We start from the raw sequence: 72089 nt of genomic DNA, 5'->3' as shown, positions 1-72089 counted from the left end.
ACGACTTGGGCCGTCATAATTATTGCTGCCAGCCAACGGGGTCACACATTTGCGCAACAACCTCCTCCTCCAAGCGCTTGCCTCATGTTCTACTTCCCAGAAGCCGGACGAGCATAAAGCCATGCAATCGGATCCTTGCGCTCAAACCCTCAGACCCTCGGAAAGATTTATGGAGATACATATTCGCGACACGTCGACCACGTTCACACTGTGTCTCGCTGTGCCGTCTAACTTCCAACTGTGGTAAACGGGCTTTTGCTAATTGCAATAAACCCCTACCATCCCTCCTCACCATTCACAGCAGGAAGTGATGCGAACACCATGGGTCATACCAACGTGTGGATTTGTATCCTGAAGTTCTAATGTCATCACCCGTTCCCTGGCTGGTGGAAAGCTTCCTGGTGGATATAGCACCTTGAAGCGGCTGTGTGGGATGAGATGATCCGTAGGGCATCCGTAACGGGCAAATCTCGTGGGTGCAGTAGTCAGCAGCCTTCTATCGCAACTCCCTTTCTTTTTACCAACCGCGACTGCAAACGCGACGTCACACCGCCACCACCACCACACTATTGTGCGGCCAAAAGCTAATGAGGGTTAACTAGTCGTTATTCAAACCACCCTTACGGTGGGCGGGGGAGGTTGTGGGTAGAGGTTAAAAATTAACAGCGCACTAAAAGCAAACATACGAGACACGACCGTGAGTAGTAGTAAAATGCTGTAAAATGTAACCGTTTTGTTGTGCGCTCGCGATCGCTCAATAGAACTGCACCGGCCCTTCCTGGCACATCATCATTCATCAGTCGCCCTTTTTTTCGCAGCGGCCCGATGGTGAGTCGGCAGCTGATGTTTTCGCTGTGTGTGTAGGTGGAGCTGAGGTGCCTTTTTTCCTGCGACAGATGAGGATTTGTGACACACTTCGGGGGATTCTTTCATAGAGGGCAAATGTTACGGGGGCAAAAGGGATTCCGTCAAACGTTTACATTTTTTTGTATCTCTCCTTACAACGTCCAAATTTCTTGTAAGTTTATTCCTGTTATTCAACTGTACCCAATTGACATTTTCGAGTTATAAAATCGGGTTTTCGAGCTATTTCCCTTAAACTGGCACCTAAAATTTTCGTCAAACTGAACCAGTTTAAGGGACTTTTAGAACAAGCCCTATAACAAACTTTGGGAAACAACGTTTTCAAGTTTTAATTGTACGATCAAAAAGTAGTCATTTTATTCAAAAAAAATACCAATTTTTCATAAAATAACGCCGCACAAAATGTGCCTTCTTTTTTCGTCAAATATTAAAGCAAATGAATCTAAAACGAATTGAATGTTATCATCATTCGACAGAAGAAGGTCATACAAACGCACACACGAAAATTCGACGCTTTCTACGCAGTTTATCACACCCAAATCCACATTTTTTTGTATTTTGAGAACCATTCGAGCAGATTATGGTTAAAAATTTAGAACAAATGTCACTTGGGTAGTGTTTTAGTTAGTATATCATTTTACTGTAGATGGCGCTTTTCATTGTTGTTGTTTATATTTAAGGAGGTTTTAAACCTCTTATGGTCTTTTTAGGCTCTAAGGGCAATGTTATGTGATGTTATTTCTCGCATAAATAAGTAAGAAAGTGGCGATGGCTTTGAAAAATGTCAAAGGTCAAAGTTTTCAATATTCAAAATCAATGAAGAAAGTACTTATTAAGTATTAAGTACTTTTGAATTAATGCCAACTGAAGTAAAAAATGATCATTTCTAACTAAACCATTTTTATCAATTTCCTCCATAAAATCCATTATCAATTCATCTAATTTTCCATAAAATCCAATCAGCATGCATAGCCATATGTTTTGTATGTTATCATTTTTGAAGAATACAATATGATACTCAAAAATGCTCCTTCGGGCTACTACACATAAACGCCCTCAGTTGTATATTTACTACCTACGCTACACTGTCAGCTCACAACGGCCCATGAGCCCCTTATTAAAAGAATTCACCAGTAATTGGTTTTCTATTTTCACTCACAAACGTTCCAACAGCGTCTACTGCTTTCGAAAGTAAAAGGATGGAACAACAGGAACAGAGCAGCAGCAGCAGCAGCAACAACAATAAGGTCCTAATTATCTCTGGAAGCGAAGCGTTCTTCCGTAAAATTTCATTGCACGACTTTTTTTGTTGTTGCCTTGTTCGTTGCTTCCCGCCATTGTCATCAAATACGGTTCTCGTTAGAAAGAGTGTTCCCGTAAAAGGAGTTGTGCGCGCACACCAAAAACGGATATCATAAACACTACACGACACCCATCCCATCTCATCCACCGAGCAGCTGAGAAAAACTGGGAACCATAAATGTCCACCCCGTGCGCTTGGTTTCGTTGGGGCTTACTTCTCGTTGGATCTTATCTTCAACTGTGTCGCCGCTAGGCGTAATGTCAAACGACAAGAAAAAAATGGAACAACAGAAAGGAATCATATTTTGTTGCTCTGAAAATGGGTTGCCCTGAACACACACACACACACAGCAAAAAGGCTAGCACAAAGTTCAAAGTGCACTCTTAAAAGTGCGCACTGTGAGAGTCTGTTTTGTTGGTAGGCAAAAGTTCTGGGCCCAAAAAAGGGAGAAAGCAATTTGCTTGCCTTGTTGTGCAGCTTGCACATAGGTGCAAGCGGAGGTAAACTTTATGAGTCTGACACAGTTGGATTAATTTTCGCTTTGTCCCAGTTTTGCCCAGGAAAAACACCGTGAATAACAACGAAAGTCTGTGTTTTCTTCTCCCTCCAGCTGTGTGTCACGTTTTCTTTGATAATTTTCCAACGGTTGGACATTTGATTTGTGTCTCTTTGCGTGCACATTTAAGTGGAAAGTAAAGAACGTTGTGAAAGGAATTCATTTTTCATTTAAAAAAAAAACTGCTGATGTTGACTCAGGCGCTGCTTCTATTGAAGCTGAAAATAGAACACAAATCCTATACTGGCATCGTAGAAATAATACAAAGAAACTGCGTGTCCAGCCAATACGATGCTCACCCAGCTTGGTCCGTGATCAGGTACGTGTCAGTCAACATATAATGCTCGTTACCATCATCAATTTTAAATCATTTAAATCCATCATCATCCCGTGAGTTTTACCATATTTATACCCTCCTTCCGCGCCAACCTCAGCAGAGTCCGGTGCTCGCACACGTTCGCCTATTCTGTACATGATGTAAAGCCGTAGAACACAAGAAGGCAAAAAAGAGGCGCACGGGCAACCATCCCAATAGTCATCGTTTTTGATGAGAAACTTATTAAATATTGCCCCGATCGATCCACACCGAAACTGGTCCATGCGCGCGGTGGTGTCCATCAATCCCATAGAGCAGCAGCCGGCCGAGTTGGCGGCAATTCCGGGCTGGATGGACGGCGGTACGGCAAACTAGAACGGTAGGACAGCATCTTTGAACTTCGCGGATCGGAGCGGATGATGAAATATTATGATTAATGATGGATTATTTTCGCGCGCGCTCGCGTACCCTCACATACGCGCGATTTAATATGAAGCGATTTCACCGCAACGAAGGCGACGAGTAGGTGCTTGTTGGTTGGTTTTGCTAGAACTGGGAGGAAAAGTTCCTGCTAGGAGTCTTTGACCAAAACGAGGTGGTTGAACTTTAATAGCTTGTAGAGTTTGGGAGTTGAAATGTACGGTTGTTGTACGGTGAGCAGAAACAGTGCACGAAAACAGATAAGGATTAGCGCACAATGTGTGTTTAGCAGGAAGGAGTGTTAACCTTCTGTTAATAGGTCCTGTCAGGCAAATAATTACATTAATAAGGCTTTTTAGCGTACACATGGCGTATCAGTCATGAGCGTCTATGTGAAAAGAAAAAAAACTTCTTATATGATTTTTTTCGAAATCGCTACCTTTTATGGCATCTTGCTATAAAACTACAATGGATAAATGATCAAGCGATTTACCTAAAGAGTGCTACTTAACGCCTAAAAGTATGCAACATGAAAAACAATTTAGCTTATCAGCATTGATTTGCTTGATTTTTAAATAGAGTTATTTTTCGAGAAATGAAACAAATTTTACAAGATTTTTGCACACTTAAGGAATATATTCTACACTGTCAAACATATTTAGTTAATAAAATTTGACATAAATACGTCTACATCTCTGTTTTAAATTAAACCCAATATTAGAAAATGATCCAATTGGTTTCTCTTTGTATTTGATTGAGATTAAGCTCATAATGATAGATCGGTTGCATAAACACTGGTTGCAGTTAAATACAACATAAACCGTTTCCAATTGAGTAAACAGAATTGTAATTGCATGCTACTGAGAAAAAGGAGCCATTTCAATTCCCCCACGGGCAGTGCTGCTCATTTCTAATCATCATGTACCGAGCGATCATGCATGAGTGGCAAATATCAAATAGCCATTCATCTTAAACCCAATCACTAATGAGCGCGTTTTGTTCGCAATTAAATCACACCATCACCGGCAATCGCATAATGATGGACATTACTCTCAAACCGTCAGCTAAGCCGGAGCAATTTTTGACCCAAAAACCGGCCCCCATCGCTCAAACCACCAGTAAGCCACACTTGGTCGGCTTAATTTATGTTTGTCTGTCTGTCGATGTCTAAGTGTGTGTGTGTGTGTGTTTGTGTCAAGGACGCAATGCATCCATCGATAGCGAAATGAAGCTAATCCATTCTTAGTCTCCTTTTTCATACAAACGAGTGCACGCGTTGAGCGAGCCGTTGTGTTTTCCATCGGGCCGGTTCCCAGCGCCACGACACCCACCCACTCACCCAGCGACGCTCGGAAGATGCATTTCTAATGAACAATTTATTGTTACGACCCGACCCCCAATATTTCACAATTCTCGAGCAGTCCCCCCCGGAGGGCATCCTCATCTCGGGACACTCAGCACGGGGCTTTTTGTGGCTCCTCGCAATCAGTGCTGCGAAATGATGGCGCCTTGTGCTGCCCGCCACGTGCGTCTACCACGCGGGGAGCAAGTTTAGGGCGATTGTGAATAATGGAACGAAGTGAAAAAGTGAATGGTCGCGAGCGCGCGTGCAGCCCTTTGGGATATGATGTCGTTTTGGTGGCTGTTGCTGCTTGCCTGCCTGCCACCTACTAATTTGTTATTGTGAGTGTGAGAGTGTCTGTTTGCTCCTTCGCCAAATGCCTCCACTGGGTAACAATTACGCAGCAGCCCCACAAGATCGCTTCACAATTACCGTTCATCATTGTTTATTTAATATGTTTTTCGTAACAGCCTATTTGTAAGGTAATATTCGTCGCCTGCGACTGATAAAGTGGCGGTTAAGTTTTATTTGGTATAAAATGTGTCATCGTGACCCATATTGGAGTTTTGATTTTTAATGGGACATTGAAACACTTTAAAAGCATGAAACAATATCAAATCAAGAATTTAGTTTCAATTACAAATATTTTAAAGTAAGAAGTAAGATCTAGGAGGCTTTCAATTGAACCTAATTTGTATCTCAATAATGAATTAAAAAACAGTTGAAAAAATATTAATATGCGTGGAATATTTGCAACTCACGTCATTTATTCAATTGATGTTTTAGTTTATTTATTGTTATTTTTTATTATTTTTGTTTGAGTTTCATTCAATTTACGTTTGCTGTTTAATCATACCGTAGCTGTAGCTTTGTCATGTTTTTTATTCAATTAATTCATTTGAGTTGAATTTCGGCAATGGTTTCATAAAGTTCTTTATTTATGACTTTTTTATTTTTTAATCAACTGATTTTCATAATTGATTTTTTAAACGTATAATTTTTACGAATATTTATGACATGTTTAAAACAGATTAGATAATTTTTCATTATTTCTTTACCTTTAACCAATCCATAATTGTTTAATTAGGTCTCATTGCAGTGACTAACAAAATTAATCAAGTTTGATGTTTAGAAGCCATGATACAATATTAAAGGGATCGATGTAAATATTTCCATGAAAAGACAAGCAAGTATAAATCAAAAAACATTAAAATTACAAAGATACTGCTTAACATTCTCATTTAATCCTAGTTAAAAAGTATGCAAGTGTCGTTTCGCTGAAGATTTTACTTCTTTTTAATTAGATTAAACACATTTAAGCTCATTCCACCGGCTTCCAGCTGTCCATACTGCTGAGTGGATTAACTACATTGTAAACTATGTTGCATTCCCCGATTTAATTGATGCACCGGCGACTTTTTTTCCCACACCTAATTTCCTGCTAAGCACTTCTTCTAACTGGATGTAGCAAACCTTCTTTTTCTCTTCTAAGCATTAATCGATTTGACCAAGCCATTCGCCTTCACGGTCACGCGGTTGTCGTCTTTGCGGAACCCACACCGCAACCACAGAACCCGAAAGTGCATCGGGTTAAATCGAGTGGAATAAACGTCAGTCACCGCAATGCAAATCACTCGCATAAAAGCTTTCACTGTAGCCGAGGCGTACACAGCGTATCCTTCACACACAAAATCTTCCGACCCGGTAGAGAACTGACACGGCGGCAGCAGCAGCAATAATTAAGACAGCTTAATTAAAACGGCAAAAATGTCGTTGACAATCATCGCCAATAAAACGGAGGGCGAAATGATGTGAAAAAACATAAGTGCATCGTTATTCCTGTTTCCCAATCGGCCGATCGATAGAAGCCCTACCATTTGCGGAATGTGGTCATCACACACAATGTTGGCCGCGCCGCCGATCGGGATGCGGGAAGGAATCAATTAAGCGCAGAGTGCGCCGTGTATGACGTGCGGTTGTCAAAATTGACCAAAGTCACCAGAGCCGGTGGCGCCCATTAGCTCTCCGGGTCTCGCAGTCAGTGTCAAGGCCTTTTAGCCTGCCTTTTCTGTCTCACGACATCTTGTCATGTGTCGATCGGCTGCTATAAATCATACCCGACCATCCAGGTCATCCACCCCGGCAGGCCACGCATTACTAAGTCGCCGAGTCCCTGTTTTGCGGCGCTCGGTCTAAAGCCTAAAGCCACCACTTTATGCCAAACGAAACCGAGGAATCTCTGTGCGCGCGCGTGCCCTCGTGAAAGGATCGGCCCACTGGAGAGCTCGACGGCTCAGTTTCGGTGCACGCTCCAGCCTTTTTTTTTTGCACGAACGTACGTCAGGGCTAAGTAGAAACTCTTGTTATTCGATATCAACCAGGCGGCTGCGGCTTCTCTCCATCAAGGTACGTTGTTTTTTGCATCGTTTTTGTTTCGGAACAGTTCCGGTTCCAAGGGATCAAACAGGGCGCACACACTAGTCGGCGGCGCACATGGATCAGCTTCTGCGCTGGGAAGCTGCTGTGATGCTTCCTTTGATCAATCCGATATCAGATCGGTGGGTTTAGGTTTCCTGCCCACCCCAAAGGTACAGCAAAGGAAATTTATCATCACTCTTCTGCTCACTGCTTACCACACCAGCCCCTACACCAATTGGAGTGAATCTTTGCACGGTTATCGAACCGGACTATAGGTCGATGTTGTTGCATGATTTAATCAGTAGCAAAAAAACACACGAAAGAAATCCTTTCTCACCGAACCATTCTGGTGAAAGAAGTAAGCCAACGCCAAGAAGCTTCTGGTAAAGAATGTACCACAAAACTGAATCTGCTCCATCACCGCACGCGGACAGATTCATCTCGCACCGAGCGGATGGTTGCGAGAAACGAAGTACACGCGCACGGGCATACCTCTCATGCTTATGTTCGCGTACGCACAATTAACATTTCGCAGCGTGGAACGTTTTTGCGTAATCTGCTACTGGCTGCTTCCCTACGCCTCTGTTACCATCCTGTTCCTCTCTTGGCGGGATCGGTCATTAATCCAAGGTCTTATGAATTCCGTTCCTCGCTTATCGGCCACACCACCGAGCGCACCCGGTAAGCCCGGATCTAAGGGAAGCGATCTTTCTTTATCGCTCATTAACGGGGGCCCCGCTGGAATGCTGATTGGTGTCGTCCGGAGTAACCGGGCAAGGATGAGGAGTTGGAGGGTTCACCACTTAGTGGACATGGTTTTGATTTAAACGCCGAGTAGCAAGGTGTGTTGTAAACAAATTCTTTTTGAGTATTCTTTGAAGTTTAAATCTGATTTTATGATAAGAAGTAAAGCATTACTTTTAACGGCTCACAGATTAGCTTCATACGTAAATCGATAAACTTAACGTTTTCAGATTGGCAAAATGGCATTTTATGAAAATAGTTGGTAATTGGGGCGATTTACGATTCACATCCACATTTTCATGTGAAAATTTAACCTCCAAATTAGTTTCTTTAACCCCAAAATGTTAAAACATGAGAAAATCCGGTTCGAAGGACCAAAAGTGCTTTTAGTCTTAGAGACAAAACTTAGACAACTTACAGATTTTAATTTTACCTTTACGTTTTTAAAATAAGCTTCAATATATAGGTTTTGTGCAGAATATATTCTGAATTTCACCTTTTACCTTACAACCATCCGACTTCCCTGACACGCTCATGACAGTCGTTGAAGGTTTCCCTCTTATTTATTTATGTAATTTACAAGATCTTCCCCCTTCGCAACAGCATTCCATCAATCTCAAAATGGCATATTTTGAAGTACCTGCACTCGTGGCTAGACACACATGAACATCCTCTCATGCCATCATGCCATTGCCATCATTGTCTTCCTTCCAATCCCCGTCCCAAACCAATCGACACACACACTCACCTAGACCGTTAACAAGTTTTCATTTATTGTTCCCGATGCAAATAACTTCACGTCGAATGGTTTGCAAAGAGGACAGACACAGAGCGAGCTATAGCGAGAACATTGGCAAACCCACGCGAAATGCACGCCTTACCACCCTCGGCACAATACCACGGTCAATCGTCGTACTGTCACCGATAGAAATGGGTCATCAATTATGTAAGGACCACGACCACGTCCGTCAGGGACCAGCCTTGCCGTACCTGATTGTTGATGCACGATGGCCTCCTGTGTACTTTCCTACGTACAGTATTCCCCCCTTCCAGCACATGCTTGCCGGAACAAACAGACATCTCGTACGCATTATGACGGGCCCACTAGAAGCCATCGTCTGCCGGACTGCTGCTACCGAACGATCGACACAATCAAAATTGCATTCCCCATTATCTTCGAAGCGATGCTAACGTGCACATCCTCTCCCACACCAACCAGGTGCAACAGTAGCGCAACATGTCGTTGAATTGATGGTCCAAAAAGAGGGGACGAAAGAATCCTCACGTCACGGTCAAGAATATTTCCTGTAAAACCTCCCATTAACTTTTTTCCCCCTTCCGCACGTCGCCTTACAACAACAGATCAGGACGGGGGATGGAATTTGCTTGACCCAGAATCTGGCTGGCGAACACCGCTTGGGATGATCGTTCTCGCTATGGATTGCCTGCCGCTGGAGGACCTACACCGTAGCTACACCCCGTTTATCGTCCATTATTATCGCATCGCGTACAGCCGTACAGTAGAGTGTATCGAATCAAAACACTAGCTGCCACCGGAACCACACAGCCACAAACACAAAACCCAGCAACCAGCGCGCGGAAGTGGCAAGTGAGCAGTGGCAAAAGGTAAACATTTGCGATGCCAACTTGGATGCAGGTATGCATGGGCAGATCGATCTAACTGAAGAGGTCGGCTTACCGTGAGAAGTGAGAACTTCGCTGAGTGGAAAGTACAGTGAGGGCCGTAAAATGATGGTTGATAACGAAATAAAATTATCAACAGTATCATTAAATACTACTAAACTACTGCATTAGCTACTCTAGTTCATAGAGTTCCACTAGAGGGCATTGTTATGTTAAACTTCAAAACATATTTTGCAGGACGATGTCAGAATACAGTGTTTTGTAAGAGTTTTAATAATGTTTAGTATTTTCTGTTTGTTTTTCAAACAAAATCAGGCAGTTCCATGAGTTCATATTGGATCATTAATCTCATGAAAAATATCTGGACAATGTCAATTAACTATGGAACAGATCCAAAAACAAAGGGACAAGTGATGAATTCAATTCTTTTGAGTGAATCAGTAGAAAGGATTAGGACCGTTACAAAAATACTTCTGAAATAGTACACAAATCCTTAGTGAACAAGTGCCTGTTGGAATTTCGCACACAAAGTTCCAACTGCCTGTCATAAACGGGACGTGTAAAACGAGCGTTTTTAATCCGCCTTGGTTTTTAATTAAATTTAATCCGCCTTGGTTTTAGTTCCCAACAGTACCTAGGCCGTGTTTTGGGCCTATGCTCGGGCATATTGTTCATCTTCTTTGCTCATCGACCCCAACTCAACAACCCGCACTGTAAAAGCATCATAGAAAAAGGCAACCCAAAACTGGCAATAGTTAAGAATGACCCGATAGCCAGGATAGAAAGCCATCCTCCCCCTCTCGATGCCTGCCATCAGGGCTAAAGACAAGATTCGTGACGACTCTCGTGAATCGTGAGGTTAATAAGTTACACGCGTAGCATCTCAAACCTCCCTTCCTGCCATTCCGAAGCTCTGCACACCATCTGGCTAGAGTGAACGCGCGCTCGGGCGCGAGATGGAATCATAAACAATGCATATTTTCTGGGAGCAAACTGGGAATAGTAAAACTTAAGAAAAAAGAAACAACCTTTGATCGAGGAGCACTGCCTAACGGGGAAGCGCAGTAGCCCCCGGTAGGAACCCCAACCTAGCCGGCCGCCCGAGAAAGAAGTAGGAGAAAAAAACAAACTAGTAATTCGATGAAGCCCGCGCATCTCGAGGTGAGGTGCGCTCGTGGTGCACGCCTGCACGAGTGTGTGTACATTTATGGTCATTCGAATTTGGCTTTGAATTTTTTCCACCTTAATTTGGCATGAAATTACTTTCCTGCGCTATGATTGTCGGACTCCCGCTTACCCCGACTGACGGCGCTGCAGCAGCTTTCTGCAGCGTTCGACCTTCATCATCCTGGAGATGGCGTGTTGGAGCTGGCTCCACTGGTGGAGTTGGCGTTTGGGTGAAATTGTTTCGACTTTCCACTTGGGATGTGGTCCGGGAAAATCGTCCCGGACCCGGACCGTCCGACTGCAGCTTGGGAAAGTGAAATGCGCACTTTTTGAAGAAGCACCTACTGGGCAATGGTGGGGAAGGACGGTGAGAGGCGATCTCGATCCGCTGTTTGGCACGCAATGCTCTACTCCCGTGACCGCAATGTAGGGATTGAGTTGCGATGCATATCGCCGACCGCACGAATGTGAATGCGGCACAGAATCGTGAGATGCGGTGTGATTGCCGAAGGTACAATTGCGGGCCTACGGACTGTGCGCTTCGCCACAGCGGCGGTCGGTGTATCATCATTAAAAGTTTTGGCTGGAACAAATGTGGACAATTCGGGCGATGGACATCCGGGCGAAAGGTCAAAGTCAGCTCGGTCCGATTTGTTAGTACAAGAAGCGTTCGATTTGCTCTTCACAAATGAAAAATTGTGTGGAATAAGGAATTGGTGATGAGCTCTCAATGTTTTATATGGTATAAGTAATCAGGAATTAGGTCCAAAAACATTTGAACCATTTTAAAATTGAATGTTTTTTACCTATTTAAAATAACAATAAAGAACTTAATAAATGCCTTTTTTAATTTTCAGAGATCTATCATCAACAAGAGCGTACAACATTATTTGAGCCTGTGCAATTGATTACACAAATTATTTTTTGGGAGAAAGGAATATTAGACAGGTTTGTTTCCTATGTGTATTTGCTCAATTGATTATTTACCAGGATGTCCACGACCAAATCTTCGCTGAGAATTCTTAGGGGTTGTCCATTTTTGACGTAACGAATACGTCTTTAAGTCGTTGATTGGTTGGATTACATTGAACAGTAACGATTGACAATGAAAGGTTTCATTCCACAAGAATTTTAATAATTATGCAAGAAGTTCTGCAACATATTCTATGAAGCAGACATTTTCTAATCTAAAGCAGAATTGTCCACAAGGAAATTAGTACTTCTTTCAGCAAACTGACTAGCAACCCCTTTAATTCAATCAATAAAAATCTTGTAGCCCACTAAGGAAGTTATCCGAATTAATCAATCAACCAATCAGTGTCAAGGTTACTAAAATGCTCCAACTGCTTTTCAAATCGTTCCAAAACTGTTACAGTGTAAATAGACTTTGAGGATAACACAATGTGTACAATCATCAAATGTACGAAACATTGGAGAGCGCATCGAGCGCAAAGTAATAAAAGGTTATTATGTTTGTAACTTTGTGCTTGCCGATCATCCAGGTCCTAAACCTTCGTGAACATCGAAGTTAAATGTCTGCATCAATCCTATCTACTACATACTACTCCAATCAAGTAACGTTTTCCGCACAAATTGGCTCACAAATAACATCCCGGAGTAAATGCATTTCCACCCTCCATTTTAATCGATCGTAAACCGATGGACCCAGTTTATGATTAGAATGTTTACCTTTACCGATTCCTCCTTCAGGTTTGGCCATCGAAGTGACAGTAAAATTTATCGATCGTTTTAAACCAACAAACCATTGCGATGACGATCGTACCTTCCCCGCTACGGTCCACGAAACAGGAAGCCTCAATCAGTGGCACTCCTTCTTACCTGCAAATAAATAAATAATCATGATTTGTAATCACATGGAGTAATGCTTGAATAAGCAGTAAATGGGAAAATGCAAAGGTGCAAAGGAAATGCGTCGTGAGACAAACGCAAAACACTTGCGCGGTTCGGAACGAAACCTTGGACGATAACACACAGTGTTTTTGCTGCTGTGAAAGTGAAGTGAAGCTGTTGTAACGCGGTTTTCCCCGCACATTCGACGATTGTTAACCGATTTGCAAACAAAACGCTTGTGCGCCTTGTTAAACCGACTAAATGCTGCCAGGTGCGCGGCCAAATAGAGCGTGGGCTAGCTGGGGGAGAGGAGCAAGGCCCAACACCTCGCGCTGCAATTAGCGATAAATTTATTTGGATTTTCACGCCCATAATTCAAAATTTACGACATAATAACAGTGCTTAAAGGTGGGCGAACACAACAACGACTTGTGTTGTGTTTTGCTGTGTGTGTGTGTGTGTGTTTATGTCTCTTTTTCTCTAATTCAACCCTCGTGCCGGTGGTAAGCAACCCCGTGCCTTGACCTTTCTCCTTCCAGCGCGATTCCGGAGTGTTGGAGCGAGGCTAACATCACCCGCGGACTATCATCCACAGAACTCACTGCTTTTAGGACCACATTGACAATCGCTGGTCCCTTCACCTTCCAGCTTCGTTGGCCACTTTTCCGCAGGCTTTTCCAAGCGCGTAACGTAACGGCGACGCCGGCGCTAAATGGAACGCTCAACCGAAGGGGACATGTGTCTCCCATAAATTGTCCTCCGCAGGGGCACGACCAAGCCACCGCCACAATTTCTCAATTCCCCAATCACTACATAAATCGCGACCTGCCAATTGGACACAGTTTACGAGTTTCGTTAGCGGTTTTTTTTTCTTCTTTATTCTCCTACTCCCTCTACCTTAACCCTCGCGGTCTCTGTCAACCGTGTGCCCTTGTTCTAAACAATTCTATCGCTCTCGATCGTCCTGTGCTACCAACACGATCAAGAGCGCCCACCGGAGCGCAACATTGTCGCATGTCCCGGGAGGATTAATTTTAAACACAAACCAGCCAGAATGTGCAAAAGGTGTGCTGCGTGAAGCTTTCAATGCGAATATAAAACGACTGTCCAGGGACTTTTTTTTTTTGGCGAGCTTCAGCCACGACCGCTGGGTGTTCTATGCCCACCTAGGGGACGTGTGCTCAGCGAACCGGGCCATACGTGCGGCGTTTTGCCCTTTCTAGCCTAGCTTTGGGTTTCTAGCGATGCTCGATGGGGTCAATAGCAAACACGATCCGAGAGCTCACGCAGCGTATGATAAATCCCGCACCGTTTCACTCCCGCCGCGGGAAAGAACAAATAATAGCGGAGAGATGGTTCTGCGAGCGAACGGGTTTCCCGATTCCGAAGCATCAGCAAATCTTTTCCCCTCGGCTTGGCGTGTGGCCAACTGTGTTGGCGCGCGCTTATGGAATTGGTTTCGATTTGATTGCTTGGCTTTTGGGCCGGAGTGTGGAAACCATGGATAGGGGGATAGAGAAAGAGCGCTGCTTTATTCAAACTTTATGGTGAAATAACAGGCACAAACCCTGGGTGCGATGAATTGTGTGCTTTTAATAGAGCTTGCGTAGGGAGGATGGTATACATTTTATGTCTAGGTGATAGTTGACAACGACCGAGCAAATTTGGTTTGTTTGTTTCATGGCTACTTGCTCTTATGCGTATACGACTTCTATCGATTTTATCTTGGAATATCCGACACTATAGGATCTTCTATTGAAAGTAGGTAAAGTTGCAATTTGAACTCTAATAACTTGTTTACTTCAATACTAAGGCCTTTGCGAAGAACTCATTAATACCAGTTTTCATGTTTTTGTTGCATAAAGAGCAAATTTTTAGGGGTTTCATTTCATTTCGAATGCATTTGCAAACAAAAACGAATTCCAAATAACCAGGACTCAATTTTATTACACTTCAAGGGCTAGACAGACCAAGCAATAGCTCTTCTTTGCAATAAATAGAACAACCTCAGCACCTTACTACAAAAAAAAATCGAACCATATCCGATAGAATACAAAAATTATTTGTAGACAACAATGCTCTTTATTTGCCTTAACTTATTGTTTCAAAATTATTGTTATTTACAAAACCAATACGTACGCATAAATATCAAGAAGATTAAAGAAGTAGAAGAAGTTTTTAAAAACAACGCGAAAATTAATTCCATCACGATACCACACGTCGCTATCATCAAACACCAACAATGATAAACATGTTCTATTGAACAATTTCCACCCAGCAAGCTGATCAGCATTCTAAAAATTATCATTGTATTGTGAGTTCCGCGTAAAACCATTGTACGATGTACCTACAATGCTCCCTCAGCATACAAAATAACGAAAAGCTCTGATTAGAATGGATTTTTTGAACATGAACCCCGAACGCACTGGTGCCTCATTGCTATCGCTTCACCGTTCCCATATTATTATCAACATATCGTTGCAACGCACATATCATCACGCGACGACGGCCCCGCTGTCTGCTCTGTTGCTGAAGAGCACACGAGCTAAAATGCTACCTTGACCGCCGGCACTACCCGGCACGCACTGATGACATCATTTAGGCGGCACACATTAGCCTCACCTGACACCCGGGGGCGACTGATAACAGTACGATGATGGATCGAACGCCAGTAGCAATGCACGCATCCGGGAAGGAAAGGGGCTGGTCCGCGCAAAACAACATGCCAATGGGCTGATGCTGCTGATCGGTATGGAGCGGAGGGAAAGGGACTTGCAGGAAATTACAGAAATTGTCTCACTTCCCCTGAGGTGGGACGACACACCGGCACACACACACAGACACGGTGTGTCAATGAGCCAGCGAGGTGCCAAAACTGTCATCATGATCGATTGAAACGATCTATTAGGTGGGGAGAGAGATAGACAGAGAGAAATGGTACCGATGGACCGAGGAGCAAGGATCAAAGGTCTGCGGGTAATTTACGCGGGCTCCAGTTGCGTTTTATGACAGAAATTGGAATGATGAAGGTTAACAAAGAGTATTAGTAATCGAATATGATGTGTGCTGTGGAAGTAGTGGGAAACTGTAACGTTAAAATAACGACAGTCATTAGCCAGCTCAGCGACGTGGCACTGCGCATAAACAATGAAGCCGTTTTAAATTAGCTTCAAACCTGTCGTAAGTGTTGTTTAAATTGAAATTGATAATTCTTTTTACAAAATTTTAAACTTCAAATATAGATGTTTTTAAACACACATGGAAACAATTCAATGACTTACTTATATCGTACTCAAAATAATGGTCAATATTTGCATTTGCAGTTGCTTATAACAGTTGCTAGCTCACAAATTATAACAAACATTACAATCATTGAGTATTGTTAAATTGATACAACAGTAGAGAATTACAGTTTAAAATAATAATAGTAATTCAAGAAGAATTATTTGTGAGCCTGTCGCTGCTTTTTCACATTTAGTGTGCTAATCAATGCAACCGAAACGCTTTAGGGGTAGCTCTTTGAACAAGTTATTATTGCGACATGGCATTATTTTTATTACTGATTAAAATATATCTCTCATAAAGAAATATCCTAGCCGCAAGTATTGTTTTGTGAGTCCTCAAGAGTATCTAATAGCAGTGTTTGTTAAATTGCATTAGGTGTTTTAATAAGTTCGAATGTTTTTGTTTTAAATGAATACGTTAAGTTACGACTTGACTTGCAGATCTCTTGTCATGCATGTGTCACACATTTTATTTAAGGTGTTTAAAAAATATACTGTCAGTTACTATGACAAACTATTGTTTGCATTACGCATAAGAAAAATCAACATTTTTGTGTGGAATCAACAGAGGTCCAATTGTCCCCAAAGCCACAAAATGATATAGTTGATAACGATTATAAAAGAGTATTTCGTCGTTTTGGATGAAAAAACTAGTATTGACAATTGAACTTAGGTGTCATCCATGAATAACGCAACCCCAAAAATGATTATTTTTAATCCCTTCGCACTCTAGAGTATCAAAATGCAAGGCAAGAAGAGGCTATTTTCTGTTATTAATGTTACATCTTGGCATAACACTTCCAGCATAACACATAGAAATCGGAAAAGTTTCAGGTAAATCTGATTCAGATTCTTGAATATGAATAAATCTTTGAAATGATTCAATGAATCTGATTCTCGGTTGGAATATTCATGTATCTCGAAAGATTTATGAATCTGAAAAGATTCACACATTTTGAAACATTCAACCTCCTTGGAGATTCATGAGTCTTTTGAGATTCGATTAATAGCTCATCACTGAAGATTCGTATGAATGAATCTCAACGAAAGATTCATGAATCCCAACTGCTCGGAAAAAAGAAGAAGATAAGTTTGAATTGATTCTTCTCATGAAAAACTATCCTTTTATCGATTGGTTTATTTTTTGCATTTATGCACAAAGTATCTTTCCTCTCTCCTGTAAGCGTTACGCAGTTAATGGATGACCCCTATTGATAAAAACTACGAATAGCGATATCTGAGCGAACTTATTTGTACTCCTAAATATCAAAATCAAAGGCGAGAAACTGGTAAAGAACAAAATATTTTTTTACTTATATGTATCGATATTTTATGCAATAATTTAATTAAAAAAAAAAAAGATTCATGTTTAACTATGTTTCATAGGCCTTTAAACCGCACAGTTACTGTTTACCCGTACAAAACCATAGCTTTAAAGCTTTGTTGGCTTTAATTTCTACCGTGCTTTTTGTCGCTCTCGCCAGTACCGTTGTACCTACCTTCGGGCATCGTTCACCAACTGCCCAGCACTACTATTAATAATTTCAATTAAAAACGGATCTCATATAAATCATTTCTCGCGCTGTCCTGGCCCTGCCTGCCGCGGCGCAAATCTCATAGAAAAACACGCCTGATGAGCTGATGCCGCTTTAAAAGCGGCGCGGAAGACGTAACCGGCATTGGTAGGGACAGGGAATCCGCTGCAACTGTGCATGAGGACAGAGAACCATCTTTCTACGGTAAGAAACGGCCTTCCTTAAATGCGTTCTTGCGTTCACCGTTCTGCTTTGCCATTGCTCGCTCTCTCTCCCACGGGTTCGGGTGCAGCAGTGCGCACTGCACTGCTTCTCATTTTCTCCTTATCTATCTGTCTTTTTGTCTTGAAATTACGTTTCTGCAAATGATGAAGAAGACCCATAGGTAAAGCGACAAACACGACAGGGGAGCAGGAGGAAAGAAATAAAAAAACACTCACTTCGTTAAGCCGATGGAAATGGAAACCCTCGAAGGAATAGGGCAGACGGAAAGGGCTGACGGCGGCCGATGCTGCACACTTTAATGCCCTTAACTGGAAAAGCTAGCAGCTAGTCCAACAAACGGCCGGTGGCTGGTGGGCAGGAAAACCGAAATATTCTCACCAACAGCAAACGGTTGCCCATTAAAATCTGCAACACGCGCTTCCTTTCTAAGAACGAACGTAATCTTGAGTCGATGATTTCTCTCCCGGCGATACCAAACACGGATTCGCTGGCCATGCGCACGGCTGGACATTTCGTGCGATTTGTGTTCGCAAATAAAGCAAAAGCGGCCAAGAACGAAGCGCAATTAAAATGTAATAAAAGTGCATTTTTACACACATTGCCCCTCTGCTTGCTTGCCGTCTCCTCCGTCACACTGATCGCAGAAACGGGTGAAGCGACGGGTGCTCAGCTTCCTGGGAAAACTTGATTATGTGTCGAAATGGTCCTGCGCGCCCTTTAATTTTTATTGCGCTCGATTGCGATCACACACGTTTATCACCATCGCAACCGAACTCCAACCTCCTTCCAGCGGCAGTAAATGCCCGTAAATTGATTCTTAATGCAATAGAGCGGGGCGTGATAAAATGGTTCTACACATTGTTTCGCAGTTCGCGCTTCATCTATCCAGCTTCGTTTGGCTCGGTACGGCTTTTTGCGCTCATTCAATTACTACTATCATGTTTTAGTAAAAACGCACAATTATGCGTCTCTCCTTCGTGCTGTCTCGCTCGCCGAAGCAGCGGGATTACAGCACGGATTTATCAGTTTATGATACTGTCATTCGATTTATTGAATTCTTGTTTAATTAGCGAAATTAAATGGTGCGGCCGCAGCAGGGAGGCAAGAATGTTATATTTACACCCACAATCCTACAAATTAATTGAGGATGTTTATCGACGCATTTCTGACGATTCCCATGAACGATATAAACGATATTTTGTTGTGTAGCATTGATAGGAACAGGATATTTTCCCATAAAATTGATGTGAATCATAAACAGTTCTTAGAGTTTGTTACCAATATGTTCAATATACCTTCCACGTAATAAAATATAGAGGCGATTAATTTCATGTTTTAAACATTTAGTAAGCATCGGGAGAAAGCTTAGGCTTGCATTGTATAACCAAATGTTATAGAGAATATACTAGACTAATCCTTACGAATAACAAGAATACATCTGATATTTGCCAGCATTGGGTATTTTGCCAGTATTGGGTTAAGAAGCAAACAATAATTAGATAATACCATACTTCATCATAATTGTTTGTAATGCTTCGATCACCCTTAAGATACCTTAAAATCTAAAAAATCGTATTTCATCGACATGTTTACAACACAAAAAAAAAAATATGATTTTACAGAGACCTAAAGTCTTTTACTTCATAAGGCTCTTCAAAACCAAACAAAAATTATATTATTGATTGCAAACCAACCTTTACTATTTTTGGAATTGTTCAAAAAATCAATTTAATATTTTCATGATAAAATTGCTCGCATCAATCAGTGATATTAAAAAATTGAGAGAAAATTGGTTTAATATTTTTCTGTAAAAAAACAAGCTATAGTACGAAAAAACAAAAAACCAATATCCGGAAATGGAGACCCTCTAATTTATTTCGCCAATGTGTTCAGCGTTACATAAAACAAAACTCTTTAAATTCCTGCTAAAATAGCAAACGTGTACCGCTTTCCGGCAAATGCAACAAACCGCATAACCTTTTTTCCACCAAGCAGCTCACGAAAAAAGCATTACACTTTCTACACACCCCTCCTCAGAGTTGCTCTCTACACACCAGCCTAACTGGACAACTATCTACCAAATGCTCTAAACGGTCTCGTCTCTATTCCTGTTCCACACGCCCGCGTTAAAAGCTGCAGGGTGACTACGACGACGGCCGTCGACCATCATAGTGTCAAAATCCACAAAAATTCTCATAAATTCCCGCCAACTGCATGGACGTTAAATTTTTGCCAACCCCCAGGTACACCTAGCTGATGCTGGTTTTGACTTCCGCGGAGGAAATCGGGACAACGCAACTACCAAACCGCGTAACCGTCAAACATACCAATGTGTGTTTCCAACCACGCCGACGGTGGCAAGCGAGAGATATAACTTTGGACCCCAGGGAATGGAATTTTTATATCGCTCATTAACCTTAATGAAGAACAAGTATAGCGGGAGCTGTAGGGGCTAGTAGTAGTACGCGCTACGGCATAACAGAACGTTCAGCGCTGGCGCAGATTCATTCAGTTCGGGTTGATTTTTTCCTGCAATTGTGGAGGTGGAGGACAATCGAGCAGGAGGGCGACCATCGTCAAGACTTGCAGGTTGTTGTTTATTGGTGAAAATGTGATGTGAAAAGTGCAACTGTGTCCTCCCGGAAGGTGCACCGACAACAGTGCTGCAGATGGTGTCTTCACTTGTCTGCACGGAACAACCGGAGGACGACGGACGACGGCTTCCTTCCCCGGCAGTGCTACCAAGGCGTAGGGAAGGAAACCAGATGACACGATAGTTACGGAGGTCGTTCCTTCTTAGCCCTTATGCCATTGCAGCCATTGAAGGTGTTGCTGGTTTCAACAAACGTGACGTCTTATGCTCTAGCCAACGTCCAAAGCTCCCGGTGTTGGAACAAAATACAGACGGACGGGAGGAAATAAATGGCCGAAGAAAAATTGGACACTACACAGCATTTCGTTCTGCAGCGCCGCTCTCCCCCGACTAGGCGATGACAGCGTGAAACATTGCCCCAAAGGTGACCAACAACAACCAGTACACACTAACGTGCTCCCGCGTGCCATAGTAGTGTCCACCAGCGTGCGCGCGCGCATATTTATTTCACCTTTAAAACGTTTTACTACTACTCCCACACCAGCAGCAACGAAACGAAAACGTCTAGCAAAGAACATTCGTAATGTGGCACCCCAAAGCTCGAGTCCTTTCCTTCCCTTCGTGCAAACGATGGCTTACTTTTAAAGCGATCGTTTTAACAGGTCTACGGTTATTGTTATTATCTTAACTGTGCTCTTGCGTTCTTGCCACAGAAAACAGAAGAAGAAAAACGGAAACTACACTCCAACGCGTCACAATCCTTAATGGAGTTTCCGAATCGTTCGATACACTTAACACCTCGTTTACAGACCTTGCCGCTTGCTGGAATGGTTTTCGCAGCACAGCAAACGGATGGATCGCTTTTCTCAATCGGCCCCATTCCAGTGGTAGATGGAAGTGAAATAAAAGTGTTTTACTACAATTGATGAAATTAGTATAACTCACTAAAGAGTTCATTTCTTCGAATAAACCCACTTTATGGCAAGTCAATTAACTGCTATAAAAAGTTGCCATAATTTTTGGGGGTTTTTTCTTAAAGAATTTGAAAATTATATAATGGCTCTTGATTATCATATTAGCTTAAAGAGTTTGGCATTGTATGAGCTGACTGAAGTAAAAAAAATTTTACCTAATTTGAATTTTAAACCCACACAGTAACCTATCTTTTCAGGCTCACAGCATCTGATGCTAAAACAGTACTATTTTTTCTCAATAGAGGGTGCTACAGTAGCATCACATTACTAAGCAACGTTCTTAGCACTATAACCACCAGTCGGTTCAAGAATATATTGCTAATATTCGTTGCTTCAATAAAAAAATAATAATGTTTTCCAAGTTTTCGAAGCATATTTCATTATGATTGTGTATAATGCTCTGATATTAATACCATTGACAAATTTTGATATTAAAATTATAAAAAAGACCAATTTAAAACATCTTTGCTAGTGCTAGTTCATTTTTTTTTTTCATTCGGTCATAAAACACTCACAAAAGTCAAGCATGCCACTAGCAACAACACTTGTTTTCAACCAATGCTAACTCACCCGCAAAAATCCTTTTAGTCAAACGATTTGCAAAGAATTGGAATCACCAATTGAAAGCACATTCATTCATTTGTGCCACTGCAAATGAGCTGAACGTTAGCAAAAGAAGTGCATCAGCACCGTGTTTCACATTGCCGCATGACCGCACCCGTAGCCGAGTGCCAGTATGCACCAAACTGCAGCAGCAGCAGAAACAACAGAAGCACCAGCAGTAAACGACAACTAACGACATCTGCTGCTTCGAAATGCAATTGCATCCAATAGACAAGGGGGAAAATAAAAACAATACATTTCCTGCCAATAAAACACTGCCACTGTTCGAATACGTGCGCACAGGCACACACGTGTACACTACCGGAGGATGCACCGACGACGAGCACCCACCGCTTGTACTACGGTGAAACGATGCTCTATACACACCAGAACGATGGTGTTGCATTTTGCCGTGTCATTTACGGTCCACATCCACTCTCTCCAATACAGAAGGCCACCTCCGCCCGCTACATATATGCTCCCTTCGATAGGTCGACGGTGGGAGTTTAACGAAAAAGAATTGAAATTGCTTCCATTCTCGCCAGTATCACTCAAATCAATTTACGGCCAATTTTCCGAAGTGAAACTCTTGCAACGGTGCAACGGCTGCAGTGTGGCAGTAGGACCCCACATCATATGGTAGCGGTTTGAGCAGCTGGAATAAAAGTCCAATGTACTATTCTCCTAAGGCTAAACGAGACAATGCTTATTAAACCGTCCGTTCTAGGGTGACACTTGTCGGAATTAAACGTTCACAAACGATCGCTTCAGAAGTGAAAAGATAGTAGAAAGCAGGTCAATATAGTACAACTTATTCTTCAAATTTATAGAAGCATAAAGAGCTTCACTTGGCATACATTAAATTGAAGACAACCAAACTTCTCTTCATACTCTTCAAAGGAGCTTAGATTGTACAGGACTTGAGTATGATAGTTGCTAGGAAAATCACAGAACTTCCATTCTGTCAAATGTGCAACAGCTGCATTTACCATTACCTTCCTAGCTCCTTCATACTAGCCCACAACTTCTGCTAAACTTCTTCTAAAATCCCGACGAGAATTTGGAATATGCACACACGGTACACTGGCGTAGAAATTTAACGGTTAAGTGTACTTTTGCAAACAGTAAAAGGTGTGAATTTCCTTAAACCATTCCACACCACAGCACCAAAAACACCAAAAACAAAAACATGCTGCCGAGCGAGCATACCAAACTTCGGTGCCGACAAATGCAAAATGCCTTTCTGCACTTCCTGCTAAGCGAAAAACAACGAAAAACAACGAAACACACACACACGAATGGATACATTTCCAAAAGCATCGTTTAAGATGCAATTTGCTTCTGGGAATTGCCAGCCACTCCTCGCTACTCGGCCTTAAAGCGGGAGCACCTTTTGCTTGTGGAAAATACGATTATTAATGGCTGCCGTAGGATGCTGTGTTACCCGTTGCTGTTGGCAGCGATGTCACAAAGCGGTTTTGCTTGTGCTGCACACACGTGTACTGGGTGGATTTTTGGCATCCCCGGAAAGGCTTGAAGCATTTGGTTAAGCATTGCTCCTACACATGTGCAGCTGTACCAGCGGTTGTATGCATTTTTCATGTTAAGTGGGTACCTCCCCCCGGCGGCTCAAGACAAAAGGAGATTTCGAGGGAAATTTCGAGCTGTGCGGCGATGCATTTTCACCGTAGAAATTTTACAAACTAATTTCACGAACAAGCGCGTTTGGGTGTGCTTGTTCTTCTGGAAACAAAGACAAATGAGCGGTGGTTTCGGCAACCGGTGCGCTCTTTGTTCCCTCGTGGCGTGGTATTTGAGGGAGAATTTGTAGAATGATGTGTGCAGCATTGATTTAAAATTAAAGACAGAATATTATTATCTATGCATACCATATTTTCATGCTGAGTACATTAAGGTATTTTAGGCAACGAACTAAACCCTACGCATTAAATGAGGTTATATCAGGCGATACGCGAGTACCTTGACATTCAAAATTAAAATACTAAAACAAGTTCCAATTTTGACGGCGTGATTATTTATCACTAAATATCTGGTTGTGATATACGAATTGCCGAAAACCTAAGAGGTGAATACCTGTTGTATCCTTTGCGCCATTCAATTTGCTACTGGTTATTCAAAAGTCTTGAGTTCATTTAAACCACTTCATTATAGAGTTCATTTTGCTATCCTAATTTATTCCTACGAGTTCATTTCTAGCTAACCTGCATTCATTTATTTTTCCAAACTGACTTTTTCATTTAACTTTGTTTTTAATTTATTAAATTTTCAGCAAAAAATTTTTGTGGAATAATTTTAAAGTTGAGCATAAATAGTCCAAACACTGCCGATCATTTGTTTCAATTGTTTCATAATCACTATTTCTGAGGATGAAACTATTTCGTTATAGAAACATTTAGCTCCAAGCTTATGTTTATTAAAACCCATGGACCTAGACTAGACGTATGGATGATTAGACTTAGCTACATTACGTAAACCTTGTCAACCTTGTCAAGAGACAATTCGAGATGAACCAATGATGAGATGAACCAGAACCAATTGCTATGAAAATATAATATTTTTAGTAGTAAAACCAGATTTCCTTTAAGTATATCTACATCTGATATTAACATGAAAAATATGCAGCAAATATTTTATCATGATCGCATCAGCTCAAGAGAAGGATTAATCAATGATTCCAGAAAAAAATCCAATAATACACAAGTATGACATTTAGTATTTGTCCAAATAAAATCGAGAGACGTTCAGTTAGGAAATGAAATGAACTACTCCAATACAGGGTTTTCCATGTCACTTTCGAATACGCATATAATTATTCACCACATCTAAAATGTTTATCAACTGCTGTCAAATGGAATTTCAGTTTTGAAATTTTGATATGATGATATGATTGATATGAGATGATATGATTTTCAACACATAACAAAGAACTGTCAAACTCAATCCAGCTTGAAATATGTTTAAAATCATGTTGAACAAATTAAAAATGATTATGGAGAAATTAAAATATCAAATTTATGTCGATTAACATGTTGCACGTGATGAATAACAATGGTTACATTCGAAATTAACTTGGAAAACCCTGGAAGTTCAATGTTCCATTTTATTTTTTATTTGTGTATTTTTTTCAATATGATCTTTTAAACCTAATTTTAAAAGGTATGTTAAAAATTATTAAAACTTATTTTCCCAAGTACAGAGGCTATAGCATCAAACAGTTAGTTGATCTATAACAATCAGCGAGATTTGTGGTTTTAGAACAACATACTTCATTAAAATAGCTGATTCGCTTTAACTTACCACAAGACAATCTATTTTAAAGCTTATCAATAAAATGATTCTCAAACTTCATTATGCAGCATCGTACGATAGTACATTTATTAATAAAAATTCATAACCCGATAAGCTTCCTTCCAATTCAAACAAAGATGAACAGCCCCAGGAGCCCTGAAACCGTTTCTCAGCACCAGCGCACAGAACCGCATCAAGTGAACCGAATAAACATACTTGCCACACTTCCACTGCCCTACTGCAAGTAAACCCCATTCAAGATGTTCATCACACAAAAGTACTTTCCATACCGTGCGGTAATCTTTCAAACCAAACTAAACTTACACTACACACATCGATGGCAGGGGGAGCAGCCATCGTGCCCGGCTGAACTTCTTTACCATGTCAACCGCTCGCCGCGCCATCACACACCCCATGCCACACGGAAAAGGAGAAGTTTTGCAAAGTTCCTAACACCAAGTGTGCCTCCGACTGTTATTTTTCGCGAATATAGATCTTCTGCACTCCCGACGTAGAGTCTTCCGCTGTGAAGTGGAAGTGTGATCCGAAGGTACTTTTCGGGCAGCGCAAAAATCCCCCTGGGTTACACGTTCCAGGGCGGTCGCCCTTGGGAACAAAACTTAGCGCCGCTCGACAAGCGGACTCTCTGTCTTTGCATAGGTCCGATACGATCTGGCACCAACTTGCTCCTCTGGCGGCGGACTCACTGTGAGCTGTGCGGTGTGTGGTGGTAGTCTAACACACTTCAAAATTCAATTCCCTCGCCAAGTAACGTTTTGCTGATCGTACGTGACGGACAAGGGTAGGAAACTTTCGGTGCTTTTGCCCATAACTCTTGCCCTCTCCGCACGCAGGCCTCATCCATCACGCAAAAGGGTCGAATATCGCATCCAAAGTGAGAAGACCAAAAAAAAAAAACAATAAAACCCCACAGAGCAGAGCATTTGTTTGAGCGAGTGCAAAACTTTCTGCACGCCATGGCGGGACGCCACCGAAAACGTCATTGTTTACATTTCCATCTTCTTCACAAATCCCGAGACACCACAAATGCTCAATTTTTTTTTTTTTATTCCCGGAAGCATCCCCAAGTCAGATGTTTCGACGAGCTTTTATGGTAACCCTTGTGCCATGTTGCGAATGTTGCGGTTTGTACAAACAGCATCAGCAAAAGAAGAAGAAAAATACTGGAAACAAGACACTTCAACTATTCGCGGGCGTGCGGAAAGAGTAGTTTGAAGTGTTCCCTCAGAAAACTGTACGAAACAATAAAGGATTCTATCCGGCGTCGTATCCGGGCTATGATGGGTACGCTGCGCCCGAGGGATCAGCCCCGAGAAACCGCTTCACTGATCAATTTACTTTCCCGTTAGTAGTAAGTTTTGATTTATCAACTTCCCGAGCGCCACGGAACGTCGTGACCGGGGAACTGATCCGTACCTTCCGTGCTTTACTGAAGGGGTGGTAGAAAAAAGAGCAAACACACAATCCAACCAGCTCGCTTTTTTGTGTATTTTTAGCCCGGGGTATTTGCAACTTTCGTGCTTGCCACCGCATGCAACCCCGAACCGAAGTCAAACAAACACATCTACTTTTTGGTCCTCACTCTCACTCGGTCTTAACCTTGTGCAGCACCCGTTGGGCATGCTGGCAATCTGAGGTCAGCGCTTAATGTCTAGGGAAAGAAAAAAAAAACAACCAAACACAATATACCCCATTTCCAAGGAGGCTTTGGCGTATGTCGTGCACAACCCACAGCACTGGGGTTCAACTTTTCTCACCTTCTCTGCTCGTTTTATTGGACAACAACTGATTTAGTTTGGTTTAGCTAAACCACTGCGTGTGTGTGTGTTTATCCACCGTACCGGTATGTGTACTGGAATTCAATCAAATTCATCACACTGGAGCAAAATTGGTTGGAACAAGGACGCTATTGGAAAAGTCCGAAATTAGGAAAACTTTTAATTGAAAACAGTTTTCCCCGAAGGGTGGCCGGTAAAGTTTGGTAAAACGAAAACTGGAAAAAGATTGCGCTATGCTGCAAGGCACACTAAAAGCACACAACAGTATCAACAGTATCCCTTTTTTCCGATAACTGGTCAGTTACGAGCTTGCTACACATGCTACTCAAGTGGCAATGTCTGGACGGGATTAGGTAATGTTATTATCGGTATGCATCACAGTGCTGCTAAATTGTTTGCATGAATTCCGAAAAATAGAAGGCGAAATATAAGCTTTTTAGAGTTGTTGTTGCAGTCACGGGATCGATACCAGGGGAGGTTTAATTAAGTTGATACTAGGAACGATTGAGCTCAATAGGTTAAGCGATATAGCTATTCAATGTTTAGCTACTCAAGCTACCCAAGGGTGCATCTCTGTAGATATTAGGGATTTACAGCTAGGATGTCTTCAGATATTGAAAAGGGCATGTCTACAGCTATAAGTGCAGTAACTCAATCTGGAGTTATACTTAGATATAGTATCTTACATTCTTTTTTGAAGAGGGCAACAGGAATAGTTTTTACCAACCTTTGTTATATCATATAGATTTTCAGTACATTACTGATGTACTCGCAGATCATGTGAAGAATATTTATAAAATAGCTTCAAAATTCCTAAAATTTGTCCCTGATTTTTCAATACATGAAATTCTAAAACTCAAACCAGCTGGAAATAGAAATGTGAGGTTTTAGATCCCCGGTACCATCCCATACAAATTGCTGTCAAGTTATCGTGCAGGATGAGACATCAGCATTACCTTAGCAATAACTTTTACTTCTCATGTCCAGGACAATGGTGCGGTGCTAGTATACGAATACAAGATGTATGCAATGACCGGTCAATGTAAGCCTTAGAAGGTCTTCTCGGATGTTCAAAAGGCAAATAATGGGATGCCGAACTTGATTGTTACAGTTTGTATGTTCCGAGAACTTAAGATTAGTTTGGCTGCATTTTTGGATAAGAAATAGTGACCAAAATTAAAACAACACATTACAGCTCAAACAATAAACTCATCTGCTAGAACCCTTACAAATTCTTTAAATGTGTGATAACACAGTTGTTTACAAAAATGATGTTTTTCGATCAGTATCCAACATTTTTCGAAAAATTTGTCGAGAGCTTTCAAAGAAAGTATAGTTTGATTTGGAGTTCATTATGAAAAATATGACTCAATTATGCTCAAAACTCACTTTGATACTTTTAACGTTTGCTACTCGAACTGTTGACAAATCCAATAGATGACCGTAATAGCAAAACTCAAAAACTCTATAATTCAAAATACTTTCTACTTCCCCGTGAGTTCCCGTCTATCGATCAAGAAACAGTACTACAACACAACATAAGATTACTTCTTCTACATTCTGGTACACCTGTGATTACTTCGCGAGAAGTATTTTTAACGAGTTTCCTCCTTCCAAAACAGTAAAAACAAAGAATAAACAAAATCCCTCCTATTAATCATTCAACACAAAACTATTACTATTTGTTAAAACAAAACAACAAACTACTTGTCGCCAATTGGTGAGCACAGCTCCGTACATCTTCCACAGAAGATACCCCAAGTTCAAGCCTTTTCTTTTGCAGCTTTTGCACAGCAACTACTACAGAGCATGCAGGGCGCGCGGGCACTGTGCGCGTAAATACGTAAATACGATGTACAGGGAAATTGAAAAATATAAATCTCTTTATGTTTATTTTTCATAACGAGATGCTGATTAAACTAGCAACCGCTGGGACCGGGCCCCGCCACGCGCTAGGAAACAATGAAAGGGATAAAATACGGTATTGGAGTGTGGAAGGAATAAGAAGCAGGAGGACACTATTCGCCTGCGCCAAGACCACCGCAACAACACTGTCGGCAGAAACCGGCCGCACAAAAGGATCGTCTTTAGCGCAAAAGGCAAATCATGCTCCAAAAAGGACGACCGGGGCGGGAAGCTTTTGGAAGGTAAGGGGGCGCGCCATTTGGAAGTACCACAAATGGCACGTTTTGTAGCCGCACAGCGCACCATTGTTGCACCGTGCTTCTGGATGAAAGATTTTATGATTTAATATCTGCCAGAAGGAGAAGCTTCTCCTTTGTCAAGCGTCGGCGTTACTTTTGCTGCAAAGTAGAAATGGCGAGTGAGAGCGCGCGCGCACGGCAGGAAATGAATGAAAATGGCAAAGCATCATTTGATGGTGCTGGAATTCATTCTTTTCCTCGTGTCACGATAAAACGATATCGTTTCGTGTAAGTATACATTCTTTCGTCCGGAGTTGTGAAACGACTTCCTATTTAACTCTTCAATTCCTTCCCTTTCGTGTTGTGATCTTATTCTGCATTCCCATTGAATGGGTTTCAATCTGGCAAAGGTCAACACACACACACAAAAAAGTGCACTACATTCCTGGCATTACCCGGGCGGTGCATGCAGCGTCGTCCGTAGGAATGCGTCAGTGGGGAATATCTGCTCCCCTGAGCGCCTGAGGGAGAAATGTCAATTTCACTTTCATGCCCCGACACTGCCAACTTAAGCGTGGTGTTAGTGATCGTGATTGTTTTTAGTTGTTTTTTGCTCATATCATTATGGCTTTTCTTCACAAGGTACATAACAACCTTAACACGAGGCACCAACCCCCAATGTCGATCAGGACACATCAACGGATTGATTAGTTAATTCAACTCGTCCGTTGCTTTCTCCACGGGCAAGGTGGACCCTGCTAGCTAAACTCAGCTGACACTGAAAATGCCAACCGAACTGGGAAAGCAGAAAAGGGAAACCTATCTTATCCCATGCCTCCCATTTAAGGTTGCTACTAATTTTCGCCACAATCAAACACCAAAACCCCAAGCCCTGCAAGCTCCGCACAGCCGAACAGATAGAACATGAACGCTACTTTTCGAGCGTGTTGTATGCGGTGGAAGGTTCCTACCAATGTTCCTGCCCGGCTGTCCGTCCCTTCCCGTAGAGGCTCTAAATTTGTTCGACGTTATCGACAGCTTGGCGTGGTACGAGATTGACAGGCGACGACACTAACACGAATCGGAGTGCACGAACACAGAGAGAGAGGGTGAGAGGCTGCCCCGCACAAGACCGCACCCAGGCGACAAGACGTCCTAAAACCGAGGCGAGGAATTGCAGTCGAGTTGACAAACAACCGTGCGTCTCCTTGCCGTCTTCCTATCAAACCCCCTCTTTCGTTCAGCGGCAGGCTCCAGTTGGGATGGAAAAATGCTGGAAAACAAATTAAACTACCACCAATCATTTCGTGCCACTCAAGCCCCGGCTGCCATTGACCTTTTTGGTGAAGTTGGAGAAACAAATTTAGCGCGCCGCTCTTTGCTTCACAGGGATGGACATTTTTTGCTGGAACAAGATTGAAAAAAGCACATTGGCAGCACTTTTACGCTGAAATGAAAAATTTCCATTCAAAATAGGTGATAAATTAGGCGGTGAAGTGTGGTATAGTCCGCATCGTAGATTAATTCCAATGCGGAACATTCAAAATATCTATTGCTATTTTAGCGATACCAGTCAAACCAAGCTGAGCTGGAGAGCTTTTTTCAATAATTAGGTCAGATTCGAATACATAAAATTACTCAATGGTTTACATTGTACAAAGAAAACTGAGAAATTTGTTTCATATCCTGGTCACGGCACCGAGGCATAAGATATGTAACGACAAAAATGAGTGAAAATATTGTTTTGCTTGTCTTCAAATCCGAAGAATTAATGAAATCATGACCGTCAGAAATATAATAATGGCAATGAGCGAATATTAAAATAAACTTTGGAACAATAAAAACTATAAACTTGTAGCTTTAATGAGCTCAACATTGCTAAATCCGTTTCATATCCTGGTCAAGGCATCAAATTTGAGATATTCTCTGCAATTCTATATTAAAGTCAAATTGTTTGATTGGCGATTAGAATAATCAGCTATTTCAATATCAAATTAAACTGTCGAACTTTTGAAACTACAAAATACAAATTTGTAGCTTTAATGAGGCCAACATCGGTATATCCGTTCCATATCCTGGTCACGGCACCAATTTTAAGATATTCTCTTCAAATCTATATTACAGTCAAATTATTTGATTTTCGATTAGGATAATGTCGCATTTCAAGGTATTGTAAAAGCATAAAAGAATTTGTGTAAGGTTTTGAACCGTTAACCATTACTGCTATCGAAAGTCCCCAGATCGCTAAAATGATTAAAATAAAACATATAAGGAAAAACAACATAATAATCTCTTTCTATACCGCTTATCTTGGCTATTCTAGCCACACGGCTATTACAGAACATCTCTCCTCATAAATCTAAAATGTTTAGACCTTAAGAAAGATTGCAAAAATGATCATTTAATTAATTAACAACATAAAATAATCCAAAATTAAGAAACACGTCACAAAGCTAAGATCATCACACGTCTTAGAAAAGCTGACATCACCAACGGCTAGCAAAATCTCCTTCACAGAAGCACTGCTTACAATAAGCTAAACTGACGTACGAAATCCGACAACACACGGGGCTTCCTCGGGGCTAAAGCGAACAAAAATCCCATTCCCAACACGACTCGACAACAAGAACGACAGATGTCGACCCTTCCGTTTGGCAAAAGAGAGGTGAAAGAAAGCAGCGTTCCTTTCCTTTTTGCTTTCCACAGATTAATTCCCAATATTTGTACATCACCCAAGACAAATCCGACGGAGCAGCAGTGGCCTCTTCCTGCTTTACGCTTCCAGCTAGTTTTAGTGCCACACAAGAGTGTGCACTAATTGTCCCACATTTGGAAAACAGGAGATACTGACTGAAGGAAGAAGGATTTTCTGTTACAAATCCGACATCATTCAACACCATCCAGTCTGCACCAACCATAAGATGCGCTCTCGAACTGCACAATCACACTGACGTTGACTTAAGTAATGGATGAAGTCAATGCACTGGTGCCTTTCTTGTGCGACACTTTTCAGCCACACCTTCGCAAAGATCTTGCCTTTTTTTCTGCTAGCTCATAAGCTTGCTACGAGGATGTGAGGTATTTCTAGTAAAATGGCAAAAATAAATTTCCCCACCATTTGAAGCTGTACCTACAAGCATCCCCTGTGAACAAAGAAACGATAGACCACCATTTTAAACACCTTCCCGCGTCTAGTGGGTTATTGCACACTTCGCAGCCGTACCACGAGGAAGCACTCCAACCGTGAGCAACCGAAACCGCCACCACACGAAGGCTGCTGTAGCTAGGAGCAAAGGAAAAGCGTCTTTCCATCAGGCGCCTGAACCATTTTTCAAAACCGGGCGCCCGCGCGCGCTCCACAACAGCTCATATTTATCAAATGTCAAAAACTTTAATTGCTCGTTTCTTTCCCGACGCTCGTAGTCTCCGTACGAGCACGGGCGACGAATGTGTGGCACACGATTTGACATTTTGCATCCGAGCGCTCGCCCAGCCCTCGGAGCTGGGCTACAAAACCCGTTCAAAAAAACGACGTCAAACCCTCTTTGCCACATGGAGCAGGAGGCACACGCGCCTGCCACAGATGTAGGACGACATGCTGATTTTGCGTGATCTTGCCCACTAAATCTGGACGACCTTCTCTACCTCTCGGCTCCCTCCGCTGTGTATCGTGTGACATTCCCACCAAAGCCCGCAGAAAGCTTTCGTTGCGGTTGTGTTTTCTCCACCGGAGAAAATATCATTTCCCATTTAAGCCGCCTTCACCCGCACGATGCTGATGGTGTATGGCTGTTTATCAGGCGACTCTATTTCCAAGTCGCTGCCGACGCGATAATGAAGTCATTTGTTTGCGGTGTGCATCTTTGGACCCGCGAGGAGTGCGCTAGAAGCTCCAATATTCCGCGTGTTTGAAGGTATTGAGTTTTGCAACGTTATCACAGCTGCAATCGACCTTCCCGATTTTGTGACCTTGTGAGGACGCCAACCTCACCCATTCTCCTTCCCCTTGTCGAATGCGTCATATGCACTCAATCTAAACAAGCGTTCAGACACGCAAAAGGGGCGGGTGACATTACAGTAACACCTCGTTTAAATTAATTGCCCAAGTGCGAGCGGGGCGCGCGCTCGTAACAACCGCGTTATCTTATCGCAACCCACCGTCAGCAGCGGGGCAGCAGCGCAGTGTAAAGAAAGCTTGCAAACAAATTCACCAACCGGACACAACACAAACTGGAAGGTGGGTGCTACATCATTCGTTTCCTGTAAAGTTCCTCACACCCAAACCCAAAAAATCCCCGTTTTTATATGTTGCAAACTCACTTACCTTGTTCTGTTGGATGTATTTCGGTTCCTGGTTCCTGCTTCGGCTCCTTTTCAACCTCAACCACGACCGCATCACCACGTTGCTCCTCTTCCTCTGCGGCAGGCGCAGCAGGTGCAGCAACACTTTCCACTACGACATCACCGTCCCCATCATCACTGGGTGGGTCCACCATCGTCTTCACTTCAGCACTCACATCACCATTTTCCAACGGGTCCGGCAGCACCTTCACATCACCTTCCTCACCTCCATCTCCTCCTCACTCACAGCGCGCTCAATGCCAACAATGATTCGCTCATGAATCTGTTGTATCTGCTCCGAACTGTCCTCGACGTCGAGCGGTTCGACTTGCGCTTTGACCAGCTCCTCAAAGTCACTCTCAACGGTATCGCCTACGACGATGTCTACGTCACCACAGAACGCGTCAATATTGCTGCTGCTGTTGTCCGCGTCCACTGCCTCCAGCTCCCCGCTGGCGGTCGTTTCGTTTGCGCTCTTCGCTGGCACACTTCCTGCATCACTGCTGGGTTCGTCCACAGTATCCATCTGCATCTGCTCTATCTCACCGGCTGTTCCAGCCGATGGTTGCTGCTCCATCGGTCCGTCGATCGCTTCCGGAACTTGGTGCGATGTCTCTACACCACCGTTAACGTGCGGTGTGACACTACCGTCCACGCAGGTGCTGGTCGGCTCAATCTCGCCCCCACTCACTGGGATCAGCGCGGGATCAGCGGGCACCTTCTTATCAGCGACTGTGTTGTTGTTTACCTTTTCATCCGACTCTGTGCGCTGTTCGCCCTCATCCGGCTGGACCGTTCTGGATTCCACTTGTTGCAGCTTCTTCATGCCGTTGTCCGATCGCCGCTCGATCGTGCCGCTGTCCACCTCGAGCGAATCATCCGAATCGACTGCATCTTGATCCTCTTCCTCCTCTTCTTCTCCTTCATCCATCAGCGATACCTGATCACCGTTCACGGAGTCTTCCGGCTCTCCAGCTGCTGCCATCTGATTCCGGTCGTTGCCGATATTTTCGCCGGCACTCATCATCGCCTCGATACGATGCCCTGTGATGACTATTTTCGTCGACGGTACGCTCGAATGTGGCAGCATCGGCGGCGGCGGTTCGTCATCGATCGGCGGCGGCTTCTTCCTCTCCCGCTGCTGGTTGTTGTTCGTGTCGTTGATAACCGTTTCCTCCGCCGTGTTGATAATAACTATCGGGCTGCAAAACAGGGAAAAACAGAAACGAAAGACCGAAATGTTTATCAGTATCCGATATTTTTGGCGATACAGAACAAACACAAGCTGGCAATGCCAGCAGCATCAGCCAGCTGGGGTTGTTTTTATTGCACGAGCAAAGATAGTGTTGGTACGATAAAACTAATTCCAGGTATTGATCACGATGATGCGCCTGCAGGGTAGGCAATATGTGGTGCACAGCACAAGAGCCGCGCGGATTGCCCTGATGAAACGAAGGTATGCAATCTGTTCTACACCGTAGCTTTTGGACTGTTCGACATAGCACAGAAAAGCTCACGAAAGCTTTCAAAGCGCCACATTTTGTGTGTTGCAAAACTGAGGCCACACTGTGTATTGCGCTATGGACGTATTTACCCGTGCTGGCTAAATCGAACTTGATTTCTTATTTCTTTAATGTTTGCAATCCGATTGACTTGAAAATTGGAATATGTGAAAAAACTACAGTCATCTTCCTATCAAAATTGTCTTTAAAATTTTCAAATTAGATAAAATTGGATTTTAGAATTAACAATTGCGATAGTCCTATTCCAGGCAACCACGCTACCCTGGGTACCCAGCAGCTTTGCAGGCTTAGAACTTTTGAATGCGTTATCAAATTTTGATGCAATATTCTAATAAAAATTAAATCCACTTAGTAGTTCTAATAATTGTGCATAGATTGGTTCAACTCGATTTTTATGTTATAGCTCTTCATATTTGACAGCTTTTTTATTTTTTTTTTTAAATAAATGACAAAACATGAAACCATTTTTTCTTTACTTTACAACATTTTACATCAAACCAGCCCTTATGGAAATAAGAATAAGAATGAGAATTCAGAAACCTATTAGAGTACTAATAGGAACTGTACATTGCAAGTCCATAGTGAAAACTTCAAATTTGTTCTAAAAGTTACTAAAAGAAAAAAGCGACGCTTATGTGAGTCATGGAAAAGTGTCAAATAAACACAAGGCAAACAAATCGAAACTTTAGGAAAAATTGCCAATGCGACTCGAATGTTATAACAAAAAATGTCAAAAATGCTGATTTTATATTATGATCCGAAAAAATAAACAAATCAGGAACAAGATTGTAAAATACCGATTTTGTTTCCGTTAGTGTAGAGTAGTTTTGTTTGACACTTTCCAGTTTGATCCACATAATCACATAATCAGGGACAAATCTAAAGATAGGTTTCATTCGAATAAAATCCGTTACAGCTCACCTAATCCCCAAATGGAAGCTCCTTTATCTTTAAAGCTACCCTTAAAAGACCTGTGAAAATCATTTGGTTAGACTTATATCAGGCAGTTTTAATTACATTAAGGACCATTTTTCTGGGAAAATTTTATAAAGTAATGAAAAAAAGGTTTTTACAGTTTCTAATAAACTTTTTTTTAATTTCTAAAAATATCCATTCAACTTTGCAAAGTGCTATAAAACAAAACCGATGACGAGTTGAACCGATCTATGGACATTTCTAGAAACTAAATTAGTTGAATTACTTTTCACGAGAATATTGCTTCGATTTTGGGTTACGCACACAAAAGTTATAAGCCTCCAATGTCGCTGGTTAGCCCCGGGAAGCCACCCCAGTTGCCTGAACCAAAATATGATCTATTTTCGGTTGCACGTGACGCGACTAAAATAATATTAAATTATTAAAACCTACCCATTGTGCTGATGCTCCAAGGAGGAGAACTCCTCCTCCACCTCGCCAATCGGGGGCAGCAGGTTGGACGTCCACGGGAAGTTAAAGTACGCCTCGGACGGCCCACCGGACACAATCTCCGGCGGACCAAGCTTCTCCCCATCCTCATCACTGTAGCCGTCGCCGCTCAGGAACTGTTCCGGCGTGGTTGCCTCGCGCGACAACGAGCTGCTCGTCCGATCGTCCTCATCCTCCGACCGGCCGTACCGGCGCTCCTCCTCCTCCTCGTCGCTCGAGCTGCTCTCGATGTACGTGTGGTCCTCGCTCGACAAAATCTTGATGCACTTCCGCACGACCGCCTCCGACGGTGGCAGCTCGAACCGACCACCACCACTGCCTCCATTAACCAGCTCATCACCCTCCACCAACGCTTGGGACAGCTGCTCGCCACCGCCGTCGAACCGTACGGGCGATGCTGGCGGCGCTGCAATCGCTTCCATCTCTTCCTCGAGCGCTTTCAGCGGCACCGACACTTTCGGATGGAAATCGATCAACCGCGGCAGATCTGTTGCTGCCGGTGGCTGCTTCGCCACCGCTTCGACCGCTGGCGGCGCTTTCTCCTCGGCTGGCGCTTCCTCACCCCGCTCGGTCAGAGCGCACTCGTGTATCACTTCCGTTGCCTCCTGCAGCCAGCTCTGGACCGTGTTGAACTCGGACCCAAGCGGTGCGTTTACAGCGGGTGAAGGCTCCACCGACGCTTGCTGCTGCTGCTGTGCACCGCCCGAACCATTCTGAGCGGGTTTCGCCGGCTTCAGGCGTGGTGGTGGCACGACGATCGGAATCGGGACAGGTATCGGTGCCCGCTTCTTCGGCTCCACTACCGCACCCTGTCTTGGTAGTGGACGTGGCGGCACTGCTGCAACGGTTTGTGCTTTTAGCTCGAAATTTTCATACACCCCACTGCTCGGCTCGGTCGTTGCTGGTGGGCTAGCCGGTTCACTGCCGCTCTGCTGCCTCGGACGACCTGCCACGGCGCCCCGGTTCAGTACCATATTCTCGTACGGCTGCACCGTCTGTATCGTAACGTTCTCGTACGGCCCGTACGGTACGGTGACGTTCTCGTAGTTGCGATTTTCGTCCACCTTCATGATGGTGACATTTTCGTACTCGCCGCCGGCAGCCGCGGGGACGGCGGGCTTCTCTGCCAGCACTTCCAGCTGGACCACGTTCGAGCCATTCGCTGCCGGCGGTGGCTTGAAGGTAAACAGGTTGGTCGTTTCGAACTTGCTGCTCTCTAGGTTGAACTCTTGCTCGAGCAGCGTGAAAGGCTTGAGCGCTTTGGCCAGCTCCGCACTCTGCCCGATGCCGGCCGGGCCACCGTGCGACGGGATCGTGTAGTCCTCGGACGACAGGCTCGAGCAGATCGAGAACTTGTCCACCACGGTCGAGATGGTGCTGGCCGTATCGTCCGACTCCGAGATGAGGTCGCTGATGTCGTCGGCCGCGAAGAGATTGCTGTAGCTCTCCGCGTCTGGCGGCGCCGGTTCCGACGAGGCTGGGCCACTGTTTGGCTGCATTGTTCCAAAGCCCTGTTTGCTTGGTGGACCTGCCGGTGCGTCAGCCGCACTGGAAGCGTTCTGCTGCTCCACCGTCGCCTGTTTGCGCTTGTTTAGCTTTCGCGGTGGAACCGGTGGCGGAGGCGGTGGGCACCTTTACGCTCTGGAATCTCACCACCACCGCCGCCGGCTCCTCCACCTACACCGCCATTCTCGCTCGAGCTAACACCACCGCCCAACGCTCCCATCGCGTCCCCACCGTAAAAGTTCTGTACCTTGCCCTCGCCGTTCCGCACCAGCAGCTTGATGGCAACGTTGCTGTCCTTCAGACACTTCACACACTCGATGCGCGTCATCCGACAAACGCTAACGCCGTCTATCTCCAGTATCTCGTCGCCCTCGCGCAGATGGCCCCAGCTCGCCTGTACCCGGGACGCGGGACTGTTTTCCGCGCACGACTGTATGAACAGCCGCTGTATCTTCTCGTTGCTCTTGGTGCCGCCCTGAAACTTTAGCCCGAAGCCGAGCCGCTCGCCCGGCAACCGGTACACCAGCACCACTTCCGGTGCGCTCTGCTGCCGGCCATGCTGCCCGTGGTTGATGGACAGCACCGTCACAAACTGTGAATCGTCCAGCGGCTCGTCCTGCTGCTGCTGTGCCATCGGTTGCTGCTCCGTGCAGCCGTTCGCCACCTTCGCCAGTCCGTTCAGGTTGCTCAGCTCGACGGCCCGGTCGGCGCTGGTGCCGCTGCTGGCGACAATCACGACCGGATCGATCGGTGGCGGCACGATCGGCGACAGCAGCTGATCGTCCACCGACACGACGGTTACGTACTTTTCCATCCTTCACTCTCGATTTTACTGCTGCTGGCCCCTCCGTTACGCTTCACCTGCCAGCCGGGGCAATGAAGGCTTTACAAGACCGAATAAATAGCGATTGTGTGATCCTCGGCTACGCACGAACGCGATACACGCGGCACGGGACAGACAGTGGCGCTTCGGAAGTTCAACCCGTTACTCGCAGCAGCAACACTACTCCGGTAGTGCAAAAGAACTGCTGCATTCGTCTGGTAAGCATAATCCGTGGTGGATTGCTAGCTGGCAGCCTTCCAACCGTTCGCTCCAATTCACTGCCGTTGCGTGTTCTTCTGGAGGATGATCTGAGGATTAGAGAAGAGAATTGAAAGGAATTACTTAAAGTGATGATTGACTGGGTTTGGGTTTAATACGGTAGTTGTGCTTCAGTTGTTATTCTTATCCTAGGTAAGCTATTGTAATGAACTTTGAAGAACATCTGTATTTTATTCAGAAATTAACATGCTTAACTTACAAGATCCTAGAGACTAAAGATTACAACTCCCAACATTACTTCAGTGTTTTTCAATTATGAGTATGTTGACCACCAAGTTAAGATGTATTTAATGGATATCGTCTGTTGATAATCATCTTTATTGTAGAATGAATTTCACTCGTTCAGATAGGCCCAATCATATAAGAGAAGATGCATTAGATGTCTACAAACCGAAATCCTTTCTTTATCATAGTTTGCTTGGTTCTCTGGATTTGAAAGATATGATCTATGCATTTAAAAGACTTGTGATAACCTCGTTCAAGATATATACATAAGTTAAATCCAATATATAGTAAGTATGGTTTCTACGTATTCAGGTATATCTCGACCTAAGAGTAAGAATTCAACTTAATTATTTTATCCCAGAAATTCGGGCATCTAACAGAATTCCTTCTAAATCTAAGTTATCTAAATCTAAATCTAAATCTAAGTGTAAAACACATCATAAAATATTCGTTACTGAAGGTTTTGTCAAGGAACTTAACAGGAGTTCAACAGGAACCAATCAAAATTATTGACATTGAAAGTAATTTTGAAGACATTCAGCGGCTCCAGTAACTTTATAACGCCTCAAAAATGACACTGAACATCCCAACCTACAATCGTACTTTGACCTTCACACCGGGCGAAAGTAAACCAAATCAACCCAGTTACACACCGAGGCACACCAACGAAAGTGAAATTTCCCCCAACGAAGATTTCGAACCAAGCTTGCAAATGATCTTCCCCCATATACTCATCACCCGTGTGGGGTAGTGGGTGATTGGGTTTATCATAATTATTGACTTCCATTTTCAACGGCTTCCTTCCACCATGATCGACATATCGATTCTAGCGCAAATAGCCATGGACGATATCTCTCGGTGGAAATGCTGAGAAGGAGAAGAGTATCAGATGTTCCTCTTTCCCATCCTCTTCTGTTGGTCTGCTCCTCCCACCACCCACCATTGCGCGGATCGCAATTTAGCAGCAACTCGCTCGAACAATTCAACCTATTACCACTCATAAAGCCAGCTATCTGAGGCATCTTCCTTGGGACCGCGTGCCCGTCACTCCACTCCTATTGCGGTGGTTTCTTCTCTCTATTGCGCGGCCGTGTGCTGTTGGCGGGGTTGGCTACTAGGTACTAGATAGGCCCCCGCGCAGCTAGCAATTTTGTTCATTTTCTTCAAGCGATACAAATTAGCGGCAGCGCAGAGAGATAGTGCCAATGATGCGCTCACTACAGCCCAGGCCTGCCAAGCGAAAGGAAAGTGGTATGCCGCATGGACGCCTCCCCCCTCCCCTCCAGGCGCGCCGTATTGTTTGTTTGTTGTGTTCGCCGTTCGTTAAAATCGAAATTAAATGAATGGCCCCCGTGCGTTTGTGAGACCGTAGAAGATGGGTAAGGCGGCGAGAGGGCCATCTGCGGTACACACGATAGACGGTGCCAATGAATGTTGATAGTATGGCACGGTGTACTAACATGTGCTTGAGGTAGTACTTCAATGCTAGTGATGTGCTATAAATTGGGGAAAATACTTGGCCGTATCTAGACCTTTCGATATTTCTCCTGTTTTTTTGTAATAATCGAAGAGAAAATGGAAATTCTAAGTTTTTTTTTCACATTTTGCACTTTTAAGCATGACGAATAACCTCAGTTTGTGTTTATCTTCATTTCATTCATATCAAAACAGCTTTTTCACAAGTGGACGAATTCCATCAGAGTCTATTGTTATGGAAAGTTCTGGCTTATGGTTAAAAGACAGGGGTTTCAGGTGTTTTCATAGTCGTGAGAAACTGCCTTAAAAGGGTGCCCTAATATCCTATTCTAATCTTTGTTCACTTGCGGTAAGAAAGAGTCAAGAAAGTGAACCACAACTATGACCACTCTTGCAACATCATCCTGTAATAACTTATAACATCAATTCGCTCTCCGACCACTTATGCTTGTGCTGGTGATGTATTCTTGCTCCAAAATGCTTTCAGAATTGATCAGATACTTACACAAATGCAAATTAATGGATGCGTCTTCTTCGTTCGTTCTAGCTAGCCCCTAGCATATACTAGACCAATGGTGATCTTAATCACTAAAAGCGATGCATCTTTGACTGATCGGTGGTACCAGTTTGTAGAAGTAGGCGACTGCGATTCCTGAATGATATGAACCCATGACGGATATACTGTTAGGTCCTAAGACATCACGAATCCAGGCTGTAAGACCGGTATAATAGCAGACAGTTCAAATGAAAATAAGAATGGAATATATAAGGACAAACGGAATCATTTGAACTTCCTGAAAGCCCAAATTGAAGATGGTTTGCCTTTGAATATGGAAGCCAATGAATGATAACCAATTCCTGATAAATTTCAATTAACAGTCTTTGTCACAATTCAAATGCTAAGTTGAACTCAATGACATCTCGTTATGCCATAAAAATAAAATAATGATATTTGAACGAGATTTAGCCGCTTGAGCTTAGAAAATTAGGAAGCAGATCAAGTTTCAAACTTTCGATTCGAAGCTGTAAAAAATGATATTTGTGATTTCATTTTGTTACTATGAAAAGGTGTTGTTGTGTAAAATATATTGAAATGGTTAGTAAAGTTCTACCACAGCATAAGAATCATAATTCAATGAATTAAACAATTAGATATTGTAATGCTCAATTCTATCCACTAAATAGCTGTATTACAGCAAACCTACACACCTGACAAACGATTCCAAGAGAACCATTGAAGAATCGTTTAGTGCCCATTCAAAATTGTCCTCCCAATTTCCACGTCAAACCATACCACACAGACGCAGCAACCTGATATTGGCCTAACTGATGGCTTATTCAATGTTCCGTTTCATATCACGCCAACATCTCGCGGGCACGTATCTCGATCACGATTACAATCACTCGAATCGTTGCCATTTCGAACGTAAACCGAACGCTTCAAATTACCTTTCTAATGACAACTTTACAGCCCACCGACTGTGCGCGATGATCACCGTTTCTCGGTTTGATCGCGCATCACACACACCCGGGGGTGAATTATTTTCACTTTTACTTCAACATGGTCGCATGGCTGGTGGACTTCTGGCTGGCTGGTGAAGGGTGGTGAAGCAAATCAAGAAGAGGAAAATGGGGGAGGGGTGTTGGAATATGCTTGCCCCACCGATTAGATCATATCCGTTCGGAAAACGCTTCCGAAGCGTCCGCGGAAAGGAGATGTACGTGTGTGCACCGGCGGACGAAACAAAACAAGCATCGCTCATTATCTGTGCTGGCGCATCTATGCACTGCCGACACACACACACACACACACACACACACACACACACACACACACACACACACACACGGTCGTTGGCGTAGATAATTGTTGCAGCATAAATTACACGACATTGAAGAAAGCAAAAAAAAAACAACGCAGAAAAGAACGAAAGAGACAAAAGAGTAATAATGTTAAGCGGGATGTTCCTTTTTTCGGGTGGGATGCCCTCCTACTAATTCTCTCTCGTGCTGCTACGCCTCATGGTGCGAAACAGTTTAATGAAAGGCCGATATTTTGGCCAGGGGAGGGTGGCACAAATTGGGTGGCGGATGCGAAAATTGCACACTTATGAAAAATAAAAGCCAACCCATTCACACAGGTGCTAAAGACATTGTGCATCAAAGCCATTAGAGCGAGAGGAGGCGTCGAAGGTAGTTTGGCCCCTCAAGTCGTTTAGTGCAGATGTGTGAGATAATCTTTACGAAGCGCACTTCCGATTGGAATGGTGTTTCGTTTGCTTTTTTTTTTCACCCGGCTCTAGTACGCAACACAACCGCACTGGTCTAATTCGTCTAAACACGTCTTTAACTAAAGGAAGGCGAACGAAAAGAGAAAAATGGGTACATGTTTTGGAAGCTGTGCTGCACTACTCCTCTTCGCGGTTATGAAATACGCTTTACACCATGCACAGCGCGTGTCTAGCTCAGGTGGACCGTGAAGAGTGGGTTGAGTGTAGTGGCTCGGTTGGTGGCTTCGGTTTCCGCCTTTACGTTTAAACCAAATTTTACCCAAAAGCACTCTCCATTTGAATGGTAAAAGTTACACATTAACTTTCCATGCTGTCCATGCCCTAATGTACTACAGGTCATGTGGGACAGTGAGAAAAGTGAATACACGTGGCCGGGTAATTATGCAAAATGAAGGCGTTATGCATCGGCAGTTTTGTCCACGGAAAAAAATGTGAAACAAAAATAATTAATATTTTATTTAGGCAATAAAATAGGTGAGAAATGTGTTAAATAAACATAAGGAAGGAGATAAGGAAGTGTAATTACAAGAAATTATACATCATCATAGTTTGAATGCGCTCTCAAACGTGCACTTCCAATTGACTCTCAAACTCTCAACTTGAATTAAAAACAAACCACAATAACACAGGTGAAACTAGCCAATAAACATCAAATCCAACCAGTATGTCACCGGGTGGCTCTAGCTCTGGGGCACTATTTTGCATATGTGCATATTTTACCCCAGCTGTCCACACACAAACCAAAACGAAATCATCGAAAATCATCTCTACAATGAAACGGCAAAAACGAAGTAGACAAAAAACATGTTGCCGGTCAACTTGCTGCCCGTTATTTGGTTTTTGACCTCCGAGAGTCTCCGATCTGCTGTATTGCCTGTGTGCGCCTCACACCGGCACTTCATCTTCCCCAATTTTGCTGTTAAATTATGCGGCGGGCTCGAACGCTCGGCGCAAAATATAAACAAATTCACGAGTGGAAAGAGAAAGGATGAGGAATGACTTCTTTTTTTTTTGTGTCCACTATGCCAAAAACTAATCTCAGCCTTCTGCAACCAACGAGGGTTTTTGTTTTGCTTTCCTTGTAAGCGAAAGTTGTTGGGGATATGCATCTATTTTGGTTTCAATTTCTAACCCATGCTTGCACAGGACATCCATTAGCTAGCATTGTCGTGATCATTCCATTAGGAGGAAAAGTGTGATGATGTATTAACCAAGGAGGAAAAAAAAGTTTTTGCTAATGTCTATTAGCTATTCTGGCATTTCGTTTCTCCTATGATGGTCTACTATCCTTACGGATTCAATCATATGAAGAATGCATGGATTAATGATCGTCCAAAATTTTCTGGATTTTTATGCTTTAAATGATTTTGTGAGGCTTTTGCCTATAGTTAGCTCTACCATAGTCATTTTACCCGAAGGAGGATGTTTACATTACTTTCCTAAGGAAACAAAATGAATATGATTTTTATATATCATCGTCAGACATATTGGAGAGATTTTCTTCTTGCAAATCATTGTTTCGCAGTTAAACATATGTTAAATTAATAGTTTCTAAATGTTATGGAAATTTTAAAGTTTACGACACTAAAACATCAGACAATAATCAAAATGTAACTGAAATTTTAATAGTAAGTGCAGCTATTAATAGTAAGTGCTAGCTAACAATAATAATCTTCTTTTCTTCATAAACAAATTGCACAAACATGTTGGAGAAGAGCTAAAAGTCATGGGACTGTAACGTAATTCTGGATTAGCAGTGATTAGTGACTTGATAAGCTAACAAGTTAAGCTTTAGGCCTTAAGCGCCTAGAATGTTCAATCTTTGTGATGCGGTATCATTATGCTATTGTAATTGCAAGAATGTGTAGGAGGTCACATACCAAATAAGAAGAAGAAGAAGAAGAACAAGAAGAAGAACAAGAAGAAGAACAAGAAGAAGAAAAAGAAGAAGAAGAAGAAGAAGAAGAAGAAGAAGAAGAAGAAGAAGAAGAAGAAGAAGCAATTGAATACATCTTTAAAACGAACGCAAATTAAAATGTTAAATTTAAACAGAGCACATATAATTTAATTGGAGTTTAAGTATTAAAGCCACTTAAGTATAAAGACTATACGAAGATAAAAATAAAGGCATAACTGCAATTGGATTCATTGAGCAGATAATCAGCGATATCAGGAGATATTAGAGAAGTTAAGATACTATAATAAAAATATGAACAATTTTTAGACGATAGTATATTCTACTGGAAAATTCCATAATTCCAATCAAGAATTCTCTTAGAAAGAGATCAAAACATTCATAAAAATCTACAAGTGTATATGGCACTTAAACAGTAATATGGCTACTTTTACATCAATAAAAGTAAATACCATTCAGTTGGATAAAACATAACTAGCCCAGCAGTAGTTCGACGATTCGGTTCATCGAATTCAGAGCTTATTTTCAACCAATTACTGACTAAGTAAATTTTTGAATTCCCTTATTGTGACATTACCGTTTGGAAACCAATTTTGTAAGATAACTTGTCTTCCAAAGTCAGCTATCATGATATTTTGAGAGTATCAATACATTGTCATATTATATTACAATCTAAATGTAAAAGTGGTTCTATTTCAGTGACACTTAATCAAATCTTGCATAGGACATTATAGGACTTCTGGGCAACAGCATGCTCCAACGTAACGATTTCTTCAATTTCAAAACCTCTTCCTTTCATTGCGTTATCATAACCGGGTTAATCCATACCATCGCGTTGTACATTTCCTCCGCAAAGCCCATCTTAAACTGTTTGATCTGATCCGCACTCATCAATCCATCATATTTTTTTTCTAGCCATAACAGCCAGCATCAACATTTTGCGAAAGATCCGCCCCCTGGTGTGCAATTTTAATCTTCAAGCGACGGTTTTGCCAAAAGTTCACCGGGTCAATGTTACCAAAGCAAACGGGTAAAAGCAGCCGCACGAACGATGCAACCAAACCGAGCGCCGAGCTGATGCAATCGAGCTAGTCGAAGAGTCGTCAATCCCCCGAAACACCAGACCGATTATCGCCAGCCAGTTGTAGTAGCAGCAGTACGTACACACATCTTCGCGCGCAGCACCGCAAGAGGATGTGTGTTGTACCGCCCAATTGAGGCCGCGATCACGCACCACCACCCCGAGCTGCCCCTCAGCAAAACGAGAGACTAAAACAGACTTTTCATAACAACGACACAAAACCACCTATGGATTAAATCGGCCGCAGAGCGCGCCCCACGGTGCCTAGGCCATTTTCAACGAGAGCAAAACCATGCTGTTGTAATCAGCAGTAGTAGGCCCGCTCAGGTGGCGGTGGCGGGTTTGGTGCCTATCTGGGGTGGCGGTTTTAATTGGGCAGCAGGAGAGTAACAACAGAAAAGCAGATTCAATTCGACAGGGGTGGATTTATACAGGTGGCACCACACACAGCACGATACGGTCCGGTGCATCCTGCAATGGAAAGTGCGAAGCGAAGCTTGGGCTTTTTTGGGGCCACACAAACAAAATGGAAAACCAAAAAAAAAACATCGATGTGTGTTATGCAATACGCAGAGAGAGAGAGGGAGGAAATTGCGTGGGAAAACACAATCAACGTATGAGTGATGTAGTGATGTATGACTTTTTGTTTTTCTTCTCCAAAGCGAAGTTATCAGTTGATAGCGCTCTTGTTAATTAATATCCAAACCCTGTTACACCAACAGGTATTATGGTATCAATTAAGCGGAATGAAAAGTGTAACGAAACATGAGTAAACATAAATAAATTTAAAGCTCGCTCATCATCCTGGACGAGCTGAAAAGCCTCACGTAAAACACCACGAAAGCAACCATTCTTTGCACGATCATCGATCATTCTCGGTCCGTGATCATATTGTTTTGTGTACCGCCAGGGCTTATGTGGTTTGATGCGCTTTGTTGGCTGTTTTTTTTACCGTCCTCTTCTTCTTTAAACACACATATAACAACGCTCAACCCGCGCCTTTTCTTCACGCTCACGATGATGATACAAGGGGCGCATAATGTGCTATATAATTGAAAAACTGTCTAGGCTTTGGTAAATACTAATGCCTTCCTTGCGGCCGCACGCTGACATTGGACGCGCGCAGTTTCTCTTCTCGCCGCAGCGCTTTTAAGCGCAGCGACAGAAAAAAGCATCACCTTTGACGAAGTCGGCGTCGAGAGGATGCAAAATGATCCCTTTTGGCCACCAAAACGGCACTGCAGCGATGGCGGTGGTGGTGGTAAGGCCGTGAAATTTAATCAAATTATTCACTGAAATTAAGCTCTTAATTCAAGGAAACCGGAACACACGCTGAAATGTCTGTGTATTGAGGATTTTCAGTTACACATCGCCACTTCCTTCCTGTAGATGAAACCACAATCCACACCACGGCGGCGGTGGTGTAACCATTGGGAGCAGCTTTTGCTCTCACGATTGATGTCACTTGTTCGTCAAAACGTTTTATCATGTTATTGATCCGAAAGGAAATTGCTTACACGAGAGAGAGAGGAAACCCAAAAGAAAAAGGGCAACATGCAGCCCCCGTGTCACTGACTCGATTCAAACAACGATTTTGACATTTTTGCTGTGGCGTTTTGTTCGCCCTAAAGGTCAATCTCCGGATTTATTGAATACTGCTACGGCGTGTGTGTGTGTATGAGTGATAAATTTTACGATCTTTCGGCAAGCGTGCAAAATTGCTGCAATTCACAGTATACACAGATACATAAACGGGAGATGATTTTGCCATAGGAGAGGGGTTGGATTTTTTATTGGGGACAGGAAAATGGCAGCAAAGAGGTCAAACATCCACTTCCGATCTGATCGGACGGGGTGTTGAATTTTAAAAGGAAAGCTGTAAAAAAAGGAAACAGTCCGAAACAACACTAACAACTACAAGCTACGCAGATGCCACTACATTGAACGCGCTCATAATGAGCTTTAGTTTGATGTGTGTGTCCCTCTCTCCCTTCTCTCACCGTCACAATTCGCAACATTGGATCATATTTTGATGCTAATGTTATTCACGAATGCTGAAAGTGCGCGCTGGTGTAAAAGCGCTTCCTATAACGGTTTTGCATAGAGGAGATCATAAAGCTTGGTATTCATTTGACTTTCTCTGCGTGGACGGGTAGTAAATAAGGTTATGTTTTTTAGTGAAATAAAAACCTTTGATAAACCCACAAAAGAGTGACATCCTATCCATTTTTTCAAATTCAAAGATCTAAGGAACATTAAAAATGACATAGCAGGATTGTTTAGAATTATGGTTTTAGAACAGTTATTGAACTAAATAGTTTTAGCATCTTTTAGATCCTCTTCAACCTACTTGGAAAATCTGGCTGAGTGTCTGTAGTAAAATAATAGTTGACAGTTAGTTACAATGATATTTTTACTGATTAGAGCCTTTTCAATAGGGTCCCGACATTCCGCAAGAGGGAGCTGTTGTCGCAAAATAATGTCTAGTGCACTATTGTTACGAATTTAGTAGATTGTTTATTTTATCGGTAAAGGCACGGTACGTAAACACGACTCAATAAAGTCTCGTTCATGTATTTAATATTTGTCTGAGTAGTTTAAAAATATGTCAAAAATATGTTGTTGTTTTTCCTTCTAACACCTCCATGGATCTCTTATATACTGAACCTACTTCACTGTCAAGTTAAGTGCCCTTGATTTTCTGCCAACAAGGACTTTGACGTTCACACGAACAGACACGAATATGTTTTGATTGACATGAATTAAAATCATTTCACGTATTACGTCATCATGCATCCGGCTCGAAGGACCAAATGTTGAATAGTAAGAAAGAGTATTTATTGTACTTCATAATATGAATATTGATGCTACATTACACTTCATTATTTCATTTTCATTGCGCATTTCAAAGTTGTTCAATTTTAGTAAAACTTTTGTTGACCTTTTTAAAGACAAATCTTATATACATATTGTACATTATAACAGTATAGCATTAAGCGTTCATTATTCCCATCTTCATCTTTGCTTGTTGATTTTTCTCTAGTATTCAACAATGACAGATCAAACAGTCTGTATCTTTCCAGCTCCTGTAATCCCCTTTCTAAGCTTAACACGCTGTGACAATATTGAACCATCTTCAGAACATCGCTCTCCTTCGTCCAACGATTTCGCCCACCCATTAGTAAGACAACATAATCTTCCTAGCTCAACTTAGTTGCACCGCTTCCCCATCACTCCTACCGTACGCCCTACATTCGCTCCTGCACCATCCATCCCGCATCTTACCAGAAGCCCTCGTGTGCAAACACGCATAATTGCATATCGGGAGCGGTAAATATTAATTTACAATGAGCGAATGAGTGTTAATGCAGACATGTAGCACCACCATGCATTTTACGCATCTGTACCTCGACGCCCATTTTTTTTATTTGCTTCGTTCGCTTTCCGCATCGAGAAACAGAAGCCTGATCGGGCACCGTGCACCGTGTGTCTATGTGTCTGGTATACGCGTCGCCAACTATTCGTGTGGCATAATGCGCCTTATTCCGGTGTGAAGATGCTATTTGCGTGCGTGCCGATGCGCCACCATCTTTATAAGCGCTAAGTCATCGTGAAGCCACACACCGACCGGCTATGATGATGATGCCGGGCGCACTGTCAATGGTGATGTGGCCAACCGCACGCCACGAGATGCGAGGAGAAATATGTAAATGGAGAACCGTTTTCGTTTTGTTTCGTTGGGTCCGTGTTTCATGAAGCAGCCCAAAGATGGATGCAGTTCGGCAGCTGGATTGCACTATCGCACACATTGGCGTGTTGGAAATACGAAGCCGTTGGAAGATATTAACCGGATTTGGTTTTAGCTTGAGCTGTGATTTGATCAGAGTTTGTTTCAGCACAAGACATTTCAGATGTTTCGGAGTTGCTTCACAACCTTTAAATTTTAATGAATTTATTCTAATGAACAACTAATTTAGTATCCAATTCTACCATTTTTCCAGATTTCCAAGAAGGTCCTGATATGATATCTACACTTTTCTTCGTCACATAAATGCATGCAAAACTAGCACAGGAGTAACTCAGCAAATAAGTTATCTTCTATTAAAAACAATGTACATGATCTAAAACGTGAGCCCTGTGGAAATTGGACAAGAAATATTGGATGAACTGAACTTAGGAATTGTACTAGGAACCTATTTATACTCCTAATAATATAAATGTTCGAACACATACAGGTTGCAAAGGGGGGTAACAAGGGTTGAGATTATTTGTTGCGAATTCTTGATTTCTAAATTCTTATTTATCACAGTAACATCACCAAGTAACAGGTTATCATATGATTTAAAAAAAAGACAAACATGGTAACACATTTGAAGATTTGAAGGCCCGCACTGTGAGTTATTGGAGCGCAAAATACTTATGATGAACTCACGATCTAAGACATTGGCTGGTAATATTGAATCCGCTCGTAGCGGGAACGTACGGCGCTCACATGAAATTCTAGGGATGGCAACACATTTCTTGAGCCCGGTCCTACAACGCCGCGGTGAATAGCTGTAGCAACCATCTAGTACGTTAGGAAAATGAGTGTCGGGACGTAGCGGAACTTGGGGCAAGTGTGCCACCTTAAGCATTTCAAGTCATAACTCACTAAACGTGTTTTTTCAAAAGCCGATTTAAATCTCATAACCATTTTACATCTATTTCCTCACTTATAAATGAGTTTCGCTTGAAAAAAGTGCAAACAAAACAGTTTTTGAAATGTTTTAAAAAGGGTCCAAAATACGTTGTTTTTGGCTATGGGGCAAGAGTGCCACTCGTATGGGGCAAGACGGCCACCTGGTTAAAATAACCGTATTTCTTAGATAATTGGCAATTATTACGTGTATACCACTAGTGTATGTATTCCTACATGTATTTAGTCACCAATGAACCCTTTTTGACCACCAACTGTACCACAATATGGTTTGTTACTGTTCTGTTTTTCTGGGGTGGAATCCGCTCACAATAGCGCACCATTCCGCAGCACGCTACAACAATGTTTACATTTTTGACAGCTCGTGCCTATGAAAGATAGTGGCACACTTGCCCCAATAGAGATGGTTCTTTTGCCCCAAAAGTTGTAACTTTTTTAAATGGAATTTTTCAGTGAAAAAAGAAAGTTTTTTTCAACTAACCTCACAAAAAATTTCACGTTTTCTTAGCTATACGGTGGTGTAAATATTTTCTCGGTTGATTGTTCGCATGATTTTTGAGAGCTTATTTGGTTGGATTAAAAAATTATAATATTCTGCTCAATTTTGAAACTCAATATAAATCAGTTTAAAACATGGGATATATCGATTGGTCTATATGAAATCAGGCTCAGAATACCTAGTCATTGGAAAGCAACCAACTGTATACACAATTGATCATTAAACTAAAGTTTTTAAGGAAAAATGCTTGGTGGCACTCTTGCCCCGTATGGCACACTTGCCCCAAATTCCGCTACGCCGCCGCTACGAACGGATTCAATAATACCAGCCATTATCAGTAATGGCTGGATTTTTGAGATCAGCACTGAAAGCATCAGAACACTTGAATATATTCCCATTGAACATATGACATTCATACCTGAAATCTGTCAACGTTCTTGTTAATATCTGCTTTCAGGTTCACCGGAATGATTTGAATGTAATTTTTTTTAAATGGTTTGGAATTAAAGTACGCAGTATTTAGCATTCAATGATTGTTACTTAAATAAAGTACAATCAAGGCATGTTTTGTACCAATTTCTAACACAAAAAAGGAAATGCATGATGTCGTTAAAACATGTCTTGTGTTGCTCCCAAAGCCTAGATTGAACCTAATCAAACTATAGTACATCAAACTGCTCACCATCCTTCCAGCAGACATACCAACTTCAGCCGCTTCCATGCGGGCCAACCAGTGATGGACGTGAAAGTTTCGCTTGGAATTTAACATTAGCAAGCAAGAGGCCAAGCAGCAACAACAACAAAGTATAATCGCCTGCCAGCAGTGCTTGGATCACATCCACCACCAGCATCCACAGCATCCGGACGCCACCGGTTCATGCCATCAAACTATTTAAATTATGAAATTAAAATGTAACTCACACTAACCAATTGAGATAACAAAACCGGAGCAATAGGAAGATAGAGAGTGAGATCGGTAAGGCATTTTTTCGCTCCGCTGTTGTAAATATTGCGAATCATAAAAAACAAACCCAGCTCACACTTTACCCGCCGGCCGGACGGAAGGTTAAAAGCTTCGTTTATGTTGCATTTTTTTTTTTCGTTTGCCTGTTCACCTTCACCATCGACAGCCAGACAAACAGACAGAGCGCATTGCTTTCTTCTTATTATCCACCTTCCCACGGGTGCATTGCTTCCCTCGTGCGGCTGCTCGTGGAAGAGAGTGAAAAGAAACTCTATCTAAACTATGGCAGGTATGGTATGGTGGTATTGAGGCATGAAAAACTGAACACACAGGCGAAACTTTGCACTTTTCCACTTTTCAGGTTCAACTCCGGGAGCTTCGGGGCAGGCGCAAAAATCTATAGACGTAAATCCGGCCAGCTCCAAAAGCCCTCAGCCATTAACACAAAATAGGAAGGCATCTCGTGCGCTCTCCCTCCAGAAACGTCGAAACTGAAACTGAATGCACGGGATGAAACTTTCTCAGCACCCATGATCACGACAACGACGGCGAGAGTGACGACGACCACGCAACGGTGGGTCAGGTGGGTGGGTGACGCGGGACCAAAATACATCAAGGAATGTGGAAATCTCGAAAAACGAGGCACAAGATTATCATTTTTTTGGCCAACGCAACACGAAAGACCAATTCAGCCTGTGGTTAGGAAGATATCAACGTACACAACCTTCCCGAGGCGTTTGAAGCCACTCAATAACCGCTCATCTCGATCGTCCAAAAACAATCCCCAATCTTCAGGGGAGCAGAGCAGCGTTGGGAATTTCATAGCCGCAATGGAAAAACAGCACAACAAACACTCCACACCAATACCGTATGCTGTTTCACGGTCGGTCGGGATATTACCTCTTGCCGCTTAGAACACGCGCAAACGTTTGTTCACGTGCAGGCGGCAGTCGCACCGGCACCGGTCTCTTTCGTGAGATAATCGTTGGCTGGATATTAGGGCCCGGTAAACCGTTACCATGTAGCGTGTGATTCGATAAGTTTCCGACGCGGATTTTTGATGGACGACCACCAAACACGCATCATTACGCGGGACCGGATTCTTCGGGCTCCCGTCAAGCTCCGGCCGTTGGGCACCTGTTTAAAGTGGATCTCAAGATCTCCAATAAAATGCCACTTGATGTGAGAGATGATGATATTTATGGTGCCGCCGGTACCGCTCTGTTCGCTTGCGATGCACGATATACCGTTAACAGATGTGCACCGATCGAATCGATACGGAGAATATTCTTTGCGCTTGGAGTGTTGTTGGAAGCGATGATCTCCCGCGCTGAGATATAGTGGCAATGTGGCACGCAAACTGGCGCTGGCTTTTATCTTACGCGAGAAGATCTTGCAAAAATTAATTCGCAATCAAAGCAAAATGGTTCTCATAGCCCAATGGTAGTAGGAAGAGGGAGGTAGATAAATTCCATTGACACACTTTAGATAATGGAATGAATTGAAGATGAGTGAGTTGCTTTCACGTGAGAGATTGATGTGTAGGAAGGTTTGTTGCGGTAAAAACAATCTTATATGGTTGATTCCATTTCAGAATCAGTTGCAGAACTACTAATATCTTTCGTGGAATACTTAGTATCTCAACAAAAACACTAAAAATCTGTTACCAAGATGCCTTTTGTCTCCAAGGTCACTGTTGCATATCAAATCTTCAATGAAAGCTATATGGCGGAATCAACTGTAATCTAGGTATAGAATCTGAGAGCCCAGGAAGCTGGAATCCTTTGCCAAACCGTAAATAACCTCGCAAATAGAAAAAAAATCTTCAACAAAACTTGAGAATATTATGCTTATTTATATTGCTAAAACATGTTGGAAGCTTAAAACATTGGATTGTATTCACAATGATTATATAGAAACATCAACGAGATGATAGGTTCATATCTTTGCTATGTCCAAAGCTTGTGCTGTCAGGTATCGACTGAGTTGCCGAAGTACTTATGAAAACTATACAAGAGTTCAGGAAGTAATGGCCTCCAAGCCCATATTTAACGTATCCCTGCATAGAGATATGAGAGGTGCAGTATTGAGTATACCTCAGACATTCTCAAAACCTCGCCCAAGTCCAAACCAAGTCCTATAACAAGAACGAACTTTCAAACTGAGATGGCCTCATGATATCCTATCCTAATTTTCAGTAATACTTATAAACATCATTCTGTATACATCCTCATCATAATAACCAAAACATTCAGTTTCATTAATAGAGTATACCACCAAGAGCAGAACGTAACACAGAACGCGCCCCCAAAAGCGAACACTCCCACCAAACCACAGAATTTCCTTGACATACAGAGCCCATGTGATTACTGCCCGTACGATCGATTATACACGCGTTTACAGCTAATATTACCCCTAGAATGGAATATGTTTTGTGGCGCCTCGCAGAAAATGGTACCGACCGGGATCGACACTTAGGTCTTACCTTACCCCTTGCCAGAAGATCAGTTTTCTGTCACCTCGTCAAGGTGACTCCGACTAGAGGGAAGCAGAGTTTGGCGTGTGCTCAACGAACCACCCATTAGGCTTGCTGTGGGTTCTGTTTCGAGCCTTACCTTTTGGCTCTGCTCTATTTTGCACATTGGTTGATCGAAGTATGATCCAAAGGAGTCAAGGCTAACCGTTCGTAAGATACTTGGGGAGTAAACAAGAGCGACAATACCGCTAGCAGTATGCTATTTGCAACACTTTTTCAACAACGACCCTACACTATTGTTGGGTCACGGTTCGTGCGGCACCATAAATGGTGTGTGTTTTTTTTGGTTTGGCCAGTAGGCCACGGGTGCTGCGATGACAACCATCTGGCGTTCGGTACAAGCTCACCAAATGGTAAAATGGCAAATGGTAGTGTTACTGAACAAATATATGCTAATACTACCTATCATTAGTGTGTTAGTGAACTGTGTTGAACTCGTTGTTTTTTTTTTTCTTTATTTACTCAATTTATTCAGTAGTATTCATAAAACAAAACAAAAACCTTCTATGAACAAACTATTCAAACAACTAATAAAACCCGTAAAACTTCAATCCAAACCCATCAAATTTTAATTTCTAAAACGCTTTTTAATTCTTAATAATTAAATCTGAACTTGATCAATAAACTCAATCAATGTAGTCCTAATTCTTGTTGAGGAGACTGAAGATTTGGTTTCGCCAATTCTTTGAAAATCAAGTTTCACCAATTCCTTACAACAATTCTTTTTTCGTGGCAAGTTGCAATATCTGGTCTGATCTAAGATATTGATATTTAAAATAATATCTTAGTAAATACTTGAGCATTTAAGATCTCTTCAAATTAAATAAACCTGAGCCAAAATCGACGAAACTAAATCAACCAATTTTAAAGGAACTATTGAACATTCACAAGCATTCCAAACAACCCCACTGAGCAGCATCAATTACAACTTCTCCACTATCGAATCCATTCGATCCCTCGATATACTCGATCACCGCGAGATCTCGTTTGCCATATCACCTCCACTGCACAGTTCAAATCTTCGAATGTGCCCTTCACCTGCCAAAGATCTTCGTAAGCGAGTGGTTGGCAACTTTAGAAGCTGCACCATTCCCTGCAAGCGTGATTGATCGTGCGCTTTGAGCATGATATCTAATTGCCTGATCGCTCCGGCAAAACGACGGATGCACACAAACAGCAGATATATGAAACGCACATCAAAACCCGAGCAAAGCCCCGATAACGCGCCACAGATCGATTGCGTTTTGCGTCGCTAGAGTGTCCGAGCGATAATTATCGCGATCAAAAAGGGGCAACCGATTTCTATTGCCCAACGCCTTCGCCCCTTCATCCGAGGACGTGAGCTACATATGCAACTGGTTGCATTAAATTAGCCATCAACAATGGCATGTATCGTGCCCACAGAATGGAATCGGTGAAAGACATCATCAAACCATACACATGTGCATGCCCCTGCTATACTTTTCACTTTTCCTTTGCCTTTTCCACGCTTCGGGCGCAATGCGGAAAGAAAGCACTAATCAACTGCGAAAGAATGATTGCGCGCCGCTACTCTCCGCGTACAGTCGACTTGTCGCTTGTCGGAATTTGTCGCTGCATTTTGTGGGAGACCCGCGCGTGCGTCCAGAGCGTCCGATATGCATTTCCGGACGGTGTAGTTTGGTGCCCCTTTCATGTGTGTGCTGTGTGCCCTTTTATATTCGTGGCATGAGCCGGGAAACCGGATCTCCCCGTGATGAAAAGTGAACGTCTCGCTTTGAAGCAAAGGGGGATAACAACAAAAATGTATAATATCGCGAAAAAAAATCAAGACACAAGAGCTAAACTAATTTCATTTCTTCTCGCTGGCATCCACAGCGTTCGACGCTAAAGAGTGAAACTAAATTCAAGATCTTGCCTGCTTGCTTGGTTTGGTGTACTACCCGAGCGACCTCCAACAATGCTTCGACGGTGTACATACACATTGGGTGTAATCATGTTTTACAGAGTCTTTGTTTTGTGGTTGTTTGCCTCCCGCATTTCCTCCGGGTGCAAATGTTTAGATGCCTGTTTTGCTTTTTTTGTGTTGGGATTTTTTTTCTCTCCCCAGCCGACTCCTTTCTTTCGTCCGCAAGACGACGAGCCAAACGACAACAAAACACGAACGCAACATAACGCCCTCCCACCGTCCTCATCCATCCAACGAAGAGAAAAGAGACTTTAATTAAAAGCTATGTTTTAATGATTTTATACACCACCACACCGCATCATTAGCCACCACCGCCCCACCACACTACTAACGCTGACCTACGGTGCTGACCTTGATACGCCAGTCCTGCGACAACGCACGCACCCTTCTCTCAACCACCATGTGAATCCACGCTTTCCAGTACAGCCAAATGGTGCAGTCTTCCCCGGCAGGAGAGAAATATGATGCAAACCGTATGCACTTGATCAAGGGATTGGCACCGAACGGGTAGGCCCGATCGGCCACTGATCGATGTTTCCTCCTACCTATCCGCCAATCGGTCGAGGAGCGAAGCGGCACGCACAACACCACACATGCCGGATTAATTGCTCGAGGGGAAATTAAATGAACGCTGTCGTCATAATTCATTTGTGTTGTACGCGAATGTAAAATACCCCCACCGCGGACGCCCACTTTTGCTGTGGCTCTCTGGTGTACGAACCCAAGATGCTGATCGTTGCTGCTGCTGCCCGCGCACAAGAGCACGAAGAAAGTGAAGAAGAAAGTGCAACGTTGTGCAGAGTAAATGGCGATGTGCGCCCGTGAAATTAGCATCATTATTGCATGTATGCGTACTGGGGGAAAACGGGACGGGGAAAGAAGGAAGAGAATTTTATTATGATCGAATATTGATGGGCAGTCGCGGAAGATGGAAATGGTATTTTTGACGGCAAGGAGTATAATGTCTGACATAAGGGAGCATAAAATGGGAAAGGAATGCGTAAATTGCAATGCGAATGGTTAAGAATATGCACAAGAATGTTCAAGCCTGGCCATATTCAACCTCCGTGCTGAGATGCATATTCTGTACTGATCGAGATGTTTCACCGATAGAAATGACAGCTTTGGGTGAATGCTAAAGCTTTTAATACGATTTTAAAGTAACGTTTTTCATGTATCTAAAAGCTAAAACACTTAAAACAAATGAAATACGGCCAGCTGTCTCTTTGTAAGCTTTTCTGAACCTTTTTTATGATTTTTAGCCAGAAAAAGCTTAGCTTGTGTCGGTGAAAACATTCATCAACGGAGCTGTATTTTCCATACTTCCAATAGACTGGTGATAACAATGATTGAAAATTGAAAACTTATGTTTTCAACTATCGTTTTGTGAAATATGCATAAATCGGGTTGAACTGAATCGGGTTACAAAACCCAGTTGACAGTTGGATTTTGGCAATATTGTACCAACCATCATGCTTCTCAATAATATTTTGTTGTATGATTTTCTTGTCGGAAAGCGTTTTAACACTTGTTGACATAAAGATACGATTAAACAGGCTTTCCTCTTTATTTGATACATTTTTTCACAGCTCACGATATCATGCGTCAATAATTTGTTAGTTCTCAGTTTTTTTTTTTATTTCGACTAGAATCAGAATCGATCGTTAATATTTTTCGAACAGTATGGAATCAAAGGTATTTTTAATAAAACAAAGAATATTTTACAGCGGTTTTCCGAGTCAATTTCCATTGTTTACAACATTTTTCATTGATTGCGAGATATTTTTCAATAGCTGTCAAATGTTGTATTTGCATCACAACAATGTTTCAGTTCTTCCGCATAATTTTGAATACGTCTCAAACTCTATTGAAATTGACAGTTATTTGTGGTGTGTTGAAAATCAAGTATAAAAACTGTAATTTTATTGTTATGCTGATACACCATTTGACATCTTTTGAAAAACATCTTGGACTTGGAAAATCCTCTTTTTTTACTTATAACAAGGCTATCTTATATACTAGCTTAGTTTAATTACTACTGCTTGCTTAGTATATGATGTTTTTCTACAGTATTTTACTTATATTATTGCCTGAATCCACAATATAAGTAAATTATATGTGTAATTTACTATCATTGACATAGTTTTCACCATGTTTTTCTTCTTTTTATTTATTTTTATTTTTTGGTTTGATGTGTTCATTACACATTGGGGTCATGTGCAATTTGTCCTTGACTATATGTGTAAATAAGTTCCACATGTTTTTAATCGTGTTACATTAAATTATTAATTTTTTATGCTCAAGACTTTCGATAATTTCACATTATAATTTCAAATTTTAATTTAATTTATTCAGTCACTAATAATCCATTAACCATTAGTTTGTAATAGCTTCGTTGAGATTATCGGTTTAGTAAATATCATTAAGTCTCTTGCATTTATAGTATAGTAAGAAACGACTTTAAAATATAATATTTTTATAAGAGACAAAACAGGCCAGTAAATCAGAAACAGTACTCATTTCACTCACCCAACGTCATTACGTCACAACACAAAAAGGGAAGCACTCGAACCGAATCAACCAACGGATAACCCGATCAGATTAGTAACCGCACAAAGGAATCAATAAACCCTGCCGACGTTGCATCATAACCGTTTTGGCAAACGGCAAGCCACAGCATAGCACATAGCCTCCGTTTTTGGTTCATTCATCATCGGCAGCAAACGCTTAAAAAGATGCTGCTTCTTCCATTCCATCGATCCCAAAGCCCTCCCCATTTTCTTTACAGCACCTCTTCTTCCCAGTCTCACCGATGTGGCAATAATCAATAATAATCAATTTCGTTCGCTGCATTTTCATCCGCTCCCCATCTGCAAACAATTCGTTTCGTGCATGCAAACAATGCAGCACTCCAGTGTAAACACACACACAAGGCACCGTAGGAAGTGGAAGGCGACAACAAAACTTGGTCGGTTGTGACATACGTACGGGCCAAAAATGCACCGTTACCAGCAAAAGCCCCAGCAAAACCACATTTTATGGCCTGCTCCGTCAATCGATTGGCAACTCTGGCACAACAATAAACACAGGCGGTATACATCGATCGGTCTGGGGGTTTTTTGTTTGCCGATCAGCGCCAGAAGCGCGCGACTGATGCTGTGTGAGAGTGTCGATCGACTTTCTCAGGCTTTTTCCCTGCACTTTGTGGTGTTATTTGTTTTCTTTTTCCGCAAACGGTACAGATAAAGCATTTCATTTTGTTACAATTTTAATCATTTTTTAGTTGCTGTAAAATTCAGGGTAAAATTTTACAACATAAACTCTATTTTAATATCTGCGCCATAGACTGTCTACACTAAACTTTGTTTTCTTCACCTAAAGAAAAAAAATCCCCATAGCTTCACCACCATCAGAAAACATCTCATTTAACGTTCGCCTACCCCCTTCGCCGCTTTTACAACGCTGCTTTTGTTTTGAAATAATAAAAAAAATGTTAAGCTACCTTAACGGCCCCCCAAAGAAGAAGAACAACAAGCCCATGCTTCTTCTTAATTTGCGCCCGACACGCAAGTGGAATGCAAAATTCGTTTAATGACAGAACGTTCCTTTCATTTTGGGCTGGGAAAAGAATTGGGCCCCCTGTTTTACCCCCACTTGGCGTTCTCTCTCTCTCTCTCTCTCTCTCTCTCTCTCTCTCTCTCTCTCTCTCTCTCTCGTTTTAGGGTTGTTGGTGGCTTGGTGGCACAGGAAAGAGGCAAATTGCCTCCGGGCGAATGGTAAAGGTAAGCAAAGGTAAAAGGCTGCCACAAACCATCAGGGCCACCGCCATCGCTTGTGAAAATCGTTGATATGCACCGTATTCTCCCTGCGTGTGTGTGTGTGTTCGTGTGCATTTACAAGATGCAGCAACAACAAGAACGGATGAAATTGGGGTTCTCGGGTCTTGGTTGCGTATCACGTGATGATGCTGGCAGGGTTGCAACTACTTGAGCGCGTTGCAAGGTTCTGACCGTGGCTGCAATTTTGACAAACTGTCGCCAGTTAATAAGCAGTTGGCGGACACACACACACACACAAACAGAGACGATACTAAGCTTTATGGCAAAAGCGTTATCATTGGCAAATTGTATGCTTTGTGTGGAGGGATCGTGGTTGCTGTTATCAAGTAGTTCAAGGGGAAAGAGTACCTTTTTTTTAAGAACATTACTTCAGAACGTTAAGTAGAGCTCCCCCGAACAGTCGATAGAGCAATAACAACAAGTAAGCTTCTTTTTTATCGTTAGTTGTAAAATCAACAAAACCAAAACCAAGAAAGCTTGCAGCATACTTCTTGTAAATGTTAATTATTGGAAACGCTGTTGCAGAGCATTTTTCGCTTTTGCATCACAGCTTAGGCCGTAGGATAACTATAGACGTGTAAGTAGTGTGCAAAATTCACACTTTTGTGTGAATCGGTTTGGCAATACTTCATGGATCAAGCAGCAAGCATTACGTAACCAGTTTGCCAATCAGTCGGCACAATACTTTGTCCTAAGAGGTATTAAAATATCTTCCATTATAGCTAGTGACTTTCATAGGAACCTTAAAAATGCCGATAGAAGGCTATTGGGGAAATTCGCGATAAAAGTCTTGATAATTCAGTAACTCAGATTGTTGAATTTCTTTATTTGATTATTTATATTTCTTCTAAATTAGTGGTGAGAGCTCCGAATTGGTACTACGCTCAATCCAAAATTGGAACTATTGCCAATTCAATTTACCAATTCCGATTCTGGAGCTGATTCTGGAACCAATTTCGGAGCCGAATCCGATTCCAGAATAGACTCCGAAGTTAGCATCGGCTCAGGAATTGGAATTGTCCCGAAAATTGCAATCATCTCCGGAATCGGAATCAGAGTTGGCTTCGGAATTAGAATCAGTTCTGTAATTAAAATCACAGGTTTTAGAAACTGAATCAGTCCCCATGAGAACGCATCGTTTACAAGTAATTTTGGGTTCGTGGCGGCTATGGATACAATCATAGCTGCATAGGACCCAAGCGCCTTTTATCATGGAGATACCGAAATCAATCAACAATTGATTCCGAAGCCGATTCTGATTGCGAAACCGACTTCAATTCTGGAGCCGCTTCTAGAGCAGTTCCAATAAACTGATTTCAGACCTTCTATCCAGAATCAATTCCACAAAAAAATTTGAGCTAGTCGGAATCCATTCCGACCAAAACTTCATTTTTCCCATCGCTATTCCAAATAATTATTTTTAAACGTATGGCTAACTTTTCCTGGACTTACTTTTCTCCTCTTAGCAGTTGAGTTCATCATACTCTTTTGTTTACAGAGTAATGATCTGTATCTACAAAAAGAAAACTTTGATGATATAAAAAACCATCATAAAACGAAAACACCTACAAAATCAAAAAATACATCAACAATGATCTTCAATTGCAGCAAAACCTTAAATTCTATTCTTATTCTCCACACATAAAGTATTCCACTTTTTACATCCAATTATTGTAGGATGCTCAAACTCAGTGCGCCAAACCAAAACGGAGCTCAGTACCAATTTACGAAACCCCTAAAAGCCTCCAGAGCTGATTACTCTCTACCCAATCCCTCGGTATAAGAAAACCAGATCAATGAATGAGGGGAGACCACCACCACACGATGTCGTACACTCTACACTGGTAGGTAGAAGTGAAGCCCAACGAATTCCGACCACTTCCCGGGTTGAGGAAGCAAACCAGCAGCACCAGCAACATATATATCGGCCCCACCAGCATATCACGTTCCAGGGGAGGGCAGCATCAACCGACAAAATCATACCTTTGTAACAGTGATCATCGTGTGTGTGTGTCAGGGCGAGAAAGTCCGTGCCGAATATGGACTTGACGCTTATTCCGAGAAACTACGGTGGAATGAGGGAAAGAAGTGTGGCCTACACGGTCTACACACCGGGTGCGCCAAACACCGATCACTCTTGCACTCTGCTCCTCCCCAAACCCATCCATTTTCTTCTCCAACGGGGTCCGCTAGAACAGGTTTTTTCCGTGGGCCCCACCACACGGGACCCACTTCTGGCAGAGCCCGGTCCCAAAGAAGCTCGCATCAGGTGGTGGTGCGTGCGTGTCAGGGTGTCTCTTTTGCCGCATGCTGCCGCTGATACATCTTTCGACGAACCCGACGAAGAACCCGCAGCAAAGGAAAGGAAAATGAGGTCAACAGATACGGCGCTGCCGGTGCTCTGCTTGGGAGGAAGAACTACACTCCAGCTTGCGATCTGTGGAACGTACTGTAAAACACGACAGGACAGTACGACCTCGGACGCACTTAATTTAACGATCACCTGCCGACCAGCGGTCCAGAATTTCTGCAGGAATTGTTCACTTTGTTGGGCAGAGGAGGAAATAGCTCACCGAGATATGTTTCCGCGCTGTGGCATTCCACGTCCGCAAAAACAACGATCGCAATTTGCGGAACGAACCAACGGCCACAGTACGTCATTTGCTGCGAAAAGCTTCATCCCTTCATGCTGCGGCTCCCCTTTGTGTCTTGGGCTTCATTTCACCGCGGTAACATTTTCACCACGACACAACCCCTAGTGTTTCCTCGACGGATACTCCCTCTTTCAAAGCCATTCAACCGGATCGCGTCTACTGGCGGATAATAAACTGGACCCCCGGTTTTTTTTCCTACGCACCTTCTTCCTCAGCATAATCTTTCTCTCTTTGGGCACTGGGCTAGGCAGTTTCTTCTTTTTCTTTCGCCGTCTTTGCCTACAATCACAGGTAACAACCCTCACCACTCCCGATTGGCTTATTTATGGCTCTAAGGTTGCTTTCTCCACCATCTCCAGCTGCAATAGAGCATCATATTTGGCATCATTGTGACTTCCTAGTTCCTGGGCGGTGTGCGTTTCACCTCGTGGCAGCGACGCAGCTCTTCTTGCCAAGGAACTCTGTGGACGACTGTGGCCAGTAACAAGAAGTGCATTATGCAACAACACCTTCGCAGCACACTGCGGCCCGCAAGCTCGGAAGATGAAAAGTGAACCTAGGCACTAGCTGAAATTTAATCTAGCAGAGCTGCACGCTACAGTGCACACGCACACCAACACTTTCAGGCTTTCTGGCGGTCACCTTTCGCCGGATCGATCTCGTGAGCGTTCTTCTTCGATGCTCATCGTAGAGACGGACGAAATGGAGCCATGTTTAGAGGGAATCTTGCTAGCACAGACACAATTACCTAGTTTCGTGTTAGATGTACCCAGGAAGGTTGACTGGAGGTGGTGCACCATTTCGTTCTTTCCAGAGATTAAGCCACACGTTATGAGGTAGAAGCTTCTGAGTCTGAAAACAGCGCGTGAGCAGCTAGCGTCTAGCGCATTTTATTCCACTAATTGGTTAGCACACCGCTCAGCGTGGATGAAACGAGAACGCTCGAAAAGTTATGGTGCTACACGGTTGGGTGGATATGATGAGTTTGTTCATGGAGGCGAAGACTCAAGAGAGATGAGTTAGCAACTAAAAAACACAAGAAAGGGAATTAAATATGTGAGATACAAAATCTGAAGTCTAGCTTGGTTCATTGACATAACTTCAAAGGTACAGCTAAATACTGATTTCGTAGGAAGTGGAATAGTAATAAAAATACAGGTAACACATATCCAGAATGTTTTTCCCAAATAAGACCTACAACAATGCCCTTCACAAGATTGAACCAGTTTTCGATCATTAGTCATTTTGAAAATGGTTGACATTGCTAATGTTCTCACGGCAATTGTCATTCTAAAGCAACAGATACATCTTATTTACTATGTTGAAACATCACAGTCTGTTTAAGTTAACTGCTTAATGATGCCTCATCTGGACCTTCCGGAATTATTTTAATTACAATAAAAACACTAAAAAGAATCGAAAAATTCTTCAATGTCTTCGTTGCTCTTAAGGAACGCTTACTCTATGCGCTATTTCTAAGGACCTACTTCTTGTAGGCCCATCAAATGATGCCTTTTTGAATTTCGTTAATGCCTGGAGACTCTTGTGAAATTCTAATCTGATGATCTGAAATTCTAATCTCTTAAGAGAACCCAACATCTTAAGCCATCGAAACACAACTGATATCAATTCCAAGCTGAAATTTCGACGGATGGAAATATGGAAACATTCCAATTCTTGGAGCGTCGTAAACCGAACTTGAAGTCAAATATCATCGAGTAGCATATTCTCCTAGCAACAGAAATAAGGTCCTCAATTCCTGACAACGCACCAGAACTTAGGCATTTTCAATAAACAGTCCGTATGAGAGGTCGTGGCATCAAGTATTGATCTAAGTTTAGGTTTGAAGGAGCTTTGCCTATCTGCTCATTTGATGAGAATTATGAATTCTCCAATTGCACAATGTCTTATAAGCTCTCAATTCCCACTCGTTTCTCTTAGTGATTACTTACAGCCATACAAACACTATTGGTACAGGAACAGGTTTTCGTGGCTTACGTGCAAAACTAAATAAACAAATCATCTCCCACAAACAAACCACTCAACCAGTGTCACCCTGACCTCGGATGAATCATTCCCAGCCAACCCCGGAACGGGACACGGTTCAATGTAGCTCAACACACATTCAAACAACTCCAACTGTTCCATCGTGAAATGAATATTCAATAACTGCTCGACAATTCCATCCAGAACACAGTCTCAATCGCACCGACTTCTTTCTGTTATGGTGCGCTTAAAGCACCACAATGCATAAATCGAACAGATACCCGCCGGGTCAGATAAACGGCAATCCGATTATCCTAACACGACCGCACAATGACATCACCGTGATGTCCCCAAAAACCAAAGCAAAACGCGAAACACATTTCAACTGTCAATCTGGTGACGGTGGCAACACACAAACACATATTTCGGCAAGATACTGCAACGCTTCACTTGCACGACGACGTGTCGTAATAAGTCGTTGACGTTGACTAACCAAACTCCTCCTCTTCCTCTGACTTCCAACGGCGTTAACAAAATTGCAAAATGTAAATTTTAAACTTTTACCGACACTCTTAAAACACAAACACATCGATCGGGCACGGAGAATGATTGTTCAACGCCAGCGCGCACGATCACGATCGACGATAAACAAATAGTTTGGCTAATCTTTTCACTTCACCCTTCCTGCTTCAATTTTTCGGTTCAGCAGATCGGTTCCTTCATCCAATCCAGAAGGAGGCAAATTTGATTGCACCCGACACACATTGCGGAGCGGAGGTTCGCGCCGAGTGCGATAATCGTGATCCGTGATCCAAAACCGGGCGCGCACACACAATTGAAATTCGATCGGCGTGCAGCAGTACCGTGTGTAGTACACAGAGGACCCAGCTGCACACGGTGAAGGCTGTAATTCTACCCTTCCTGGAGGTTTTTTTGCGAAACTGGAGTCCTTCACCGTCAACTACTGCCCGCGGTGGGGGTGTATCGAATGTCGCTGCAAGCGCCACAAGCACCCCAAGCGTTGCCACTGCGGGTTTGACGTTCACCCAAAGCCCAAGTAGGAGACCCGAAACCCAGAGAAAACAAAAATAAAACCACACCTCAACAAGTATATGCCGGGCGCATATTAACAAGCCAGTGAAGTGGTCGCAGCAGTCTGCCAGTAAAGGGCACACACTAACTAAAACTGCATCGTAACGGAATCAGTTTTAAAACGCGGTGCGGTGCGCGAGTTCTGCGACCGGTCGGTCGGTCAAGAGATGGGAATTAACATTCTTACCTCAACGCTCTAGCGGTGTCTCACATCATCAGCGAGCGAGAGATGAGTCAACGCAGGTGCCCCGTCGAAGCCAGGAATGACGCCAGCAGAAGGCAGAGAGAAAAAAAAGGTTAAGTGCTCGCGGACTGTGGTGTGCTAAATGTCGTTTGGTGTGGAGTGGGGCGAACCGTGATGGTTGTAAAAAGCTGTACCAACTATCGATGTACATGATGGAGACGCTGCCGGTACACTGCACATAAGCCGAGTGAGGGTCAAGAAGTTGAAATTACACTTTCCGGAATGTGCGAATAAAGATAAATGCGCGTGGTGGTTTTTGGTGTGGTTTCATGTTCAGTGACAATGGAAAAGCCAAGGAACCGGGTGGTAGTTTTATGGTTTGTTGGTTACATACTGTGTGACAATATTTTCATTTAGTTGCTGGCTTATTTGCACTAAAAGAGTACTACTTTAACGGATAATGGATCATTTTAAAAAAGGTTTTAGCAACTGGAGCTTTAGAATTAGCAACTGGAGCTTGAAAAATACAGATATCAAAAATGTTTTGAGACCCATTTTTCTGCTAATCGAACCTATGATTTAGTATGTATTGACCCTTTCAAATGGCCCAAATGAACTGGTTTTAAATAGGGTTTAGTTTCTTATCTTATTTGTGGCAAAGAAACCATTGTCGGTACAGGCCTGTCCTAAACCTCTAATGAGCCTGGCAATCTATGACTTGTATAAGAGGACTCAGTCGGGTTTTTCTGCAGATTGTATCAACCTATAGGTTGCTGCTATCCTATCTTATAGCATCTAAAGCTAACTTTTTTTTTCTGGCACAGTGATTGAGCTTGGCTTTCATATTGTTACCATATAGCAGGATAGTCAGTCTACGTATGGGGGCACGGTCTATTCGGGGCTTGAACCCATGACGGGCATGTTGTTAAGTCGTACGAGTTGACGACTGTACCACCAAACCGGCCCAATCTAAAGCTAACATATTCCAATAAAAACATTTTGTCAGCTGTTTGACGGAACCTAATTCATTTGACTCCTTCAAAAATTACAGCTTTTTGAATATAAACTTCTCGCCAACTGGACTAAACGATCGTTTGTAATATGATTGGTTTTGTGCACAAAAAATCATTGAAGTTCATGAAGAATCAATCAATTTCATCCAAATAGAACACTAACTTTATAAACATCCTTATGGCAAGGCAATGACCTACATAGCCATACCCATCTTTTGGAAACCCAAACTATTTGAATAAACAGAAGAATCTTGGCAAGATATTAGACACTTTCCACTTCTAAGTAATTAGCTACGAGTTAAAGTACGGTTCATTCTTAATGCAAACGTTGGGCAGATATCTAACGAAGCTAACCAAAAGACCTTGAAGACCTATCCTCGATCATTGAAGCAGGCTTAAGAATTCATTTAAATTGCATTAAACAGGAATCTCTTTTTCGTGAACATTATCATGCCTAATTAAAATAGAACAAAAACATGGTAAGTTGTTCCAAAACAGCAATTCTTTATAGGTAGCTATTTTACTATCCACTGCTCTAATAATCCAGGCGAGTCCTTTAGAAAATTTTACCTGTTTTTTTCCATTCAAAATGTGTATTTTATCTCAATCTTTCCATCTTTACAAAATGAATTTTTATATCAATCAATCAAAATATCCATCAAGTATGTATCAATGCTACAATGCTATGTAATTCAAACATGTTAGGCTCTAATTCTGATTCTTTTCACAATTTGAACTCTCAAATGCCTAATATTGATACAATTTAAGAATGGCTAATTCTTTGGTGAATAAACACTACCTTTTCTCAGCAGAAGTTTTGTAGATCATCAATCCTAGGAAACGAAGGAATATGTATTACACGACACCATTTCTTCCACCAAAACTGTCTCCAGCACTTCGGAAGCATTCGGAACGCACCCTTTTCCCCCATTTCCAAATCAATTAGCGCATTCCAATCGCAGAAGCTCATCCTCATCAGTCCCGGCTCGAACCCCTTGCTCCCGTCGGCACTCAAGCCAAAAGACTCGCCAAGAAGCACAGATAAAATAAACACCAACAATTATCAGTCATTCGCGAGCTACACTAATGCCTCCAAGGCACTGGCACGGGCAGAGACAAAGAGACAGAGAGCGAGAGAGAGCCGAAGTGAGCAATTATTAGAAGAAGTACCCATTGGGCAGAATTGAATGAACATTGCGCACTGCAATTTCTTTTCGTGTCGAGGGAGACAAACAAATTCTCCCTTCCACTGCCACTCTGACATTAAACGAAAACCAGGCAGAGAGATGAAAGAGAGAATAAAAGCTACTTACTTCTTTGCGCAATTAGCGCACACCAGAACCGGGCAGTTTATGATTTCAAAAAACAAACAAACTGCCTTCCCTTCCAATGCTAGCCAGCCCTCAGAGCGCATCGGTGTGTCCGTACCGGGAATGTAATGGTTAACCGTGAAAGGTGAAAGCACTGTCACGAAGCTCAAAGTCACCGTCCCGGTGTGCCCGAACGGGCACCGCATTTGTTTACGATCGCGAGGTGAAAGATGTCGCCAGCCGGTGAGACATTTCGAGCTCTGTGTCGCGGTGTGTGTTTTGTGCGGTAGCTCCGATTTTTAGTGTGTTTTTCTCCCCTCCTTCTACTCGCCCATAATCGTTCTCCTTTGCCCGCCAGCACGCTGATGGGAAAGGGTTTTGCTAGCAGTTCTCGGAATCTATCAAACTTACATCTGAACGCTAACGCACGTGATGACAAACGTGGCTTGCTCGAAGCGCTAGATGTTGTTTGTTCGTTACTGTAATCGTTTGCCATCATCCCTCCCCTAGAGCCATATCTTCCCGTGTATTACGGTAAAGTGGACCAAATGAGAGGAAAAATGAGCCTTTGCCATGTTGCGTGAAAGGGATCCGATTTGTGGTTGAAATTGTTTAACTCTTCTTGCAGATTTAAATTTACCATCAAGCAAGCACTACTTTCTTTTTCTTCGAAAACGCTTAAGCAACAATGGCCCTTTTTCTTTAAATTTAAATTATCCATTTAAAACTGCTCCTGCTCCAACCACTTACCGATTGATCGGGTCCGGAAATCAACTTTCTTCCAGGATTGCACACACACAGACACCGAAACGACTTCGCTGATAATTGGCGTGTTTCGTGCGGCTGGCGAAAATAAAATGCGAATTTTATTCAACCAACTGCCACTCACTCACTGAATGATCTTTTTTTTTCTTTTATTTCTTTCCTCTTATTTTCGACCGGTAGTAAATCCGTTTGGCTATTCCGCAATCGAGCCGTTTTGAACGATCAGCACACACGCTACACGCTCACTCACTAACTACACACTACGGTGACAGCACACAACAACAATAACAACAACAAAAAACAACAAAATGGCACCTTCTTCCTTCTGGGAGAAGGGCGCAAGATTATTTTCCCACAACGGAAAGGGAAAAGGGTAATTTTGGGGACGTGTTTTTTTTTTTTAATTTTCTTTCACGTCACCTGCTCATTCAAACAACACAAAAATGCACACATACACACACATATACACACACACATACACACAGTTAAACCTTTCTACGCAATGGAGAGCCTTCTATACACTTTTTGCCCTCCTTTTTTTCGTATGCACTCACGTAGTAGATTATGGTTTGATGATTTACCGCCCGCACTTTCTGCGATTTTGCCAGCAATTTTCAATTCTTATTTCTCGTTGTTTTGTTTTGATTGTTTTCACTCGCTTGCTTCACAAAGCTACAAAAAGAGAGAGAAAAAAATATTTGCAAAAAAATAGAATCCGCTAGTTACAATACTTTTTCTGCGGCGTCGATCCAACAGTACAGAATGATAAGCTTATCGCGTGCGTTCCTTGTCGAACAGGTGCTAGGAAGAGCAGAGCGATATGCGCCTCGGGCTGGTGTTTTTTTGTATTGGTTTTGTATCCATTTTTGGGCCAGCATCACTTTATTTCACACCCGAAAAACATTGATCGTACTCGATCGTACAAAGGAAGCAACCCAATTAATGCAAATATTTTTAGTTTGAGACTTTGAATTGAATTGACAACATGTAAACAACACTTTTTTTATCAAATTGCGTCATTGCGATGGCACTAAATTGACGTGAATGAGTTTCTTGTCAGCAAACTTCAAACAAACAATTCGTAACAACAATTCGTTGATACACAAATACACACTGCACAACTAGCTGGTATGGCATTTGCCGCGAGCTGCTTCAAGCCTCGAAATTATGCACTCACAATGCAAAGTTAGTTCCAGTTTTACGTTCAGTCACAATCCATGGTTTGGGGTATTTCTTTCCACACAAAAAAAAAAAAAAACTAATACACACCACGAACGTTGGACGGCACGCACAGTCGCTTGGCCGCACCGGGTTCCCAGTTCCGCAATGGAATGAATCAAACCCGGCCCGCGCAGCTTTTGCAAACGATCGAACGAACGAACCCAGTGTAGCGGGGAAACAGAAGTAATACACAACAAGCGTTATGGAGCGCTACCCTGGCGCCACCAACCAAACTTAGAGCAGGCACCGCTTTCCGCGAACTAACAAAAGCTACTGACAGGTAGATCGGTTCGGCGAAAGGCCGTGCCCGCTTACACGATCATGGCCGCATACGCTCGCGAGCAAGTCAAAACAAGCGGGCACGACGATCACCACTACAGGCGCGTGCGCTACACACGTGCAGTGCTGCTGCTCTCGCTGAGATGGGCAGCTCTCTCCCGGCCGGCTCCGGGATGCGATGAGAGCACAACTGGCTGCTGCGATGTTTTGCTCTGCACTTGGGCGACGGGTGGGGAAGGGTGTTCTCTGTGTTGCGGCTGTTGGGGGCTTTTCTTTTCGGAGCCAAAATGGTTTCGGGCACTATGGGAATGAATGATGCAAGTATAAAGATTTTTTTTGTTAGATTCAATTTATTTTCAAAATAACTATTTAACCTATCTAAAGCGGAATCTTAAGCCATAGAAAATAATTCATAATCAATTCAGTAATCAAGGACGAACGAGTCGTCGAAGCCTATCGCTAATATACTATACCAATGTACTAATATCCTATAGAATATATAGATAGTTGTGGCAAGAATTAAAAAACAAGCATTATCAGTCAATTCATTTTGATTCTCTCCTAACATAATACGAAAGAAGGAAGACGTTTAAATGGAACAGGAAAAATGAGCTTGGACAGCATTTAGTATTAAAAAATATTTAAAAATATTAAAAAAATATAAAAAAAAATCCATTTGAGTCCTACATTACATGATCCTTTCTTATATTGAACTCATCAGCATTTTTAAAACAGCATTTATCCATTGAATATCCGGGACTGCTAACGATATGCTAACCTGTTTTGGGTCTTGCACCTATGATGACCTTTTTTGTTATTTTTTTTAAATGATTTTTTTGTTTTCATTAAATATTTAATTAATTAATTAATTAACTTATCAATTTATTAGTTTATCAACTGATTTACGTAATTATTCTTTATTTATAACTTATTTCATATGTTTGCCCTGCATTGCCCTGCACTTTTGTTCAACGCAAGCTCACTCGTTCATTGTTTTATCGTCTCCCGTGGTCTCGTAATTCTGTTTGTCCCTCTTACCGTACAAGGTGCCTGTTATTTGGACTAAAACCTCTGCAACATAGAAGAAAGACGGCACAGTGCTTATTTATACACAAACTTGTTAGCGG

The 72089-nt window shown here is 42.6% G+C and overlaps 1 protein-coding gene across 1 annotated transcript; it reads right to left on the bottom strand.

The window, feature by feature from the left end:
• Nucleotides 1–33421: 33421 nt before the first annotated feature.
• LOC121601335 lies at nt 33422–69753 on the bottom strand. Its single transcript, XM_041930153.1, is given in 5 exon segments — nt 33422–34634; nt 36324–38010; nt 38013–38028; nt 38110–39017; nt 69448–69753. Coding segments are annotated over 4 exon segments (3288 nt in total). The 5' UTR covers nt 38701–39017; nt 69448–69753; the 3' UTR covers nt 33422–33640.
• Between the last annotated feature and the right edge of the window lie 2336 nt (nt 69754–72089).

The sequence above is a fragment of the Anopheles merus genome, unplaced genomic scaffold (assembly GCF_017562075.2).
Source record: "Anopheles merus strain MAF unplaced genomic scaffold, AmerM5.1 LNR4000068, whole genome shotgun sequence".
NCBI classification, from domain to species: Eukaryota; Metazoa; Arthropoda; class Insecta; order Diptera; family Culicidae; genus Anopheles; species Anopheles merus.
Note: the sequence above shows the minus strand (reverse complement) of the source record. Positions and strands in the feature narration are given on the sequence as shown.